Genomic DNA, 72,089 nt, shown 5'->3' on the forward strand with positions numbered 1-72,089 from the left:
GGGGTAGTACTTCCAGTAATAAGTAATTCCGAATTCTTTAAAATAAAGCCCAACGCACAAGATATTTATCTAAACTAAAACCACATTAAGAAATATTTATAATAATAAAGAGTTTGTGATTAAATGAATTGAAATAAAAATGACAGAAGATGAAGCAGTGAGGTTGATCTGACGCAAGGAGGAAGAGTGTGTACGCAGGGACAGACAGAGTTTGGGAATTTGATGGCAAAAGCATGAGAAAATGGGCCCCCACTCATGATTGGGTCAAGCCCAATGTATAGCCACTTTTATCCTATGGTGGGGAACCATTAGGTACCACTTGTCTCCTTGTCCTCTATTAACTCTACCCTTCATTCATTCATTCATTATTTAATTAAACTCTCCTTCTCTTGCAATCCTAATGGATGACATGTGGGCCCCCTTTGATCCTCCTATCTAACTTATAAAATAAATAAATACTATAAGGTGGCAAAGTTAGGTTCATCCCATCATCAAAATATTACACTTAATCACCAATTTCAAATCATAATCAACAAATTAATATTCTAATGCGGCCATGTTTTCGATTATATGATGCTTTCTTTTCTCTTTTATGAGTTCATTAATTTTTTTTTTTATTTAGTATTTTGTTCTTAGCATGTCACCTATTTTGTAAAAATTTGGTTTGTTTAAGATAATGAATCTCGATTATGAAGCGAGTATAATTTATATATCTAGATATTAGGGCTTCTTCATTATTAAATAAAATAAAACTAATAAGAATATTAGATAAAAATCATAAAAATATCTGTTTCTGGTACTTGAAATCAATTAAAAAAATACATAGTCTAAACAATATTAATTAATATTCGGAAATGACATAATATCTAACTAGAACTTATAAAATACACATCTCAATAAACTCAGTTAATTATAAGCGTTCAAACTAAAAGTCCTAAAAATTAAACCAATGTATTTTTGGATTGAATAAAACTAAATTTAAGATAGATAGTAACATGCATTATTTCATCTGAAGTTGGCATGATAAGCCACAGCATTCAACAGAACCATCATAGAAGAATAGATGTATCACAACACCAACCCTAGTCTAAAATTGTCAATTATTTACGCATACATGTACCCATAATCTTTTTTCATTGTGTCCTCTTTCTCATTACTTTGCACGTAAAAAAACAACAATCATATCCTTCAAACTACCATATATATTATCTTCAAAATCTGCGAGCTTTCCTTCAACCTAACATATTCATCTCTCTTATTTGAACGCATATTGTACCTAGCAGTCCATATTTACAATATTGTTATTTGGTAGCTCAAAATGACCTAATAATAAACACAGAATAACTACAATGAAATGAGAAAGATAATATTTATGGGATATATAATATTTTATATAATAACAAAATCCACTAATAATATTTATATGTTATTCTTAGATATAAGGAGATTATAAATATATGTCATTACAGAGAGTATGATCATTTCATTTCATAATTGCTTTTACTCATAAATATTCACTCAAAATCTTTTATTAATTTGAACGTCAAAGAGTCTTTGCAAGAGGACTTCCCTCTTGTGGTGATCTGGTATTCGATCACACATCAACAATCAGGTCACCTCACCTCGGATACTGCTTGGCCAAATTCGGTAAGAATAATTGACACTCGTTTGAGTAGAAATACTTCCCCACAACATAGAAGTGCATGGTCTTGACGAATGGCCTAACCCAAGTATCCAATTATTTTGTACCTGATATGGACCCACAAGCCATCAATGCGATCAAAACCCACATGCAGACACTCCTCAATAAAAATGAGGAAAATCTCCAAGAGGTAATGGCTAAAATGCAAGAGATGAAGCAACAACTTTCCATACAGAAGACTCGCTTGGAGTAGTTGCGCACCCAACACCAACAGGAGTTATATGCTTTGAATCAAAAGTTGGACAACCTAGATAAAGAGCATTTTATCCCACACTCCCGAGCTAGGGGCCCATCCCCTTGGTGCAAGTGACTAATATGGAAACATCCTACATTGCTCAATCCAAGAGAGAGGAGCGCACATATCACTGTAACTAGTTTCCTCCCTACAAACGGAAAGAAAGAACGAGAATTACTTAGTCATATAGAAGCTAGTACTATCGTACCTTGGCACATAACCTCACATGTTGATATACCATAGAGAGTTGGAGTGTGGCGCGATAGTGGAGACGTGATTAAGCTAAGTTAGGGGCCCTTCTTTATTGTCACGGTATATGAGGCCAGTGGGAAAAGAGGGAGGAGGAGCTCTTGATCTTTGTACTACTTAGGAAGATGAGCTAATAAGACGAGGTCGACTTGACGAATTTCCAATCAAGGAGGAATAGTTGACAATATAGCCATCACACTAGATTTGGCAGGTAGAGTTATCAATTTGACATATGGCCTATAGGTCAACCCTAGTCCACCTTTGAAAAAGTCCGCTTTTAGAGAGCTCCTAAATGAGTGGGCCAGTAAAAAGCCTCAACCCCCAATGCCCCCTCTCAAGTGGCTTAGGATCACGACCAAGGTGGGTTTGGCCCCATTACAATGACTTAAAGTAACTCTTAAAGAAAAGGTTTAGCCTTGGTCAAAGGTCTAGCAAAGTCGTCTCAAGTCAGAGGTCAAAATGGGGCGATGAGTGCCAAAGGTCAACATGGGCCAATACGAGCTGAAGTTTAGACAAATCAGGCTACGCCGAAGGTCAAGACGGGTCGGCCAAAGGTTGAGATGGGCAGGCCTAGGCGAAGGTCAAGACGAGTCAACTTTGATCAAAGGTCAAGACAAGCTATCTTAGGCCAAAGATCGAGACAAGTTATCCATGGTCGAAAGTCGAGACGAGCTATATCGTGTCGAAGCTCGTGACGGGCTGTGTAACACCCCCGGATCCTCTTGGGCTTACCAGGCATCCCACTTGCCACCCTCAAACCGGTTGTGTTAGGTCCGCAGCCTAATACACCCCAACCCATCACCTCTAGCACCAACTAGCAGGTGGGTTGTTCCTAGGGAGGATCGAACCCCAGACCTGAGCTTTAACACCCCTCAATCACTGAGAGATGCCACCAGTTATGCTGTAGCACAATTGGTAGCATCTGTCGGCGTACCAGAGGTGTTAAAGGTCATGTTAGGGGTTCGATCCCCACTGGCAACAACCCACCCAGTATGAATGGACGGAGAAGGGTGAGGGGTTGGGGTGCATCGGGCTGTAGTAACCTGACATGCTCTGGGCGTGGTGCGCCAGGGATGTTACAGGCTGGCCCAAGTCGAAGGTCGAGACGGGTTATATCGGGACGAAGGTTTATACGAGTCATTTTGGGTTGAAGGTTTAAGCAGGTTGTTTCAGGCCGAAATTTGAGATATGTTTTCTTAAGCAAAAGGCCACCGTCTTGGACCAAAGGTCGTAAAGGGTTGGGCCAGACAAATGATTGAGATAGGTTATTCCATGTTGAATGTTGAGAAAGGCTAGCATGGGGCAAAGGTCGTGATGGACGACCCAAGAAAAAGTTCAAACCAGGCTGACCCAATTGAAAGTCGAGATAGATGGGCCCAGGTCGAAGGTTGGTTCGAGTTGAAGTTTTGGTTTTCATACTGATTATTTATTATATGTCTAATAACTAGTAGTTTGACCAATGCAACACACGAGATTATCTTTTAGATGAATGAATTTTGTTTTCCATAACAATTGGAAATAAATTAAGAAGTTAAAATAGATGTTAAACTTTAAATAATGATGATAAATATGATTCAAAATAAAAGACATTAACTTCACAATACCAAATTCAAACTTTCTATTTTGTATTCTAAAAGCAACTAATTCTCTTAAAGAAATGTGAACTTTCTTTCGACTTTGACTGTATCTGTAAGAGTCTTTAATGGGAATATCCTCTTGATAATCATCCTCTCCATTTGAAAACATCAAAGCATATTGCAAAGGAATGAAGAATATATGTGTTTCATGTAGTCTTATAATTGACCATGAAATTTCTTCACAATGATGTCCCTTCCTACATCCAGGTTACTGAAATCACCAATATTAATGTCACAATTTCATTTGCTAATGGAGTATTGTATACCTTACGATCCTTAAAGCGGTGTCTATATAATCTCAATCCAAAGTCGGATTGGTCATCATCATGTATAAAAAAATTTTCTCTTCTGAATGTTTGTCCAAGAACATTATGTTTATCATATATGATGTTGTAAATCAAAATTACAAAATCACAAATGAATGAATTATAAACACAATATATGTTAATAAAGAAATACCTTGAATTATACATACCCAAAGTAATTAACTTTGTTAGTTGATTCATTTTTTGTGTCATAAATACATAGTTGTGCAAACTTTGGAGTTGACCCATTTTTCGGCAATAACTTCCAATACGATGATAATTTTGGCCACTCAGAATAAATTGAGGAGGAATAGATCCATCATTGATTAATGAATGAATCTTAGCACCAATCGAAGTAAATGAGAACATGTTGTAACTTCTTATGTTATGTAAAAAAATGCTTGCTTGTATTGTCTTCACCCTTCAATAAATTTTCATGAAATTCTGGAGGTTTCTTTAAGAATGGACGTTTAACTTTTTCTTTTTGACAACATATAGAGAAATCAACTTGTTTAAATCTTCTTGATTTATCAGGTCTTTCTTCATACCACAATTGAGCTTAACAACATTGATATTTAATGCAATAGTCTCCAACGTCAACAATTTCTAAGTAAAGAAAGATAAATATGTCAGTTTTGAATATATTGATATATAGAGTATAAAAAAAACATTAACTAAAAAATAGTTTTGCACCTTGACATTTAGCTCTTGAATACAACTCAGATGTAAAATGACTTTGTATATCATCTAAAATAAAATGAAGAACAAAATAGATGAAATTAAATGTGAAGGATTATAATTTAAGATTTTAAGATAAAGCATTATTCATTACCATGGTATTTATCTTTATCATAATCTTTGTCAAAAATCCGATGTCATCGAAAATATATTTGATGACATCGAAAAGATATTTACTATACACTTTATTAGGAAAAGAGTGAGAGAGGTGTACAACTTCATAATATTGAAATGATTAAGTCTATCCTACACTAGCAAAAAATTGAAACTTAGATATATCTAAGTAAGAATAAAAGTTTATAAAACTTAGATATATCATGACTTTGTTTACTTGATATGTTACTACTCTATTGAGTAGGTGTTGACTAACACTATTTTTTTTTCTTGCACTTTGACAATCAATTTTATGAATATCTACAAAATATTTGTAAACATTCATGAAACAGAATTTAAGATTAACATTAAATTTCCAATATAAAATTATGGATTCTTGATATGTATACATACAATTTCATGTAATAATAAAAGAACTCAATATCACGGTTTTGACCTCATCATTGTGACGTCAATATGAATATTAGTGTGGTTCTCATTGGGATAACAATACTTTGATTTGGTATTGCTTAAATTATGTTGAAAAAGAATTCATGAATGTTGAATTTGTACCTGAGTTATTGTTGTTACTTTGGGCCAAATTTTGACTATGATTGATTTTATTGTTTCTTATTGTAGTTTTTGACTATTTTTCATAAATATTTGTTGGAGCAATTCTTCATGAAATTATGTTAACATAGTTTTATTACATGATGCACTAGTTTTCGTTTTTGAAATTGGCGAATCATTTTCGTGCAAAATTGGGAGAATTGGGCAAAAGCGAATGTTAGAAGAGAACAATCATACACGACCAAACATTAAATTCACCTTAAACTACACTATTTGAATTTCATAACAAAACTATGACAATTATAAGTACCTAAAGTCCTCTTACTTTTTTGTGTAAACTTCTAATTGATAATGATTTTTCTTCTTCTTCGTTCAATTCATGAATTGTTTATATCAATGTCTCCAAAATACATTTGAACCAAAGTTTACAAAATGTATTCAGTTTACAGGCTAAAAATTGGATTGAAAATAAACTTCAATGAGACAAAAATTACCATAACGTACTAATTAAGTCAATGACTTCCTTATTCCAACATGAAATGCTTTATTATGCATCTTTTTCAAATCATTTGCATCTACACTCAAGATGGTAAACTAAAAATTATACAATTCATTTGCATATGACCACTTTGCAGTACGGTTTGTGAGTTTACATGTTCATTTATAAGGTTTATTTTATAGACACATTTTTACGAGTCCATTTTCAATATGATTGATTTCATTGATTTCATCTATCATTAGGTATTAGTATATATAGTTCCGCTACTATTTTTTGCAAAATATATTTGAACCAAAGTGTGCAAAATGTATTTAGTTCAAAGGCTAAAACTTTGATTGAATGAAAACTTGAATAAGAGGACAATTATCACAACCTACGAACTTAGACAGAGGAGTTCTATTTGGAACATAAAATCCTTCACTCTACATGTCTCTCACTACATTTGCATTTAAACTCAATGATAAACTCAAAATGATAAAATCATTTGCGTCTGCTGACTTTACACTACTGCTTGTTATTTTTACAAGTTCATTTTACTATCTCCATTTTGATAGTATGGGATTGTCTGAGGAATATGGAAACTACATTTAGACAAAATGAGCTATATCAGATTGCATCAGTATTTCAATTACAAAATGACATGAGAAAAAAAATTGAAGAAAGTTTAAAATGTAATGGAAGAAAAAGATAGTTATTTGACATGAAAAGTTATTAATCTTATTTGCAATCTTTTCCGAAAGAATAGCCTTCCTTTTTCTTCGTGCATCTTTTGAATCATTTTCGTCCATGTCTAGAGTTGTAGGAACTGACTATTGAACAAACATCATTTTGTTGAAAGCTAGAAGATTTTTCTTTTGAAGATGCAAATGTTGTTTCAGAAAGTTAAAGATTTGTGAAAATTGGCTTCAGTTCAATTCTAGGTGCATTTGATTATGGTGTATCTTTGTTTTAGCATTTTAGTTACATCTGGAAAACAAAATCTGGTTTAAAGTGCTAATACAAAACATACACATAGAGTCAATAGGATTGCACAATGAAGACAAAAATAGAAACATTGAAAATAAAATGGTCTCAGTAGACCTATGTAGAGTTAAAGTACTCAATGCATATTTTTCTTACCAATTAAATATTCAATGTCAAACCCAAATGCATTGATGGTGAGAAAAATAATTTTTTAGCATTTGTTTTGGGAACTATTAGTTTAATTTATTCCATGGTATTGAGCTTAACCATTACATATATATATAATAGACATCTGGTTAAATTTTCACTCATTTAAGTTTGTATTTCGCTTAAATTTGTATTTAGAAAGGAAAAATTCTCGGATCAATAATTTTATAATTTTATTTTTAGAAAAAATCACATAAAGGTATTTGACGACAATTTTTTATTTGTTCACGTATGATTGTCGATTGACCATCTTGTAAAATGCAACGAATGGTGAAGAGCGCACCTTGAGCTTGATTTAACTTATTTATGATAAATAAGAGGAATCTTTCAACTTGCTCATATTGACATCAAGGTTGATAATACTTTCTAATGATTTGAAGATAACATCACATCAGTCAACTTCAACTCTGTCCAAACCAGTTCTAAACTCACCATCATTAGATTCAATAGCAGGCTCTTATAAGACGATTTCATTCATGCTTTGTTGATCTCTTCTAAGGTGTATATATATATATATATATATATATATATATATATATATATATATATATATATATATATATATATATATATATAGAGAGAGAGAGAGAGAGAGAGAGAGAAAGAAAGAAAGAGTATACATATAAATAAAATAAAATAAGTTCCTCTATATGATATATCTTTTATATTTATCATATATCTCACATCTCTGGTATTTTCATAACCTTTCAAAATTCCCAACACCCATAATATTTTATATTGTAATTATATGACCTCTAATATTTTATATTATAATTATATGAATTTTGAAATTCTTTAAGTCTGGATCCCAATCAAATTCGCACTCCGTAGATCAATATACAGACGTAAATAAATGTCTAATATAAATATACATACATATATATATATATATATATATATATATATAATATTTAAAGAGTGAAATTATTATTCTCTCCACTCTCTTATTTAGACATTCTTAATAGCATTTTCCTTCTCTTTTTATTGAGATATGCTCCATTCACACCTCTTATAATTTACATGAAAATTATCTTTCAATTGTTTCAAATTGTGTTTTAATTTTTATTTATAGGATTGATATTTTAATCATCCATATTTTTTTTATTTACCATATTTTATTACAATCTCTAATTCAATTACAATAATTTTTTAAACTATTCATTATAAATCAAAATTATATCGTAGATATGTTTATTTATTATAAGTTTTATATATAATATAACTTATATATTTAAAACATTTATTTATCATAACATTTAATGTATAAAATAAATATTTATTATATTTAATATACAATCAAGAATACTCACTTATTTTTACTAAAATAGACTTTCACTTTAGAACAATATTGTTTCTAATGTTTTTATTTGAATTTTTAATAAGATAGTGTCGTTGGATTAGTTTTATTCATTTGGATTTTGAGTCTTGAGGAATCTTCCATTAGATAATTGGTAATTTCTTTTTGCGCCCCATACTTTTGATGTGTACCTGTATGTCATTGTCACCCCTTGTTTTGTCACTTCCTTATCATCCTTCTCGTTGTCTCCCGTTGTCTCTCTCTAAAGGAAGATAGTGTTTCAGGTATTACAATCATAAAATAAATGTAAATTTTGAATTATACAATTTGTCAAAAATGAATGTCAAATTATACGATCTAAATACTTTTTGTTAATCAATGAAACAGTAAAAGATAGAACAACACATTGATAACACACAACATATAGTGGAAATATTCTTCTCACTCATATTATTGATAACCATATAGGTTTATATATAAGAAAGGAGACAACATTTGAAGAAAACAGAAACAACAGAGTTAACAATTAACAAAGTTAACACTCCTCCTCAAGCCAAAAGTTTTACATCTAAAACACTAATTAACTCTCATATTTTTGAATTTCACACTTTGTTAATATGTCAGCAAGTTCCACTTTTGACCTATAGTGTTCCACTTCCAATTTATCATTGCATATTTGTTCTCGGATAAAATGAATCTTATCTCAATATGCTTGCTTGTTAGAAAAGCCAACTTGACATATAAATGGTGTAAGGACTTAATTAGCATTGTTAGCGATAGCCACTACTAATCAAATAGTCTCAATTCTGGCCATTGGTGCGTACACTTCACCATAATCTATTCCAACTTTTTGTATTAAGCCATTAGTCTGGCTTTGTACCTTACAATCTTACCCTTTGGATTCACTTTCACTTTATAGACCCACTTGAGTGCAATTGGCTTATTACTTGGTGGCACTGGCGGACCTAGGACGTGACAGGGGGGAGCCACGGCTCCCCCATTTTTTTTTTGAATTTTTTTTATATATATTTATATATTTTTTAAAATTATATTATATATTATTTATATTAAAATTATATTATGAAAAATTATAATAAAAGATAAAATAAAAAATTTTAATAGAGACATTAATTTATAAAAGAGATTAGGGTTTTTTTCTGACTATAAGATCTTTCCATCATGTAAATTATCATGAAAGTCTGTGAAGAGAGATAAATACAAAGGTTGGGAAATAGAGGTTGGAAACACATAGATTGAGATTCATGTATACATTCTTGCATGATCTATCACAAATCAAGGTTAGTATCTTATTATGATTTATGTATGTTAGTTTATGATTCTTTTTAGGATGTTTCTTCCAAATTAAGTTTATCCTAAATTAATATAATCCCTAATTATGATTTTAGGGATTCTTTTATGAAATTGGTATGAACCCTAATTATAATTTTTCCTAAATTATTATAATCCTTAATTATGAAATTTAGGGATTTTGTGTTTTTCGCTACTTATGGTATTTTTTTTTTTAAGTTTTGAATTTATACAGTATTGCTTATTTAATTAAAGTAGTATGAGTTTTATTATGTTTTGCATTGTGATAATTGTGATTTATGAATATAAATTTTATTTATTCTAAATAGGTAAGAGGTGATAAATTTATATTAGAAAGATTATGATACAAAGTAAAAAAATTGATTCCTTTTTTTCAAAGAGGAAGGTTTGTGATGAAGATGAGAAAGAAATGCATTTACGTTAACTAAGCTTGAGAAATTTAATAAGAACCAAAAATTTAAGACAATATAAAACAAATCTCTAAAGTTATCAGAGTTACATATAATGAATTTAACAATTCAATAGAATGTGATCTGGAAAAAACGACATCAAATTTGACAATACCACCAAATCAAATTGATGAGATACGAATGCTTGATCTAAAATGGTATTCATGAATTGGTATTATGATATAATAGCGAATGATAGTAATATTTTTTTGAATTCTACTATTATATGTGTTTGTTATAAGAAGAGGAAATGAAGAGAAAAAAATGAATAGTTTTTCTTCTAAAAAAAATTATATATAACAAATCTAATTTGGCCCCCCTACAATTTTAGTCCAAGTTCCGCCACTGCTTGGTGGTAATTCAACTAGTTTTTATGTCCTGCATGGTTTTCAATCAATGCATATCTTTTGTTGCATCTTCAAACACAATTGGTTCAGATTTTACAATGAGGGCAAGATGAACCAAGTTTCCCTTTGTAGTTACAACTGAATCATGAAATTATTCATAGTCTTGAAGATGTGATTGAATTTTTGAAATTCAAGAGGACCTCCTTTCAATTTGATCTTTAGACTTCTCTTGTAGTGTTGGAGTATCATCCTTGAATAAAACATTAGAAGCATCTGAATCGTGTGCATATGCTGTCCAATGGTTCCATTATGTTTAAGGGCGTAAGGAGGAGTGAATTCGTGTATGATCCCTTTTTTCTCGCAAAAACTGCTAAAATTTAATGAAGCATATTCTCCTCCACTATTGGTTCCCAACATTTTAATCTTATTTCCACTTTGTTTTTTTACCATGCTTTTGAATTTTATGAACACAAACAACACTTCACTCTTCCTCTTCAATAAATAAATCCACATTTTTCTTGTTAGATTATCAATAAACAAGGCAAAGTATCTCTTACCTCTAGGTGTCTCAACCTACATTAGTATGCATATGTTTGAGTAAATTACACCAAGTTTTTATGTAGCTTTTCTTAGTGCAAACTTCTTGAACTTAGATCTGGTCTGTTTACATTCAATGCGCTATCTACACACTTCTTCTGGAACAACAATTGAAGGAAGCCCTGCAACCATGTTCTTGTGGCGTAGCTTATGTAAATCTTGGAAGTTTAAATGAACAAATCAGTTGTGCCATAGCCATTCATCTCAATTATCTATAGTAGCAAAGCATTGATGTCTCTATGTGTCTACACAAATCCTAAAAGTTCTATTTTTTGAGAGATTTGCTTGAATAACAAGTTTCTTGGTTTTGTCATAGACATTTAGACAATTCTCCTTCATTTCCATGATAAAACCTTTTTACAAAAGTTGTCCAAGACTCATCAAACTTATCTTCAATCTTGGTACATACAACAAATAATAAATTATGGTTTCTTTGCCATTATAGTTTCTCAACACAACACGTCTAGTTTCCTCTACACTCAAGTTGTTATTATCAGCAAACCACACCTTACCTTGATAGATATCATCAATTTCTATAAACCAGTATCCCCTTCAAGTCATATGTGTTAAGCAACCTGAATCAAGTTACCATGAAGATGTTTCATCCAAATTATCAGCACTGGTTTTTTCCATTAGCATCACAACATCATAGTCGCTCGAAGCATCATCTTGAGCCAAATTTGCTTGATTCTTCGATTTACTTTTAGCCTCTTCTCCATCCCAACACTCACGAGTGAAATGTCCATATTTCTGGAAGTTATAACATTTCACCTTCCTTTTATCAAATTTCCACTCCTTCTCTTAATTATAGTTGGTGTGCTGCTTCTTATTATCTTTCTTGTTCTTGGAAGCATCACTTGACTTATGATCCTGAGTCTTTTTCTTGTAGAAAGATTTCTTTCCTTTTGAAGAGGTGTTGTCTTTTCCTTTTTTTTTAGAAGTTCGAGCTTGAAGAGCTTGCTCCTAATTACATATTCTCTCTTTATCTAGTGCCCATGGGAATGTTGCAGTGCTTCTATTTCCATTTGCTCCAAATCTTTCGTTTCTTCAATTGCTACTGCATCATGATCAAATCTTTGTAACAAGGTTCTTAGAATCTTTTCTACAACTTGTTGATATATGATACTATCTTTACATGCCCATATTGAGTTGGCATGTTCCTGCATTTTGTCAAAGTAGTCAACAATTGTTTCATTTTCATCCATAGTTTTAAGCAAGATTTCCCAACACTCCTTTACAGTAGAAGCTTTAGAAATTTTGATAGAAATCTTAAGACTTTCTGTGTTATGAATGGATTCAGTGTTAGAGATACTATCCGTTTCGATGTTGCTAGGAATCTGGAGAACAATAGAACAAAATCATTGTAATGAAGATTTAGATATTGATATATCTAAAATACTTATTTTGGAATCTATGTAGATATAATTAGTCTTATATGTTTAAGAATGTGAACAATAATATTTTATGTTTTAGTATGTTTTTGTATTTGAACAACCTTCAATGTTTTGCTATGTTATATTTCCTATTGGTTATTTTATCCATATCATTTTCTATATATATCCTTTCTTTTTATTAAAGACAACATATTTTGTTATCTACCTTTTTTTTTAAGATGATGATATGTATACATGACTAAGCCAATATTTATCTTTTATGAAGTAATTAAAATTTATACATTATTTAGTTATTTGTGATAATATATATCAATGACTATTTTATAAAGTGTTTTTATTATGAAATTGATTAAGCAATGTAAATTTTAGATATACAATATAATATATTAAGTATACTTTTTCCTTTGGTATTTGATCTTGAATAAATCATATTTTTATTTGTTATAGATTTTTCAATTTTGTTATAAATGATGATATATATATATATATATATATATATATATATATATATATTATCAACTAATTAAATTTTGTAAGTACCACAAAATAAAATCACAACACATACAAAAACAAATTAAAATCCAAAGGGTAGTAAATATATTATACATATTAGAATATATCTCCTAATACATATGGCATGTAAAGATATTTGCTAATAGATATCCACATCGGTCTTTTTACACAAAACCTGCTAATACATATCAAAATACATCTCCACTAATTGCTAATACATATCAAAGTACATATCCACTAATTGCTAATACATCTCTTAATATATACACAAAATTAAAATTTCATTTAACATCATGAACTTGTGTTATAAACACATCATTCTTTTTCTTTCTTGATAATCTTGGCTAGTTTAGTGGTTGACCGTTGCGTAGATTACATCTCCTCAGATATCACATCTTCAACATTATACTCTAGGAACAATTTCTTGGAAGGTGTTTTCCAAAATCCAACATTTGGGCCATTGTCCGCTATCCCAAATAGACTCCACTACATAGTACACATCAAAACCATTCACTAAATCTCTCGTCTATTCTACAACTACAAAAAAGAAAGAGCATATATACTTACAATAGAAAGGTCATTGCCAAACTTACAAATTTTACTCCTACTACATTTTAGATCATGTTCACAAAGAAAATCATAAAAACATATTATTATGTTAAAAAAAAGTTTATTTACTTACAATAGAAGTGTCATCTTCAACAGCTAAATCACAAATTGATTCTCAATGCATTTTCCCTCCTATTGACGTACAAAAATCAGAAAAACATAACATTGTAGTGGTACATAATAATTTAAAATTATTATCCATATCTATATCTTCTTTTGGTTAAGCGCATCTTGGTCATTGTAATAATGTTTGCATCATTAGTAGTTTTTATTATTGAGGCACATCTACTTTGAAGTTGCACTCTTACCTTAAAGGTCAACTCAACCCCTAGCGAGACATTTAAATCATCAACTAAGAATTTCGGGTCATCTTCACATGCCTGCACAAAACTTGGGGTTTTTTTGTTAGACCACTAAGATACTGAGTACATGGATTAGTAGATTATTAAACATTACCTCCATCATTATTATCTTCAACTCTAAAGCTGACTTTCCAATAATATTTGCACATTCATGGTCCCTGATAAGTGTCAAGAACATGTTAATTTTCCACTTAAATTTGACACTTATCATGCTTTAATTGACCATATTTTGTAAGTAAACAACCCATTTTACTTTAGATTATAGAATGAGGAGTAGAGAAGTAAGAAACTAAGGAATATGATGTGTTTGTGATGTTTTTACAGATATTTTCAAAGAATTTAAGGATGTGCAGCTTAAGCCTAAAAGACGATGTTGAGCGCCATAAAGGAAATTAAGGAAACCTTTATAAGAAGAAAACCTCAAGTACCCACCTAAGGAAAAACGGTTATAGCTTAAGGCAAAAATGTTTCATTGAGCGCTTAGAAAGGCGGTTTGGAAAGATTTGGAATGTAACTTTTACAGGTAAGTCATAAGATAGTGCTGAGCACTTAAAGTGGTTAAGAGAAAAACCTACATAGAGAGAAACCTCTACGATTGAGCACCAAAGCTTGAGTTGAGCACCGCCCTAAACAGTTTATAAATACAAATCTTATATCCTTATTTTAGGTATTGAGTGAAGAATTAAATATGTATTACTTGAGTAGGAATACATTGTCAGAGGCTCGATAGAGATGCTTTCATTATAAATCTTATGCATAAATGTTGTTGAGATTGCATTGCAATATTTTATAAGTAGTTGAACTCTCTAATGTTGAGGTTGGATGTAATTAATTTTAATTATGTGTACTTCTACTTCTTGGATATTTATCTATGATTTCACTCAATCTGTTTGTGAATTAATTTGTGCTTGTTGTTGGATGAATTGGTCACTTATCTTATTTCTCTAGCTTGGGATTGAGCAGAAATTGGTTTCAAGTTGTGGCCCAACTGTAACCTCTTGCCCGAACATTACGGATTTAAATAATAAAATAAAATAAGAAAGATAAAAGTTCATTAATTAAAAATCCATTTCCCAAAAATGCGGGAATTTCAAACTTTATTTCACTGTAACAATAACTGAAACCCAAAATGGCTAATTATTCATTATAAAATTAAAGTCTGATAATATAAAAGTTTACAACTAATTTAAAATCATAACACATAAAATTCTGATAAAATCTCCCAAGACTAGTCCCGCTTTGGCTCTACGCCTCACCAGATCCACCTACAACATCATCTGCTCACGTATACCACGTATACGATCATCACCAAACACAAGCAGATAGGGTGAGCTAACAAAATAAACACACACACACACACACACACACACACACACACACACACACATATATATATATATATATATATATATATATATATATATATATATATATATATATATATATATATATATATATATATATATATACACACATACACACACAACAGATACACATATCACAATCACACCAAAGGAATTCCATCCTTTGTTACCATACAACATTACCACAACCATGTTCACCGTGTTCTACATCTTCTGATGAATATCTCAAGATGTCTTGCTACCACACCTATCGACCACAACCGATAGAGCACATGCGGGAAACCATGTTATAGATCATACATCGTAACGTCAAGTGGAGTTCCCACTACGAATAACAATCATACGTCCCAAGACTACCAAACTCGTCAGTTATTACTGAGGAGGGCAATCTCACTGGACCCATTCATACACGCCGCTACGTGCACACTCACACCGGCAACACTTGTCAACCCAAGCCACAACTCAAGGAATACCACGTGCTTAACCCCTATCCCGAGCCATAACTCAAGGGATATGTTCCGAGCCACAATTGAAGGAACACCAACAAGCCAACCTTTGAGATATCCTAGAAGCATTGTAGACCACGCACCACAAAGCAAGCATAACATCATTCTGCTATAATATTATCGTCTGGTGCTGCTCTCGAGGCACCAGGCGCACTACGCTTCCAGACCGCTTGGCGAGGGACGCGTACCGCCAGATGCAAAGCGCCTCTGATGCCCACTGTCTGCAGGTATCGCCTGGTGGAATGTCCTTCACCGCCAAGCGCTACAAGTCCAATGCCTCTCTAAATTGGCCACTATTGTCTGGCGGTCTAATACCATTGCAAAGCGCTGTATCAAAACCTTCACAGTACTGGTTTAGAGTCAATTAGACCTGTTTCTACTCCTCATTCGATACATCAAGACTTATAATTCACTACCCACTTTATTGGTATCACTTGTCTAGTGGCAAATCCATTATCAAGTCTCCTACTTCCATTTAAGTTCAACCACCCAAGCCTACCAAAAATTATGCCTCCTTAAGGTCAACCTTATTCCTATAGAATATTCGTAATTCACTTATAATTTATGTGCTAGATTCATCTCAAATTTCCATTCACTATTACCCAAGTGTTCACTGCTTCAACCATAATTCCGAATTTGTCGTAGACCATGATCAAGTTTTTGGACTTTCTCCTCATAGCTTGCACACAACCATATTTACACTATGTTATACCTCAGCCTAAGCTAAGTCTCGGAACAATACATACTACAACAGATTAGGCCGTATTCATTCTAGTCCTCCTTTAACTAACCAAACCTACACTTTCCTCACATCACTTTGCTACTAAATCGAATCAATCCTAAGTTTAATCAACTACCCTAGCTCATGCATTAGAGTTCTACCATTAACTATCCAAAAACGTCACCAAATCTATTCTTCCAGTTTCATTTAGGACTGCAACAGAATCCACCCAGTGCCTGCCATCCCAGTCACGCAGTGCAACATCCACTGCGTTGGCGCCTAGCGGAAACGCAAGTACTGTCAGGCGGTGCATGAAAGCCTGGAAACATTTCAGCTTTTCCCTACACCTATAAATGTCCACTAACTCTAAACCACCCTCCAGTAATCTGTTACCCGCTTTCCGCAGTCAATTATTACTACTAGGATTACCTATTCTCCAACCAGAATCGAATTGTACATGATATCAACGCAATTCCAACATCAAACATTAATATTCCCAAAATCCCAATTTGTCAAACCCTAGTATATGCTCATATGATTTCATCCAATTTCATCGCTAATTCCACGAAATTCAAGGGTATATGATGTCTAACCAATCACAAACAATTAAAACATGATTTCTCCCCAATTAGAATCTTCCCAGAACACGAAAACATCAACACCGAACAAAAAAAATGGTCCGCGTTGCCTAGCGGGTGTTCATCACTGCCAAGCAGTTCATCAAAAAACCAAGAAACTAGGTTGATGTGCTTGTGTTGCCTGGCAACACGGCGCTCACCGCCAGGTGGTTCCTCAAAGGAACCTAGAAAACACTAAATTTTGGGATGCGTCGCCTGGCGGGTTACTCGTAACCGCCAGGCAATTTTTGGGAATTTTCCAGAACGCAATTATTCAACAGGAAAGGATGATTCATGCATTTCATACTATATCTCATACAATGATTCACGAAAATAAACATTAACGGCACGAGTTTAGCTCCCCTAACCTGGATTCCTTAGCTTAACTTTGAAATTTGAAGAGCTCCCTTGATCGCCAATGGCTTGCCTTAGTTCTCTTCAATTCCACCTCTATGCTTCACTCACAGCACCAATTTCTCTCTGAATTCTCTCTCAATTTTTCTAGAACAATGACATCCACAAACATTCTCTCTTTCTCCTTAATTGGTCAATAAAAGTTGTCTTAATTGGCAATGATGATAGAAAAACGAAAATGACATTAAGCTAGCTTAATTTGCCATTCAAGATCACTTAGTGGTTGTTTTTCCAGCCCCTCTTGGCTGTCCATTCGGCTAGGGTTTTCTATGCCCTTTCACATTCTTTCCAAAACTAATTTTAGCAAAAAGAAAGTTTACTTTGGTTCTACCAGGGTTCAAACCCAATACCATGTCAATGCCAACTCAATACACAACCATTTAACCAATTCATGTTACGTGATAATTCTTAAAATTATAAAATTATATTATCACTCCACATGATCAATCATATTATTAAAATAATAATAAATCAAACAACACATAAATGACATACATAGGACTTGATCTCAAGTCCTCTCACACAAACAAGTACTCTTAACCACTCAAGCTAATACTTTTCCACATCATACATGTCAAAATTAAATGTCAAAAAGGCTCTCACTACCCGCATTTATTAATTAATTAATTATTTAATTAATTAATTTTCACGAATCTTACACCAATTAATTCTCCGTCTACTTTTAGATCCTAGGAATATATCTAAGGTTGTAACTAGTTATAAAGTCCTGCACTTAAAGCAAGTGATTCATTAAAATACTCGCTAAGGAATCATATTGGAGTTTGATGATTTTAGGCTCTAGATGCTAGGAATGGACTGAGAGTTACATTTAAAGAGCACTCCCAAGACATTGAATGATTTGCGTAAGTAAATAGGCAAGATCATGTAGTGTAGTGGAAGAGGATGAGATGAAATCCAATAATAACATCCATTCCAAAATTTCAAAATACAAAAGCCTAAAAATAAACTACCAATATACTTGGTAAATCCCTGTGGATACGATAACCTCATTTGGTTATACTACAACCAACTTGGTGCACTTACTAATAAGTCACATAGCTGGATAACTCTTTTAAAGTTAGCAACATGATCTCTATAGCAAACCTCAATATCCAATTTATACCTGCAATACCCAAAGCTCGTAAACGTACATATTAGCATATTTTTTAACATTATCATCACAAAAAAGGCACATATTAACATATGTAAACACTAACATATCTGTAGGTTTCTAATAAGATGCATTACATTTGACACACTTAGAACAACCAACTTCTTCAGTTCTTCTTTTACAATAGTTACAGGCTAGAATCCATCCATCATTCCCCAAATTCAACTTCATAGTGGTGGCAACGGTCACACAACATGCTTCCTAAATATGATCAATAAAAACATATAAAAAACATTTAACTTTCCAAGATCAATAATATAATACAATAAAAACTCATTTCATCATACTCACCCTTTTCATGGTTGAAATCTTAGAAACATGCTTTACATTTGCTTTTAAAATTGAATGGTTTCATAGGAATATCGGGAAGTGGTTGTACTTTAATGACAATAGCACCAATAAACAATAGCTTACAAACATGGTCACATACCCGATATTGTCCTCGATTCTTTAGAATTTTTAAATTATGCATGACATAAGTCTCTTTCTCTACCAGCCTACCTTCCTATGCAACTAGATCATCTTCCTTAACCATAGTCAGTATAAGGTCACCCTAAAGCACAAATAAAATCATGTGGAAATTTCAATAAAGTACACATAATTGGTAGACATGAAGTTACAAAAAAATTCATCTACGGTAAGAATATGGGAAATATATATGTACCTTATCATCCATAAGAATCATTTCTAGATGTTTGCCTTCATCCCTATTCTGAACATACCACAACTCATTGATTCTAACCCCAAGTTTAATTGTTTCCCTCTTACCATCAATTTCTTGTATACTATCAAACTTCTTAGCCATTGAAAACAATTGTATACGATACATAACAAAAACAAATATTTATAAACACAATATATGACCAATAAAAATAGAAGAAAAAAAATAAAACCATTAAATCCTACTTGATAAAGAGAGTGAAAGGCACCAACAACAACTAAACAACATTTAAAACATCAGGTAAACACACCAAAATGAAGAAAAAAGGAGAAGAAATCAGGAGAAGCATAATAAGAAAAAAACATCATATAAAAACGAAAAAATATAAGTACAAAAAAAGAACTATACCTGACCTTATGAAAGATGAATGGAAGAAGAAGCAAAACCAAAAGTTAGAAAACCCTAAAAGTTATAAACAAGTTCTTGTTAAATAAAACACACACACGCACACGTACACACATGCACACACACACACATATTAACATCAATAATAAATTTGTAACAAAATGTGTTGTAAATTTAAATTTTAAGATTGTTAAACATATAGATTTATCTGTCTTTTTACTCAAATGGTGTACTTTTTGTACATAGATTACTAGAACTAATAGGTTTAGAAAAAAATATGAAGTCTACACTAAGTTGTGCTCAACTTACATGACTTCAACATTCATTTTGCAGAAGTTATGAGCTACAAAGACGACTTCATATTTAAAATTTCAAACTCAAAAGTCATGTGCTGCGAAAACCACTTTCAATTTTTTTTAAATTAAAATTCGTGTTTTAGATACGCGACTTCTACTTAATTTTTTATTAATGTGTCAAACCTGTTTTAGGATGATGTTTAAGTTGTTTAGACTGTTTTGAAATGTTACATATCAAATGAAGTCTAGACCATTGTTTAACAAGTTCAAAAAATTAATGTCATTATGTTAAAAAGACTATATTCACTTTTAAAATTTGGAAATCAAAATATATCAAAATTTGAGAAAAGAACATGTAAGTTGAATAAGTAAAAATATACTTACCTCTAATTTAAATTAAGTATAATAAGTATAAGAATTATTAATGTGTTTCTTTTTAATACAATTAACAAAATATTCTTTTAGTTTTGTTAATGATTAAAGTAATTGATTTTTATTAATTATCATATATATTTATTAAATGAAAAATTAACGTTAGTATGCAATATTTGTCTTTTAATAAGTCTTTCACCTTCTTAGTTTACTTTGAGAGTAAGTGAGTTGTTGAGGCACAAGTTTGAAGAAATTGAAAAGAAAAAACACTTAAACGATGAATTAGAGAAAAAAAAATGAAAAACAACAAAATCAACTAACAAAAACCACTTAACCCAAAAAAACATTCAAATACTTAAAAAATTCAATTAAAAACATTTAAAATTTATGAAGGTAATTAGAATTTTATTAAACCTAAATTTTTCAAGCATGAGAGATAAAAAGGAAAAAAAAATAAGGTTTTTTTAAGGTTAAAAATACCTTTTTGGTCCCAATTTTCGTCAAGTTTTTTCAAAAAAGCCCTAATTTTGGTTTTGTGTTCAAATAGGTCCCAATTTTCGTCAATTTTGTTCAATTGGGTCCTTTTTTGCCAACACCGTTTAAATCATTACCGGCCATGAACAGTGACTGCTACGTGTCACTTCGTGATTTTTTTTTGAATTTTTTTTATTTTTATTTTTATTTTTTTTAATTTTTTTTAAAATTTTTTAAAATTTTTTTAAAATGTACACGTGTCAACCCAGGAGTGTGCCACGTGTCACTTCGTTGTTTATTTTGATTATTTTGATTTTTTTTAAATTTTTTTAACTTTTTTTTTAAATGTCCACGTGTCAACCCAACAGCGTGTCACGTGTCAAAGTCAATATTCTAAATTCAATTTGGTCCCTATATTTGTTATTTTTGTTCAATTAGGTCCCAATTTTTGTTAACATTAACCAATTTGGTCCCTCTCCAAATTAAAACCAAATTTAATTTTTATATTAAAATTTACATTTTTTATTAAATATTTTTATATAATATATTAAAATTCACATCATTATAACTTTGATATAAAAATTAAATTTGGTCACATCTTCGATAGGGACCAAATTGGTTAATGTTAACAAAAATTGGGACCTAATTGAACAAAATTAATAAATATAAGGACCAAATTGAATATAGAATATTGACTTTGACACGTGGCACACTACTGGGTTGAAACGTGGATATTTAAAAAAAATTCAAAAAAATTCAAAAAAATAAAATATAAAATTCAAAAAAACCACGAAATGACACGTGGCACGCTCCTGGGTTGACACGTGTACATTTAAAAAAAATTAAAATAAAATTAAAATAAAATTAAAATAAAAATAAAAAAATTCAAAAAAACCACGAAGTGACACGAAGCAGTCCCTGTTCATGGCCGTTAATGATTTAAATGGTGTTAGAAAAAAGATCCAATTGAACAAAATGAATAAAAATTGAGACCTATTTAAAAAAAAAATCAAAATTAGGACTTCTTTAAAAAAAAAACAAGTATTTTAAACTTTTTTTAACTCGAGTTCTTGGAATGGAAGGAGGCATTGTTGAGATGAGCTGAGCTAAGCTGGGACGACCTGGCTGCCGTGTTATGTGGCGGCGCTCCCATCTCCATCTCCATCTGCGACCTCCCAATGTCGCCGAAGTTCCACATTTCTCGGCCCCTCTTCTCTCTCTCAAGCGAGACCTCTCTCAATCCCCTCTCCCTAATCATCCTCTCCTTCTCTCACTCCCACTATTCCACTACCAATTCACCCTCCCACACCTCTCACTATCTCTCTCAGTTTCTCCCTCTCGCCGACTCCACCTTCAAACCCCTCAACACAATCACCGCACGTGAACGTCGCCTACTCGTCCTGGGCCTATCCACCGCCATTAAAACCGACCAGGGTTTCGCTCTCAAGGCCTTCTCCCTCCGCTTCTGCCCCTTCCTTCTCGTCAAGATCATGAACTTCTTAGACACCCGCCACGCCGCCTTTGCGTTCTTCAAGCTGGCCTTCGGGAACAATTCCCAGGAGACCGTTCGCTTGAGCTGCGTCGCGGCGCATGTTCTGGCGGCCAAGGGCCTTCCCCTGCTCGCGCAGGACGTCGTTTCCTGGCTCATTGCCAGGGTTGGGGCTGGGAGAGCCAACGAAATATTTGAGTTTATGTGGAACAATCATGCTATGTACGAGTCTGATTTTTCCGTCTTGAATACCCTTTTGCGGGGGTTTCTGAATTTGGGGATGAGTTTTGAGGCGTTGGAGGTTTTGCGTAAGATGAGGGATGTGGGAGTTAGGCCTGGTTTGTCTTCGCTGACTATTCTCATGAGGTTGTTGCTTAGGCTTGGTGATTATGGTAGTGTGTGGAAGGTGTTCAAGGATATGATCCACAGAGGGCCTCGCCCTTCGAATATCACGTTTAGTGTGATGTTGTATGGGTTTTGTAGACAACAGAAGATTGCGACTGCGGAGAGTTTGTTGCATTTGATGCCTAAGTTTATGTGTAGTCCTGATGTTTTTGCGTTTAACATTCTTATTAACGCGTGCTGTGTTAGGGGGAGGACTTCGGTTGCGTTTGATTGGCTAAATTTGATGGTTAGAAGTGGTTGTGAACCGAGTCTCTCTACGTTTAATACCATCATGCATGCACTTTGCCGGGAAGGGAATGTGGGGAGGGCGCAGAAGCTCTTTGATGAGATTCAGGATATGGGAATTGCGCCAAACGCAGCTATGTATAATACACTGATGGATGGGTATTTCAAGGCAAGGGAGGTTAGTCAGGCAAACTTGCTTTATGAAAAGATGAGGACTAAGGGTGTTTCTCCTGATTCTGTGACTTTTAATATTTTGGTTGGGGGGTATTATAAGTATGGGAGAAAAGATGATTGGAACATGTTGTTGAAAGATTTGATTGTATCGGGATTGTTTCCAGATTGTTCACTGTGTGATGTAGCTGTGTCTGTGCTATGTTGGACTGGCAGACTTGATGAGGCCATGGCATTATTGCAAGAATTGCTTGAAAAGGGACTAACTCTTAGTGTTGTTGCCTTTAACTCAGTAATAGGTGCCTATAGCAGGGCAGGTTTAGAAGACAAAGCTTTTGAAGCCTATCGTATTATGGTCTTGGGCGGTTTCACTCCTTCATCGTCCACTTGTAATTCTCTGCTTATGAGTTTGTGTAGGAAAGGATGCTTGCAAGAAGCCAGGATACTTTTGTATGGGATGCTAGAGAAGGGGTTTCCCATCAACAAAGTGGCTTACACGGTGCTTTTGGATGGATATTTCAAGATGAATGATTTGGATGGAGCTCAGTTTCTCTGGAAGGAAATGAAAGAAAGGGGTATATATCCTGATGCTGTTGCCTTTACAGCCTTAATTGACGGGCTTTCAAAAGCAGGTAATGTCGAGGAGGCATATGAAGTGTTCTTAGAAATGTCCGCTATGGGTTTTGTTCCTAATAATTTTGCTTACAATTCTTTGATTAGAGGCCTCTGCGATTGTGGGAGGATGACCGAAGCATTAAAGTTGGAGAAAGAGATGAGGCAAAAAGGCATTCTTTCTGACACCTTCACCTTCAATATTATCATTGATGGTTATTGTAGACGGGGACAAATGCAGTTTGCAACTGGTACATTTCTTGACATGCAACGGGTTGGTTTGCCGCCAGATATTTTCACATTTAACATATTAATTGGAGGGTACTGCAAGGCATTTGACATGGTTGGCGCAGGTCAGATGGTTAATAAAATGTACTCGTGTGGGCTTGACCCAGATATCACAACCTATAATACACGAATGCATGGCTACTGCAGAATGCGAAAAATGAATGAAGCAGTTATCATTTTGGATGAGCTCATCTCCGCTGGCATTGTTCCAGACACAGTGACTTACAACACTATGATGAATGGTATTTGTAGTGATATATTAGATCGAGCTATGATTCTTACTGCCAAATTACTTAAGATAGGTTTTGTTCCAAATGTGATTACAACCAATATGTTGTTGTCACAATTTTGCAAGCAGGGGATGCCTGAGAAGGCATTACTATGGGGTCAAAAATTGTCGGAGTTTTCCTTTGGTTTTGATGAAATCTCATATAGAATACTGGATCAAGCTTACCGTTTGAAACGAGATAACGTTGAACTTGTGAGAGAAACATATGAAAAGGGCCTTTTTATGGATTTCCTCATGTACATCACATTTGACTATTTTTCAAGAAATAAACCTCAGAAGATTGAGAGCAGACTAGAGTTAATTGAAAATCAATTCATTGCTTTGTGAACTTATTATTTCATCTTTCTAGTATCCTTGAAATCTGCAATGATTTTATGTAATCGTGAGAACAGTACATTGGACTCATTCATTGACTACTTGAGCATTACATGAAACAAGTGGTCAAAATACGTTATGTCATATACTGTAAGAAACATTGAGGAATTGATCACCCTTTTTGAAGATGAATATCATTGGTTATTACTACCAATCCTGGAGAGTTTTATGCGTGTTTCTCTATAATGGATAATAACAGCCAATTTTTAGAGGCTGCAAGGGAAGCATAATTTGATTCTATGATCGAGGCCTTGAAAACACTGTCAGTCTAAAATGTGACTGAATCTACTGAACTGCAGGCGATGGAGATTGGAGAGTTGTTTCGTAAGTATAGTAAATCTATTTTTCTTCTCGAGAGTTATGATATCAAATCTTCCTTGTGTATTTTTGTGTCTTGTTTGTAGTATGTGGTGCTAAGTTTGTATTGCACGCTATCTGGATTTAAATTTGATTAGTTTCATTTTTATTTTCAGGCTTGTGTTGATCTGGGAATTAGAACTGAACATTGTTGACAAGTACATCTCTCAAAAGCTTAATCATAAGGTGAAAGCCCAGCTATGATTTTATATTTCTCTTGAATGTCTTGGTGCAGCTCATGTGCCTGCTCTGTTTATTACCTGTCTTGTTACTAAATTATTGCATATAAATATAAAAAAGATATTGATTTTTCTCATTATTAGTGTTTGATAGGGAAAAAAATACTAAAATGAAACTAAATTATCTGACACTGTTAAAAAAATTCTGATCGAATGAGATACTGAAAAAATGGGCTTCTTCTTTAGTTTCCTTGGTGAGAAAAAAGTTTAGCTGGTAATCAATGAACAACAAATTTTTGCATCTTAATTGTCACATAGGTTCATTACAGAGCCAGGGAAAGGCAGACAAATGATTAGGTGAGTTCACACGGTAAATTGAGAGTTTCTTACAATTGTATTTTTTTCTCACCATAAATATATCAAAGTATGCACATTATGATGCTGTACATAAATCTCGCCAATGTAAATTAAGAAAAGACCTTCCTGGACAAGTGTGTACATGTGTGTGAAAGAGAGGGAGAGAGAGTGAACAAAAAGGATTTATTGTTGATATGCTTTTTGTTTTCAGCATGAGGATTTTCCATTTTTACATGCTTTGTTTGGGTCTTGCCTTTGTTGATGTTTTGACCTATTTGGATTTGACTTTTATTAATGCTAATCTTGATGTAAGATGGTTTATTTTAAGTAACCTTTTAAGAGAAAGGGTAGCCTTGGTGCAACAGTTAGAGTTGTTGAAGTGTGACTAGGAGGTCATAGGTTCAATTCATGGAATTAGTCTGTTGCAAGGCTGTCTTCAATCCATAATGTGTCTGGTCATTCCTTCCCCTCACGAGCTTTATAGCTTAGAGTACCAGGTTGTCCTTTTCTTTTTAAAAATTGGTTTTTAAGCTCTATATAATTATCACTGCTATATGTGGCGCACATGCTCCCTCTACACAAACCCATATTCCCTGAAATCTGTCTAAACAAGATTTTTACTTTGAACGTTGCAGTGAGCTGCACATATTAGGCACTAACCATTGTCCTCAGTTCACAATGCATTGAAAATATTATCTTCTTCACAGTTGTCTGTCTGCCTTAAACTCTATATTGTCTCTTTCTTTAGAATTGATAACATGTTAAGAATTTACCAATGGGTCAGGATAATACGTCCTCAACATTTTTCTGTTGTCTAAAATTAGTACTCCCTTTTACATTAATCTGTTCTTAATTGAGTTCAGTCTATATCTAATCACTGAGGCTATATTAAATTTCTGTATTAGCAAATGATGAAAGATCTGCTGGTGAATTTGCAACTTATCCGGTATAGTAAAAGTTTTAAGATCAACTTGAATACTTCCTATCTAAAAGTGAAATTTGCAACAGATTTGCAATATCTAATAGAAGTCCAAGGTATATATCAGAACTAAGTTTCGCTTTGGCCTTTCTACATTACAGATAAATGAAGACAAGGAAACTGAGAAAAATGAGGCCAAAGCCAAGGAGATAATCTTGATGCTCATTGGAGGAGAGTGCATTAAATGAATGATTATCATGAAAGGAAAAAGTTTAGAATCAAACGAGAATACTTGGAATTATGGGGTACTTCTTAGAGGTTGGGAATTGAGCTAGAGGCTACTGTCCCTCCTACTGTTGCAAGGTCAAAGAGGTGAAACTTGGTGTGGGCTTCAAGTGATATGTTTAAGAAACTTAAATTCAAAAGAAAAAAAGAGAAGAGGAAGAAGCTTCCATGATAAAATAGCTGGAATCTGGATTGACCATGATGCAACAACGTAACTGTCATGAAAGGTAAAGAAAAGGTAAGAAATAAAGGGAATGTCCAGAAAAAGCCTTATGGGATGGTGGAGTCAAATATTATTGAGCTTCTTTCTGACTTCTTTTGGGACAATTCAATTATGGTCTTAATATTTTTGGTCCTATCATTTGTCTTGATTTTGGTTTTGGTCCCTATACTTAATAAGTTTGATTTGTGGTCCTTATAGTTTTACAAGTTTAGGTTTTGCATCTAGTTTGGATAAACTTCTCAATTAGAATTTATTGGTGAAGAAAAATGGGATTAAACTTCTTCCATATTCCATAAGAAAAATAAATTCGTGCCTCACAATTTTTATAGAAGCTCTCGCATCCAACTTTTCCAAAAATTGAGGTTCATTATTTGATTTAAACTTGTAGAAATTCAGTTCGCTTACTTTTATTTTCTTCTCTCATAACTGCTTATTAGAAGTTCATCAAACAAGACCTTGGTACCTAGTTTTATTTATTCTTATAGTTTTTTCTACTTGGGTTTTGGTCTCTCGAGTACACCAGACATTGGTCCAAATGGTTGTACCCTACAAGACATCTTTTGGCATACTGTTTGTAGTAGGGACCAAACGAAATTTTTGAAAGAATAAGTACCAACAACTTAATTTTTAAAGTATACGGATCAAAAACCAAAATTAAAGTGATTCATACCAAAAATGTATTTAAACCTTCAATTATATTTGAAGATGTTCGCCATGTTTGTTAGTGAAAGAGCATGCTACTGCGAGCATTACACAGAAATATGCTCGTGTTGGAGCCTTTCTTGGGTTTGAAGAAAGGAACCTGGAATGTAGTTCTATATTTAGCAGGAGGAAATGGAAACTTCTGTCATTGGCATGTTGAATTGGCAATACTTGCTAGAATACTAAAGAAATAAGTCATAAAAGAAAAGTTGTCTAAGTTTAGGTTCGCCCAGCTTCTCCATTTTGGGAGATTTTGTAGAAAAGTAATTGAATTATTTATTTACCCTCAACCCCTTTCTTGATCACACGTCTCAATTTATTTCGCATTCTTTCATAATGAGGCATTTGTGCTATCTGTGCCCTGCCATCACACTTTGGTTGGGATTTGTTGGATATGGGGCCAAGAATAGAATATTCGATATCTGGGTGTTTCCTAAATTAGCAGAGCAAATATTCTGATTAATTTTACAACTTTAATTAAGGGAGTTGTATCCTCAGTTTTATATGGTAGTTTTTTTTATTTATTGGTTAATTGAAAATGACATAATCATGAGTTACTCTACTAAATACTTCATATGATGCCTAGGTGAAAGCGGCACTAGTTGTTGTCAACACTGATTGCCTGACCAGAGTTGTTCTCCAAATAGATTCTGCAACTTTAGAACCCCACATATTATGACCATTTCTGTGACTTCTGTCGCATACTCAATAGTCTAGCACATGCTGGACTGTTAATCTCATTTTTTGTGCTCTCATAAGTTCGGCCTATGCCCTCGTGGAGATTGTTCGTGTGAACTTGCAATATCAGCATGCAGTTGGCGAACAACAAAAGTTTATGACTAATTAATGTCATTTGGGTTCGTTTTTTTTTTCTCTTTCAACTCTTTTTTATTGTTCTCACTAATAGTTGAATAAGGTTATTTGTGATTGGCCCTCTCAACCTGCAAAGACCATTTCTAAAATATGAATCTTTTGAAATTTGATGTCACGTTCGAAGGCCTTTACTGGCTACGGTTACAGCTATTGACTGAAACAATTGTGTTACTAATTTTGTTTAAGTATGACAATGATGTGCCAATATTGGTCAATGCTGGTGAATAGCAGGTGAATCCATTGTTGAAGATTAGTCTTTAGGAATCGATGTTAGATATGATGTCTACTTGGTTTGGCTGCTTACTAAAGCTTGCATATTGATAGCAGAGAATGGCCATGGTTCTTGTTCGGAAGGCTTTGTTTAACATGTATGACACATATCTAATTGATTAATTATAATATGTTGTATTGTGTTGAATATATCTATATAAATGTGATCTGCCATTCCATTTTCTATGTTCAAATTCTATGATTAATTTTTGTTTTACTTTCAAGTAAGGGCCTTTTCTGATACATGAAAAAGGTTTGCAGTCTTGTAAATGGGCTTTAATTTGAACTATAAAATGCTTGGTTAAGCTTTTGGGAGGGAGAGAATATGTATTTTAATTTGACCTCAATATCTATTTTAAATACAAGAATCTTTAAACTATTATTATTACTCAAATGTTTATATTGAAGAACTTGTAGTCAATGAGTTATTTTTATATTGCCTTAAGCTACATATTTTATCACTTAATTATTATTTTACAACATAAGTTTGCTTTTGAGAATTTGTTGTTAAAGTGTGTCATTTCGCAATGTCACCTATCTGCTACGTTTTTAATATAATGAATTGTCATCGAGAAAAGTTTTAAAAAATGAAAGCAATGTCTAAGTGGCATCCATAACAAAATGTTTTGATTTTTGTTTTTTTTTTTGACATGCCATTGCTTTGCTAGAAAGTAGTATTTTGACTCATGTAATTATTAATATTATTTTTTAGAAGTAAATCAAGAAGTGAAAAATGTATATTACAATATGATTCAAAATAAGGGACATTAATATCATAATGTTTATGTTCAATGCGACAATCTTTAACATTAACAATTATCAATACAAATGGTAATAATCATTGTTTAGTACAATATAAAGGTTCAATTTTTTAAATATTTATGTATGTATCTTTGATGAACATCCATATACAATTGTTTTTTCAATCATGAATACAAATGGTAATAATCATTGTTTTCTATAATACGAAGGTTCAATTTTTTAAATATCTATGCTTGTATCTATGATGAACTTCATATACAATTGTTTTCTCAATTTTATTATGGGGAAGTCCATTGTCATATGTACATATAAAATAAATAAAACCTTATTACATTTAATCACAATAATGTAAGATTAATTTGTATAATTTTTATTAAATTTTTTTATATGTTACATTTATAGTTATAGTGGTTATTTTCATCTTCATTCAAAATTAGTATTTTCAATTTTTTGTTTCATTCTAGAAACTGCTACATATTGTTCATATGTGACTACATGACGAGGAAGATAAAATTCAGCTTTAGAGAGAATTTGCATTTGATTTTTGTTTATTTTCATTCCAAAGCATAGACATATAGAAAATTACCTCCTTTAAAACTTGAAAAGCATGGTTGAATCAAAAGAGTTAAGTTCATTCTTGTTATTACTGTAGCATAAATAACATTCTTTCCCAAATCATTGACTTCCAATCTTGTACCATTACAAAGATCATTTACTTGATCAATGTTTATTGAAAGCATGATAGGCACGCCAACTCTCAATTTAATACTGATTGGGAATCCTTGAGCATTTAATATCATTGAGAAACTTTGGAGTGAACCATTTAACTTGAATTTCTTGATCTTCATCAGATTGGCAAGAAGTGTCTAACCTTGAATACGTTTGTTATTCACTAAGTATCAAAGATAAAATGAAGTCATTTACCTGTTCAACATACTTACTTGTAGAACAAAGTATAACATCATCGTCAAAGTAATTAGGATTCATGATATTATGCAATAGACCACGATGAACAAAGTTCACTAAAGAAAGTAAAGGAGTTTCAGATTATTGAATTAAAAGATTTGGTGGTATAAAAATGTTGTCTGCACCATTTTCATTTAAATCCTTGTCCATCTCTGATTTGTAGAATCCAATCAACAAAATCTTTATACTTGTTGCACTCCCATTTGAAATTGTAGTCCTTATTCTCATGTTTTCTGAAAACTTTAGAACTATGCAATGTTGTCACAAATCAGAGTAGTTTATTGATGACTCCACAATATCCCTTTATAGGCAAACTTTGTCTAAAATCACTCGCTAACACCACAAATTTTCCACCAAATGGTCTTTCAACATTATCTTCACTATTAGAGCATATAATATCTCTCAAGGTTTTATCAAAAACTTCAAAACATAACTTATTCATCATAGGTGCTTTATCCCATATAATGAGTTTTGTTTCTATCAATAGTTTAGTGCGAAGACTTCCTTGATTGATGTTGCAAGTTGATTCATCAATGATTGTCAATGGTATGGAAAAAGTAGAATGAACATTTTTACCTCCAAAAAGCAATAATGATGCAATGTCACTTGAAACTATATTTAGGACAATCATTCCTTTTGATCTAATAGCAGTTGACAAAATTTTCCACCAAAAAGTCTTACATGTAGCACCATAACCATATAAGAAAAAGAAACGTCCTATATCTAAATGTATTGTTGTCATGATCTCTTTGTACCATGTAGTTACTCATGAGTAAGTGATTGGAATAAAGATTGATAAAGATTCTCCATCTCTTCTTCATCATAATTCAATTCACCAATAATAAGCCTCTCCTACAATTTCATTGAATTTGAAAGATCAAGTTGAGGAAGACAATTGTAGTCTTTTAACGATGTACTATTCAAAATAAAAAGTTCTTCTACTTCTAGAAGACAAAGATTATGTAAATCGTGTTCTCTAATTTCAAGACATATGATATAAGCATTTAAACAAACACTTAATTGCAAATGATTTAAAGTTAGTACCCGGTAGGTTCAACTATTTTCTTCTTCTTTTTTTATATAAAATCCCATCTGCCATCAACTTCCAAGTTGAATCCCAAACCACATTTGGCTTTGACATTGTATTCATGATTAACAAAGTAACAAGTAACTTTTTGAGTCGATTTCTAGAGGCAAGTTCGCTAATTTCTTTTATTGTATCAATGAATTCTTCATCATTTGCCAACGATCTTAAAGCATAGCAAGCCACTTGGTATGTAGCAAAAGATTTTCCATTAATTGTCTTCATGCTATCATGATCAATGCAACTTTTTTTCTTTGTCAATAAAATTTCGTTCACATATATCTTTTGTTCATAGAACAAGGACAAATGAAAAAGATGGATGCTGTTCTTGCAAAAAGGGGAATCCGAGGTGCACACTGGTCGTAACTCGGCCTCTTTGCCAGATACTCGATAATATCTCTCTTTCTCTCTTTTTTCTCTCCGAAAATGTCTACCCACTCTTCGTAGTATGATGCTTGTTTTATATCGGTCACCTCTCGTCCTTAGTTCGGTTACCCTATGATGGTGGAATGTTGTTGAGGATGCCGAATCTGGTGGGAACGTGGTTGTGTGCCCGTTACATAGAGAGAAGGTGATGCGGTTTGAAGGAAAAATATCCCCCATAAGTCGGTCCAACACATAGGTCGGTTGTAGATCAGCCCAATACACTAGTTCACTTGAAATCGGCCTAGTACGTAGGTCGGTCCTAGATCAACCCAACACATAGTTTGGTCGCATATTGGCCCAGCAAATTATACTCTCAGTTCAGCTCGAGATCGGCCCAGCTCACAGGTCGGTTATATGCTGGCCCAACATCGAGGTCGATCGTAGTTTGGCCCAGCTCATAGGTCAGTTGTCTGCTGGCCCAACATCGAGGTAGGTTTCAGATCGGCCTGAGGCAGGATGACTTCATGATCTATCTGCCCCAGATCAACACAATGAGTAGCATCAGCTAGGTCAACAGAAGTCTGGTCGCCAGGGTGTACATATGCTAACTAGGTTTTTCCTCTCCTTCCTTCAATTTAAACGAACATAGAGGTATGATTGTTTCACACACGATGGATTAATGAAAATGGTAGAGGATCGTGATGGATGAATGAAAACGATAAAGTATCATGACCTAGATTTTTCATTTGTTTTCTTCTAATTGAAACCCAACCAAATAAACACATCAAATTTTTGTTCTGCCACCGTGGATAACAATGCACCTAGTCAACACTTAACAAAAATAAAAAAAATTATTTTTCAAAATGCAACATGTGCCATGTCAAAAGTCAAAAAATGGTGTCAAAATATCATTTTCTTTGGAGAAAATGAAGCATCTTTACCAGCGGTACAACCACACAAAACCTTCACTATGTCTCCTGGGTAGAGACAAGTTTGTAATACATTTCTCAAGGGCAAAAGTAAAATTAAATAAAAGTATAGGGTGCAGGAGGAAAATGACAGGGTGCAGGAAGCAATAACGATACTTGAATATAAACCTGGGCTTGGGTACATAGTTTGGTCCAAACCCAATAGGAGATAGTCCCGCTCCTTTTACAACTTCAACAACATACCCTAATGCACTATAAATACAGAGAGTAGCTTAGATCTTGGTTAGGGTTTTTTTCATTTTGGCCATCGTAGCAGCTGTGCTTTGTTCCTGCATTGACGAAAATTTTTTAAAATTTGTGTCTGTTTTCTTCAAGATGAGGGCTGAGGCATATGGGGGGAGCATTGTTTAACTATGGCTCTGAAAAACCTGTAGGTTCTCTACAGGGTGCCTTGCCTTTCAAGCCCTTCACATAAAAAACATGGCATCATAGTACGGATTTTGTGCTTTGTGGGTGGCTCTTGGATTTCGGATTTTGGTCATTCGGAAGACTCTGTCCTTCCTTGCCATTCTCCTTCTTCCTTCCTTCCCATGCCTTTTCTCCACAAATCCGCCTCCAAACGCCATTACAGAACATCCCAACAATCTTCTTTTTCTGTTTCTGTTTCTGTTTCTCTTCAAAGGAGGGATATATTTTTTTATATTATAAAAAAGTTATACAAATATTTTGAACCTTTACTTCTGATTCTTTCTTTTTGCAATCGGAAACACCACAACACTTCATCTCAGTGCTTCATCAATCGGAAACAAACACAGCACTTTTTACTAAATTTGATTGAGTGGTTCAGTGGCAAAAGCACCGGTGCAATTTTTATTTAAAATTGTCAAAATTGACATATATGAAAATATTGAAAACAAACTTTATAGTTTTTAAAAATCTTTATTAATTATAACTAACGCCACTTATGTCTTCATAAAATAACGTTTTTTAATTAATATATAAAATAAAATTATATTTATTAAAAATGAAATAAAATATATAAAAAAGTTAAGAGAATAATTACTGATAAATTGATAAATAAATATAGATAGATTATTTTTTAAAAAAAATTATAAAAGTAATGGTTAATTTTTAAAGATTTAATAAATAATTATATTTTAAAGGATAAAATTAATATTTGAAAATATAAACATGAAAAGATAAATTTTTTTTATATATTATTATAGATAATTTAATATATATATATATATATATAAATATACTAAAAAGTAAAAAATGTAAATAAAAAGATAACAAATATTAATATGTAATGAATTTTTTGAAATTTTGCAGTGTTTGCAAAATTTTGATCGAAAGTTTCCTATAAGTTGTTCTGCAATAAATTTTTGTATCTTAATAATATCTTTGTATCTTAATAAAATCTAGGGATATTCTATTAAATTTGGAATGTTATATCAAATGTTATAATTACTTTGCCAAATATATATTAAAAGAAAATGATATTTTATCTCATCTTTTTTATCTATTTTTAACTCAGTATTTTAATCATTATTAGATTATTTATTTTGATTTTTTTTAAGTGATGTGATATGATGATCTAATATTGAGTGGAGTGGTAGATTAAAAATGAATTAAAAATGGGTCAAAAAAAGTGGATTAAAGTATCTTTCCTATATTAAAACAAGATAACACACAAAAAGTGTAGGCAAAGCTCAATTTTTACTTATTAAAATATTTTTTTAAAAGTGTAACCGTATAAACATCCTTATACAACCTTAATATTTATAAAAGTCATCCTATACCAGCATGAATTTTTCATTTTTGTAATTGTTTTTAAATTTGTTTATTTCAGTAATTTCATAGAAAAATGGCGCCACTATGATGTCTTGCCATGGTTTAGTAGTAATCTTAAATAAAACAAGAATTATATTTCCATTGAGATAGTTAGAGTGATAAATTCTGTGGTATTTTGAACCAACAAAATTTTACATTGTAAATATTAAACCGAAAAGACTATTTTATCAACAAAGACAATCATTTCACACTTCGAAATAATAATACAAAAATTGAACTAAATTATTTAATTAAAATAACTTTGACAAGAAACACTAGATTGCTGCTTATTACAATAGTTATGCATGCATAGCATTATTGTCCGGTTTAGATAGTCTAGGCTTTAAAATAACCACTATTGGATTCATTTTCTTATGCAGTAGCAGAACCCAACTAACAAATCTTATTATAACTGCTATAGAATGCATTGAACCTACATAGCAACATCATATGTAGAGTTGTGGTTTAGATAGTCTAGGCTTTGGAATAAGAACCAGTGGCTTGGTTTTCTTGACTACAAGGCCAAATTTTCCTGAAAATTCAAGCACTGTTCCACTGGGTAATCTCCACTCAAAGTAATGCAAGAAGGAAGCTAGCATAAACATTATCATCTTCTCAGCTAGAGGTAGCCCTGCACAGATTCTTCTTCCAGATCCAAAAGGAAGATACTCAAATTTGTTGCCCCAGTAATCCAACTTCCCATCATCACTCAGAAACCTCTCTGGTCGAAATTCTAATGCATCTTCCCAAATCTCAGGGTCTCTCTGTATTGTCAACACGTTCAACAATACCTGTGCACCTTTTGGAATGGTATATCCACCAACACTGCTGCTTTGACTTGGGCAATGAGGTACCAAAAAGGGAAGAGGAGGATGCAAACGAAGTGTTTCCTTTATCACAGCTTCTAAGTACTGTAATTTCAACAATTGGGATTCTGATTCAATACCCTTGTCCAATCCTATTACAGTATCCATCTCTTCTTCAACTCTCTTCATTGCCTCAGGATGCTGCATCAGCTTCGCTACCACCCATTCCAATGTTGTTGATGTTGTCTCTGTTCCACCCACCACTATATCCTACACACACAACCAATTATAACTTGGATTTCAAAGCCCTTCAACACAGTTTTTTGCTCATGAGATTAGTGATAAGATAATCATGATACATGTTAAAAATCTTAAACAAGTTAGAGAGAGGTTGTCTCGAAAACATACTAAGAGAATTGCTTTGATCTCCTTCATGGTCATTGATGCTGACTCACTATCACTCTTTGTAAGCTCCAAAAGATACTGCAGGAAATCTTTGTTTGACTTATTTTCTCCCTTCTCAGTCACATTCATTCGCTTTTCAATGGCAGAATCAAAGAGCCTATCAATCCACTGGGACACCTTTCTGGTTCTTCTCTCAATTCCTTGTAAATCTAACCATGCCAGAGCCGGGAAAAGATCCGAAACATTTGGCTTCCCTAGTAACACCATAAGTTCTGACACAACGGCTCGAAACTCAACCCCAATAGCAACTCCTTCTTCTTCTTGCAAAGTCTCACCCCAAATCATACTCATTATTGCATTTGTAGCTGTTAGAAAAGCCAACTCGCCAACGTTTGTGGGGCACCCTATTTTGTTTTGGTACACATCCCTGATGGAGTTCTTAATCTCCACTCTCCTATGAGAAAAAGAGTTAGTCATGTTGGTGCCGCTGAGCATCTCACGTACCAATATCTTGCGAGCCTTCCTCCGCTGTGGACCGTGAGGCAAAGAGGCTATGTCAGTGCCACCGTACAAGGCAACCAATGCAGCAATGAGAGGCTCCCGGTTCGCAAATATGGTGTCTTGGTCACGCACTATCTCTCTCACCAGAGAGGGTGAACTAACCACCACGATTGTTTTTGTTCCCAACATGAGCTTGTAGATGGGTCCATAGAGTTGTGCCAGCTTGTGAAATTTGAGGTGGGGATGGTTTCCTAGAAAGGGAAGGTAGCCAAGAAATGGAAGACCTGTAGGACCTGGAGGCAAAGGAGATGATGCTTCATTGGTTGAATTCCTGAACCACTGTAGCAACCATAGCACAGTGATGAGAGTGAACAGAAAGGTTAGAATTGGATGCAAGTTGGTGGCGTTCAACCACATGAATGACCATTTCACACAAAATGAACTCAACAACATCGTCGATTGCTACAAATTATTTTTGCTTAATTCACCTCATCAACTAACTTCTTTCGATCCTCGTCTCCTGCTATCCAAAACTAATATACTTCTATATTTGTTTCAATGGTGTAACCAGTAGTGACAATGAATTGGACTTTTAAAATCCAATTCAGATCTGGTACATCTAATAAGATAATAAATTAGATCTAAAATCAATTTACAATCAATTTAATTTAAATTAGATTGAATCCATTTTTTTAAATTAGATTTAAATTTATGTTTAAATTAATTTTATTTCAGCTTAATCCATCAGAATTTGATCTAACATGGTTTCAAATATGCCCAAATCAATATGAACTAATCCTGAGTTATGGTTGACCTAATTCTTCCTAACATAAACTTAGTCTTGTCTACCCTAATCAAGCTTAACTTGAGTTTGTCTCGATTCAACCCATCTTGACCTGTACTTGACCTAATTGAGTATTGAGTCTAATATAAGCTTGACCAGAGTCGATAAAAACTCATTTGAGCTTAACTGGATGTATCTCAACCTAACTTGAACCTAGCCTAACTCAATTTGACTCATCGCCTAACCCAACCTAACCTTCTTGAGTCCAACTTAACCCAACTTGACTTGGGTTTGTCTCAATCTGACGTGACCTACATGACTTTGCTCTAATTCGACCTTTCCTAACCTAAGTCTAGCTAACTCAAGTTGATGTGGACTTGAGTCAACTTAGACCTTAGTCAACTCAATTCGACGTGGATCCACATTGACTTGACCTAACATGGACAAACCTAACTTGATCCGAAGTGGATTTAATTTCTTTCGTTCTGCCTTGGGCCTAACTTGTGCCCAACCCATCTTTCCTTAACTTCGGCCTCATCCAAGTATCTAGTCTTTTTCTTAAATTAAAAAACGTCTCAAGTAATTATTTATGTGTCTCTCTGTAATTCAGGGTTATCCATGTCTTAATCAATAGTGGATATTAATTAGGTGTTAAACATAAGTGTAATCATTAGCTTAATTCAACTTGTGCTACATTAAGTCTCATCATTATTTTATATTTACACTTAAGATTTTCGTTTTCTTGTGTTCCCGATAGTGCCTCACTATAAAAAAAATTCATGTTTTTCTATCAATTAAAGCATGATTCTTAAGTTGATTAGGTATCATTAAATGGTGCCTAATATGTTTTTTTTCTTCTATTTATATGTCGTCCTTTAAGAATTTTAAGCACAAATTCTTTAATATTAAATGTTTATCCAAGGATGTCTAAAAATCTTTACTATTCTGTCTCAGTCACATACCTTGGTTTTCCTTCTACTAGAAAAGGCCAAATAAATTCAAATCCATCACTGAATATTTAGTTATTATTGAAGAGGTCAGAAATATTGAGATAATAAAATGCCTTCATCATGTAATAAGCAAGCAAGCCTAAGTCAAGATGTTGTAACTTGTTTTTTTTGGATAAAACTTTAATATGGCATGATTTCCTTTTAGCATTCTTTTGTACTTTATCTTATTTTCACTTGTGCATATAATATGGGTAAAGGTTTTGATTATACATAACTTCATCCTAAGGTTGGGGCGCCTACTTTGCAGAAAATTGTTTTAGCTGAAAATGTTGGTGGGAGTCAAAATGTTATTCTAACCAAGAGTTATAGAAATCTGATCATTTAAATCATTCATGTGTTTTCCTTTTACTTCATCCAGCTTCTATTGCGATCATTTAAAAATATTCTCCCACTATTATTACCTCCCTCTCACCATAATGTTCAATAAATAACCATATCCCAAAATGAGCCACTAACTAATGACCTAGTTACTCCTTCGACATTGAACCTATCATAACAATTAGATTTAAGTATTAATAAAGTTTAAATCAATTTAACAAAATTTAAATTTTTATATAAAAATTATAACTTTTTTTATTACATTGAAATTAAAATATATTTTTATTTGATACCCAAGTAATTATTTATCATTTCGTTTATGTGTTTAATTTATTTACTTTTAAGAATGCTGTCTGATCGTTTATTAGCCATTCATAGCTATCATCCACAAGTTCACACGGTCAACCCTTAAGATGGCCTCATCAGTCTCCTTCACCCTTTTCTTCGTCTGCATCTCTTTCTTTCACTTCCCACTCTTTTCATCACAATCAAGCGATTCATTCCCGAAAGAAGCCCTCCCCAGCAGGTATGGCTACCTACCAATCAGTCCTACTTCTGCTTCTGCGATTTTCTACGCTTTCTATGAAGCCCAAAACACCACTTTGCCACTCTCACAAACCCCACTTCTGATTTGGCTCCAAGGTGGCCCTGGCTGCTCCTCCATGCTTGGCAACTTCTACGAGCTTGGACCATGGCGAGTCACCCAATCCCTCACCCTTCACCCCAACCCTGGTTCTTGGAACAGAATTTTTGGCCTTCTTTTTCTTGATAGTCCCATTGGATCTGGCTTCAGTTTGGCCTCAACCCCACAAGAGATCCCAAGAGATCAAAACACCGTTGCCAAACACCTCTTTGCTGCCATAACCAACTTTCTTCAGCTCGATCCTCTTTTCAACCATCGCCCTATTTATATTACTGGAGAAAGCTATGCCGGCAAGTATGTGCCTGCAATTGGGTACTATATATTGAAGAAAAATGCAGACTTGGAGGGTTCAGAAAGAGTGAATCTGGCCGGTGTAGCTATTGGGGATGGGTTAACAGACCCCGAAACTCAAGTTCTGTCTCATGCTGTGAATGCTTACTATGCTGGATTGATCAACGAGAGGCAGAAGAATGAGTTGGAAAAAGCTCAACTGGAAGCAGTTGGGTTGATCCAGAAGAGGAATTGGAGTGAAGCAGCAGATGCGAGAAACAAGGTGTTGGGAATGTTGCAAGACATGACAGGGTTGGCTACTTTGTACGACTATAGAAGGAAGATTCCGTACGAGGATGATCTGGTTGAACGGTTCTTGAACATTGCGGAGGTGAAGAAGGCACTGGGGGTGAAGGAATCGTTTGTGTATGAGATATGCAGTGATGTTGTCGGGGAGGCATTACATGGTGATGTGATGAAAAGTGTGAAAGAGATGGTGGAATACCTGGTGAGGAAGAGCAGGGTGTTGCTGTATCAAGGTGAGTATGATTTGAGGGATGGAGTTGTCCAAACAGAGGTGTGGGTGAAGACGATGAAATGGGAAGGGATACCACACTTTCTCAATGCTGAAAGGAAGATATGGAAGGTCAATGGAGAGCTTGCTGGGTATGTGCAGAGTTGGACCTCTCTCACCAATGTTGTCGTTTTAGGAGCTGGTCATCTTCTTCCCACCGACCAACCTCTTCATTCTCAAGCTATGATTGAAGATTGGGTTCTCCAAAAGGGTTTGTTTCAAAACTTTCATAAGGCAAATGTATCAAGTAAGTCTATACTTGTTGAGTAACCTTTGAAATTAATCATTGGTTAAGTTAAACTCGTCATTGCACAACTGTTTGCCTTGGTTAATCAATCACTTTTAAAAATGTACTCTTTCATTACTTTACTTGTTCTCCCTCTTTTAAATTCAAAGTGATAGTTATTTTTTCCTAAAAGTCATGGAAATTTTATTTTATTTTATTTTATTTTATTTTATTTTCTCATTTCTATTATGTTAATAACACATGAGTTAGTTAAAGATTAAATGAAAAGCAAAGATATAATTAAGAAAAAAAGTAATTAATATGATTTTAGACTTGAAAGCACCATGTAAGCACAAAATAAAAACCCATGGGTTAAATGTAAGGAAAAACCTTCTAGAATGTGGGGCCTACTTTCGATGAATCGAATTTTAAGAAACTTACCTTTAAAATGTTTACAAGAGGATAAATAGAAAGATAACAACCCTCTCCCATTTGCACTGTTCACAAGAGCCCCGGAAGAGCGTTATGATTGCTTAAAATCAAAGAAATGGAAAAAGAGGTTGGCAAAAGGAGTAATGTCGAAGTGGGTGCATAGTATTTGAAAAGCTCGAACGAAGTCCAATTGTTTATACAATCCTTGCATATGGGTTCTGTTCCTGCAGAGAACAAATAAGATAGGTTAGGCATAAGCGTCACCTTACCATGTAGTCCGTTATCTTCTCAGTTGGCCTCTTCTCGGTTGATACATGTTAGCTTGGACTCAGGAGGGGTTACCTGCATAAGAGTCTTCGAAGCTCAAGTAAGTCAAAGTTCTCCTAAAGTCAAATCAGTGATTAATGAATGCGTACCTTTAAATGATGGGGTCCACGCGTATTTATAGAGCATTAATGACGTTTGACCATTTCATGGGCTGGGGCTTGCGAGTGAGCCAGGGCCCAAACCCAGGCCCTTAAGGTTTATTGGAAGTGGACGTCTCCATTATGTTGAGTTCGTTAGAGTAGTCGGCCTAGATTCTAAACTTAGCGGATATACTGGAGTGGTCGGTCTAGGCCAGCTATTTGTCTTGATGGCTTACGTTGGTGTAGGTTAGGCTAAGCCGGACTAGGCTGGATACTTGGCTACCTTGATATGCATATTGTTTACTTGTTTGGTCTAGTTTGGCTAGGTGTGGTACACTAGTCCCCCAGCCTTGTCCGATATGAGTTGTCGGCCAAGGGTGATATGTATTAATGTGCTAGCGAAACCGGCTAGGTGTGATACACCAGTCCCCCAACCTTTAAGTGTGGTGAACAGTGTTAAGGCTAAGAATTTGTAACTGTCAGATGGTAGGCGAAGGGGTGTCAGTTGGTCAAATCGAAAAAGTTTTGGCGTCGTCGTTTTGAAGTGTCATATCCTTTGTAATGATGGTGTCGATTGGTCTGGGGTATCATTTTGGCGGGACAATTTTCGTCGTTTGAGATTGTGGACTATAAATATGGATTTGAAAACAGATGGGAGGTTACTTGTTTCATTTGCGAGAATTCTGAATCCAGAGATCTTGTGCACGTAATACTGTCCGACTAGTTCCCACTTTCGATCGATATCTTCTCGTAAAAAACAAAACCAGGTATGTCTAGTAGTGATAACATGTCTACGTTTAGTAGTAGCGAGAGTACTGAGTCGGAGAGGAGTAAAGATAGGTTGCTTGGTGACGAGGGTACGAGTTCTATGGTTGGTACCAGTGGGATGCCAGTGGAGGTTGTGAGGGAGGTTCAGGAGGATCCCCCCGAAGAGTTAGAGGAGAGCAACTGGCCGGCGAAAGGCGGCTACGGGTGGGTGGCTGGTGATGTTCGTGATCAGTCGTCTCTGTTCAGGTGGTCCCGCTTACTGAACTCCTGGTTGAATTGCGCACCTGTTATCTCCAAGGGTGTCAGTAGGGGTATTGTTTCTTTGGAGAGGGTCAGCGCTATCGACCGGGTCTGCCATGGGTAGGAAGGGGCTACCGAAAAGTTCTTCTACATGTACATGTGCCACTTCTCTCAACTTCATGTACGGTTGCCGCTAGACGATTTTATCATGGGCGTGTTGCGGGCGTTGAATGTGGCACCCACACAGCTGCATCCGAATAGTTGGGCTTATTTGTAGGCTTTCCGCATCCTGTGCCAGTCTTTATACTTGGAGCCCACCCCTTACACTTTTTGTATTTCTACGATACTAGACCTCGGCGGCCGGTTACTTGGCTATCCTTGATAAGTCGCCCTAGCATCAGCAGACTGGATGCCTTCTCCCAGTCTTTCAAGCATTTCAAGGACGGGTACTTCAAATTCGTCGTTAAGGAAGGGGGTAAATCTCATTTTTTGAATGCGGATAGGAGTACCAAGTTTCCCTTTAACTGGACCAACAATCCTTCTCGATATAAAGACATGGGAGTGAAGGAGTTGTCGGCTAGTGATAAGGAGGTGGTGGGGATGTTGTTGAAGTTTGTGGATAAGTTGCCCACTAAGGGCCTAGTTAGGGTTTATAATTCGATGCATTCGATAATAGATATTGAAGGTATCTGTTTATTACTTAAGTTGTGTTAATAATGCTAAGTTGTTTTGATCCGAGTCGTGATATGTTATTGCAGGGCATATGACGCAATCTGGCAAGAAGAATCTGGCGCTCTTTCAATCATTGAGGAAAGAAATGGCCGCTAAGGCCAAGGCGGCTGGGAAAGCTGATGTTCCCAACCTGCAGGAATCGGTGGTGGAGGTGCACGTACATGGCGGGACGAAAAGGAAGGCTGAGCTTCCGCCTCGACCCGGGAAGGGTAAAGATGTGAAGAAGATAAGGGCAGCTCTTCTTGGAACGGCTAGCGGGGCGGGGTCGGCTAGTGGGGAGAAGGGGCCTGAAGCCGGGTTGATCGAGTTGCCGGAGATATCCGTTAGGAAGGATATCTCGATCGACCTCCCGGATACCGTTGTTAACTCTATCGATAATATGGACGTGGATCATATTGTGAGAACCATGGTAGAGTTTGGGAGCAAGGCCTTAGTCCTGAGTCGGCGTGTAGGGTCTCTTTACAGAAGGGAAGTAAAGGAGGTTGGGGAGTTGCAGGGTAAGGTGGATAAGCTGGAGGAGGAGAAGGCGGCCTTAGAAAAGGAGAAAGAAGGCTGGGAAGCGGAGAGGAAAAGGCTGGCAACATGGAAGGTGCGTTGCTTGGATTCTGAGGATAAACTGAATAAGCGTATAAGGGAGTTGGAGGAAGACTATGAGGACTTGAAGGATAAGTATGATGGGGCTGTTGGGGAACTTGATGATCTGAAGAACAGCGTCATCTAGGAGCATATCAATGGTTTTGAGAAGGGGTTGCGGCAGGCGACCTTCTTCCATCCAGATGTAGACGTCTCAGATTCAAGGTTCGATGTAAATAAGGACATAGTTGATGGAAAGTTGGTGAGGGAGGATGAGGGGGATGCTGAGGAGGTGGAGGAGAAGGCGACAGAGGAGGAGAGGAAAGCGGATGAGGCTGCAGAGGTGGGCCATGATTTAGCAGAGTAGGACATTGATTTTTTAAATTTGTAAAAGTATTATTGAGCCTATGTCTGTATTATCTGGTACAATATGTTCGTTGCATTGGTACATTTATTTGCGTTCATGCTTAATGCGATTAGTTTCTGTATGTTATTGTGTATATCGAATTTTGACGATTTGTGGTGTATGTTATGTACGACGTAAGCAATTGTATGTTTAAGGGTGTTCGACCCAGACCGCTTACTTGGGATAAGGGTGGGGAACTTAAACGAATTGACCATGAGTAAAGGGTGTTCGACCCAGACCGCTTACCTGGGGTAAGGGTGGGGAACTTAAACGAATTAACCAAAAGTAAAGGGTGTTCGACCCAGGCCGCTTACTTGGGGTAAGGGTGGGGAACTTAAACGAATTAACCAAAAGTAAAGGGTGTTCGACCCAGGCCGCTTATTTGGGGTAAGGGTGGGGAACTTAAACGAATTAACCAAAAGTAAAGGGTGTTCGACCCAGGCCGCTTACTTGGGGTAAGGGTGGGGAACTTAAACGAATTAACCAAAAGTAAATGGTGTTTGACCCAGGCCGCTTACTTGGGGTAAGGGTGGGGAACTTAAACGAATTAACCAAAAGTAAAGACATAGAGTCATAAAGTAGGGAACCCTTCTTTTTATTTATTGAATAGGGGTGCCTCGTTAAAACCTCCTTAGCCAAAACCCTCCTTAGGGAAAAAAGACCAAGTGAGGAAAAAGAGTACACCCGGGGTTACAAGTATTGGTTCGATTACAATATACATTTAGCTGAAGTAGAACTTGAGGTGGGATACATTCCATGTGTTGGGAATCTCTTCCCCGGATAACTGCTCTAGGCGATAAGCTCCTCCTCCTACATCTTCTCGTATGCGGTACGGGCCATCCCAATTGGCGAAGAACTTGCCATCCTTCTTTCTAGCATTGCTGGCCATTCTCCATACTAGGTCCCCAACGACAAATGATCGTGGGTGTAGATTTGCATTATATTTCCTGGCAGCTCGTTGTTTGGCAGCTAGATTGCGTATTTGGACTTTTTCTCTGAGTTCGGGTAGGAGGTCGAGATGTAAGGCCATGTTTTGGTGGTTGTGGGTTGGGTCGTATAGTTCTCGGCGCAGGGATGGTTCGCCAATTTCTACTGGTATCATGGCGTCTGCGCCGTAGACTAAGCTGAATGGGGATTCGTTTGTTGATGATTGAGGGGTGCATCTGTAAGCCCATAGTACTTCTATTAACTCTTTAGGCCATCGGCCTTTGGCGGTATCCAACCTCTTGCGTAGCTCTACGAGAATAACTTTGTTTGCTGCCTCTGCTTGCCGATTGGTTTGTGGATGTTCTACAGAGCTTGTGATGTGTTTGATGCCTAGGCCGGTGTAGAATTTGGCTAACTCCTTGTCAATAAATTGTCGGCCATTGTCTGTTATAATGGTATGTGGTACACCATATCTGCATATAATGTCCTTCCACACGAACTGCTGGACTTGTTGGGCCGTGATGGTGGTTAGCGGCTTGGCCTCGATCCATTTGGTAAAATAATCAACGGCTACGATTAGGAATTTTACTTGCCCCTTGCCGGGTGAGAAGGGGCCGAGGATGTCCATTCCCCACTTAGCGAATGGCCATGGGGACAGTATGTGGTGTAGTTGTTCCTGTTTCTGATGAATAAGGTTGCCGTGCTTCTGGCATGGCTTCCACTTCCTGACATGATCCTGGCAGTCTGCTTCTATAGTGGGCCAGAAGTATCCGGCTCTGAGAACTCTTGTAGCCATGGTGCGTGCGCCTGAATGATAACCACAAATTCCTTCGTGTAATTCTTTGATGATATATTGGGCTTGCTCTGCCGTGACACATTTAAGTAGGGGTTGGCCGTATCCGCGTTTGTAGAGGTCATCGCCTACCATAGTGTACCTGGCGGCTTTAGCCAGCCAAGTTTTGTCTACGTCGAGGGGGGGGTTGCCGGTTTTGAGGTATTGAATGTAGGGGGTGGTCCAGTTTTGGGTTTGGGAGGGGGTGACGTTGCTTGCTGGGGTGTGGGTTAATGTTTGGCAAGTGTGTGTGATGGAAGGTGTGGAAAGTGTTTGCTGTAGTAGGGATCGATTACGGTTTCTGAGTTTGGTACTGGCCAATTTGGAAAGGATGTCGACTCTGACGTTGTCGGTTCTCGGGATGTGTTCGACACGGACTTGTTCGAAAGCGGATTGAATAATCGCACAGACCAGATGGTAATACTGTAGGAGGATGGGGTCTTTGATTTGGAATTCATCATTTAGATGACCTACGGTGAGTTTGGAGTCGGTTTTGCATGTTAACTTCTTGACACCGACTTCACGGGCTAGGGAAAGGCCGGCGAGGATGGCTTCGTACTCGGCTTGGTTATTTGACGTTTTGAAAGCAAAGTGAAGGGATTTCTCGATGAGGATGTCGTTGGGGCCTTCTAAGACGATGCCAGCGCTGGCACCCCTTGGGTTTGAGGAGCCATCTACGTGAAGCGTCCACTGGTCCTCAACGGTTGTTTGTTGTAGGTCGTTGACGAAGTCTAAGAGACACTGGGCTTTGATGGGGCCGTGGGGTTCATAGCAGATGTTGAATTCTGACAGTTCCACGGCCCATGATGACATGCGTCCGGCTAGATCCGGCTTTTGTAATATTTTTTGGATTGGGTAGTCGGTCTTGAAGGTTATGGTGTGGTTTTGGAAATATGGGCGGAGGCGGCGTGCTGCGTGGACCAAGGATAGGGCTAGTTTTTCTACCATCTGATACCTGGTTTCAGGATCTTGAAGTGTTCTGCTCACAAAATACACAGGATGTTGTGTGCCTTCTACTTCTTGAACGAGTGCTGCGCTGACGGTATAGTCGGTGGCCGTGATATATACCAGCAGGGGTTGGCTGGTGTCTGGTTTGTGGAGGATAGGGGGTGAGGTTAGGGTTGTTTTGAGTTTTTGGAAGATCTGTTCACAATCATCAGTCCACGTGAACCAGGCAGATTTCTTTAAGAGGTGGATTATGGGTTGAGTTTGTTCAGCTAGTTTGGGTAGGAAGCGAGAGATGGCTGTGAGACGGCCGATGAGGCGTTGGACTTCTTTGACGGTAGTGGGGCTGTGCATTTCGATAATAGCCTTGCATTTTTCAGGGTTAGCCTCTATGCCGCGTTGGGTTAGCATGAAACCAAGGAATTTACCCCGGTCGACGCCAAATACGCATTTGTCGGGATTTAGGTGGAGGTTATATTGGCGCAGCGCGGAGAACACTGCCGCCAGGTCTTCAGCGTGTTGATGATGGCTTGGGGACTTGACAACCATGTCATCGACGTAGACTTCGACAAAGTGTCCTGTTAGATGGCTGAAGACTTTGTCCATTAGTCGTTAGTAAGTTACCCCGGCGTTTTTGAGGCCAAAGGGCTTGACCCTATAGAAGTAGTTGGCATCGTCTGTGATGAAGGCGGTCTTGTGCATATCTGTTGTGGCCATGGGGATTTGGTTATAACCTGAATATGCATCTAAAAAGCTAAACACCTTGTTTCCTGTCGCGCCGTCTACGAGTCGACGGCCGACCAGGCGAAGAGATCTGTGTTATTGATGAGGATGGGTGTGATTGTGGCACGCTCATCAGAGTTTAAACCGATGCCTAAGTTAATGGAGTGGCCATTGGGGAGCTCCAGAGGAGTGGTGTCCTCGACTGGTTCGAGGCGGACATCCCGGCCTCTTCTGGGGTCAAGGTCCTCGCCGGATAGGGCTATGCGGGAACCAGGGGGTCGTTCGATATGGTTGGTTTGTTGGATTGGGAGTTGTGGTCGTAAGCTTGCCATGTAGCACTCGCGTGCCAAGCGCTGGTCGCAGTGTATGGTCAAGATGTCGCCGGATGGGGCAGAGAACTTCATGGCCAAGTGAGGGGTAGAGACGACTGCACCAAGTGTATTATGGGAAGGACGACCCAAGAGTATGTTGTAAGATGTTGGCGCATCGACTATAAGGAAGCAGATTGGGATGGTTTTGGTTTGGGTTCCTTCCCGAAAGACGGTGTGGAGGTCTATGTAGCCCCGGGTGGATACTTGTTCGCCGGAAAATCCGTATATGGGCTCATCATATGGGATCATGGTGGTGTCAGGAAGTTGTAATTTTTGGTAGGTGGCCTAGTAGAGGATGTCAACTGAGCTGCCTTGATCCACAAGGACTTTCTTAACAGCATAATTTTCGATTTCAACGGTGATGACCATGGGGTCATCCTGTTGGTGGTCGAGGCCGTGGAAGTCGTCATCTGTGAATACGATGGGGGGCATACGGCGTTTGTGGTGGGAATGGGTGATATGGTTGATGGATTGTATATGGCAGAGGTGTCTCTTTCTGGCAGACGAGGTGGAGCCTCCACTTGCGAAGCCACCAGAGATGGTGTTAATGGTGCCTCGTAAGGGGGGGTCGACAGGGGTGATGTCGGTGCGGGCGGGCTCTGGCTGTTGATTGTTGGGTTGGGTGGGGTGGCTATTGTGATGGGCGTCATTTGGTTGGCGTCTGTGGTCAGGTCGCGGGGGGTGGCGGGATTGAGAGGAGGAGGAATGGTCATCCCTACGGATGAAGCGGCGAAAGTGGCCAGCACGGACCAGTTCTTCTATTTTATCTTGGAGTGCTTTGCATTCTTCCGTAGTGTGACCATGGTTGCGATGGTACTGGCAATATTTGGTCATGTCGGCATTGAGAGGTGTGGTTGTCTTGCGTGGTGGGGGGAGGAGATCAGCTTGGAGGGCTTCGTCTAGAATGCGGGAGCGGGCTACTGTGAGAGGGGCGTATCTGGTGAAGCGAGGTTGGCGGGGGTCACGTGAGCGGGTATCAGGGCGTGGGTGAGGTTGTGGGGTGGGGTTGGAGGTGTTGGCGGCATAGTCGTTGCAGAATTTGGTGTGAAGGGTTTACATTTCCTCCATGCGGACGTAGTCAGTTGCACGTAGTTTGAGTTCGTGCATGGAGGTAGGTGGGTGGAGGTAGACGTTGTTGGCGAATGGGCCGGGTTGTAGGGTAAGAGTCATACATTGGAGAATCATCTCCTGGTTGAGGTGCGGTGTACGAAGGGCGGCTTTACTAAAGCGATCGATGAACGCTCTGAGTGGTTCATTGGGTTCCTGTCTGACACCCAGTAGGGATATGGTGGTGGTTTGATGTGGACGGCTTCCAGCGAAATGGGTGGAAAACATGTGGGAGAGAATGTCGAAACTATCGATTGAGTAGGGCGGGAGAGTGGTGAACCATTCTAGGGCAGGGCCTTTGAGGGTGGTGGGGAAAGCTTTGCAAAAGACTGCGTCTTGGGATGTGTATAGGGCGACATGGGTGATGTAGACTTTCAGGTGTTCGTCAGGGTCGGTTTCGCCGGTATAGCGATCCAGGTTGAATGGTTCCCACTAAGCCGGGAGAGGGGTGTTGGCGATAAAATCCATGAATGGGTGGCGACGTCTGGGCTGGTGAGGGGGGGCATGTGAGGTGGGGGTGGGTGGTTGATCATAGCAGGAAAGGTGGAGGTGATGTTGTGAGGAGGAATGTGGGTTGTGGGAAGATATTGTGGGTTGTAGGGTGGGATATGTGTGGTATGGAGGGCGGTGGGTATGTTGTAGGGGATGTGGGTGGTAGGGAGGGTGGGGGCGGGAGTTGGGGGTGCGGTGAGCCCCGGTTGACCGGATGGAAAGTGATGGGGATGGGTAGAGGTAACGAGTGTCTGTTGGGTGGTGGTGAAGGTGTGGGGGGTGGGATTGTATTCACTTTCTTCCTCTGTAGACTGGAAAGCCGGAGACTTCACAGCTTCAGAGGTTTCTTTGGCTTTTCCCTTCAGGTTGGGATCCGCCTCGATCCTTCGCTTGAGGTGAGAGTTCTCCTGTCTCAGCGCCTCCATTTCTTCAGCACTGCGCTTCTTCAGGTCTGCGAGTTCTTGTTGCATCTTTGCTTGGCCGTCTAGGATGGTGGCCAAGTCAGGGGTGCTGCTGGGAGGTCCAGAGGGACCAGCATCCGCTTGCTTGTTCGCTCCAGCTCTGCTGCGGGTAGAAACCATCTTCAGAGAAAAAACGGGTAATAAAGGTGTTCGTCTTGTGCCCCACGGTGGGCGCCAATTGTTCCTGCAAAGAACAAATAAGATAGGTTAGGCACAAGCGTCACCTTACCATGTAGTTCGCTATCTCCTCGGTTTGCCTCTTCTCGGTTGATACATGTTAGCTTGGACCTAGGAGGGGTTACCTGCAGAAGAGTCTCCAAAGCTCAAGTAAGTCAAAGTTCTCCTAAAGTCAAATCAGTGATTAATGAATGCGTACCTTTAAATGATGGGGTCCACGCGTATTTATAGAGCATTAATGACGTTTGACCATTTCATGGGCTGGGCCTTGACTTTGGCTCTAGGTGGGGCTTGCGAGTGGGCCAGGGCCCAAACCCAAGCCTTTAAGGTTTATTGGAAGTGGACGTCTCCATTATGTTGAGTTCGTTAGAGTAGTCGGCCTAGATTCTAAACTTAGCGGATATGCTGGAGTGGTCGGTCTAGGCCGGCTATTTGTCTTGATGGCTTACGTTGGTGTAGGTTAGGCTAAGCCGGACTAGGCTGGATACTTGGCTGCCTTGATATGCATATTGTTTACTTGTTTGGTCTAATTTGGCTAGGTGTGGTACAGGTTCTTCTTGTTTGTAGGGAATAATGGAAATGAGGGATTCATCACCGGATTTACTAACGGTTTGGGCGTAGCGAAAGGAATGTATCTTTCTATAAAGTGTATATAGAAGTTTCTCTAACTACACATGGTTTCGCCCAAGGATAAAATGAATAAAAAATCATGATTTAGTGAAAAAATCGCAGAGTAAAGTAGGAGATGAGTGTACCTGAAAGAAGGAGGAGGTAAAAGAACATAAGAAATCAGAGGAAACAACGATAAGGAAAAAGTGTTAGTGTTAGGAAAAAAAATAACATTAGAAAGTTTTAATAAAGCTTAACTCTTTAAAAGATCGTCATTTCATTATGAACAGTTGAAAGGATGTTCCAAGTCAATTTCAAAATTCGGGTCAAGTTAAGATGGTATTATTTCCAATAGATGACCGGAAAAAGTCAATTTTTTAGCTACATTAGTAGTGGGTTATGTCATCGTTGGTCCAATAACTAGGTCAAATACTTAATGGGTCACATTGGGTATGATTTTTTATTGAACATTATGGGAGTTTTTTCTTGCACCCCAAGGTTTCAAAATAACCTTCGAGCATTTGACTCATTTAATCAAGTGCAATAATGATTTTTGAAAATTGAAGCATTCCCTCACTCTCTCTCCATTTAATGTAAACTAACCTCAGCCTCACATATGAAAACCATCGATCTTGAAAGAAAAAAGGGTCATGCATATGGAGTAATACCAGAAGAGCAATGAGAAAACATTATCGGAAGTCAACTTTCGATACTGTCCAATTGCAGTAATGATTTTTGACCAATGAGTGAAGAGGTTGTTAAAGCAACAAAAAAACTTTAACCTCTTCACGACGATTCAAAACTCGCAAACGAAATCTAAGTTCTATCTTCTCTACTCGAAAACCGTCATGTGGTTAATCTTTTGGGAACCATAAGTGGTGAAGGTGATGATCACAAACACAAACTCATTGTCAATTCGAGTTAATAGTCAAATTTACGAGTCGATTGTACGTGTAGTTTATGAGTCAAGTTTATGGGATACATTTACGGGCACTACTAGAATTTTTAATATTACTTGGGAACTTTTTTGCAAATTTTCTACAAAAATTTGCAGGAAAAGAGTTTCCTGCCATTTTTATAACGAATTTTGATCGGTAGGTAATACCTTCGTGGGTAATTAATTATCGTGGAATTTAAAAATTCATAAGAAATTTCTTGCAAATTTTTATTAAAAATATTCGTAACAAATTTTTTTACGAAAAAAAAATCGCAACAGTTTTTCTTGCGAAAAAATCAAACTAAAAATTTGCAGGTATTTTTTCTTGCAAATTACATTTCGCAAATAATTTTCTTGCATATTTTAAATTCGCAAGTAATTTCTTGCGAAAAAAAATTCGCAAGTAATTTTTCTTGCAAAAATAAATTTGAAAGTATATTTTTTCTACCAATAATTTTGCAAGAAAATTCGCAAGAAACTTTTTATGAATTTTAAACAATATATAATTACTCTTTGGAGCTTAATAATGTTATTTTATTCTTTATTTGAATATAATTTTATTTTATTTTAAAATCTGTATATTTTGATATATTTTATATTTTACAATTTAATTAATAAAATATTTCTTGTAGTTTTAATTAAATATATTCTACATTTTATTTTTTATAAAAGAAATTTATATTTTACATCTTATGAACACGCTATTTGATACAAAAAAGAGAGTAAAAATAATCTTGAAAACAATCAACTTCCATAACTAGAATAAATTATATCGAGGAATCATAACATAATTCATAGATTGGACTTGGAGTATGAAGATCATAATAAAACTAGAAAAAGTTACACCGCAAATGTATAACAACAATAATCACAATGATGTGCAAGATTTCTTCTCTTCAAGTATTCACCAAAAATGTATTCTCTGAAACTGTGTAGAGAGATAAATCTGCAATCGAAGGTAATAAATAATGTTATTGAAGTTTAATGGGAAAGATAGCAGTCAATACACTTGCATTATTTAGATAACCATCTCGAAAAATAAAATTCAAATGTTGAATAAGCAAAAAAGCAATGTACCTCTAATTCACTTTTCAAGCCAATGCCAAGCAACTGAATATGTTGTTGGAAGGAAAGGACTTGCACCAAGAAGAGAAAAAACTGAATATGAAAACCTTTAACTTGTTCAATCATTGAACCTATTCCTTTCAACTCCCCAAATCTTAAAACTTTAATGAAATGCCCAAGCCAAATCTAAATTGAAATTTATTTTATGTTGATACAGTGAGCAATGCAGCAAAAAAAGCTCTACTGATACACTGCTTCAATGGCCCAAAATGCTGTGATAGCTACAGTATATTTCACGTCTGGACTCATTAGACTTTCTAGCAACCTGTCACAATGTTCATATGTTACAATACAAACAACCTGGCAGACCAGAGTACCAAATGATTTGTCTAACATTCCATGTATCCATGTCTAGGAGGGGTTTTTGTTTTATTACATTAGAGTACACCTAAGGAAGGATCTAACCCGTAAAATCTAGCCTATAGTTCATTAAACCTTGGCATAATTGATCATTTTAAAACTCAATCATTTCTTAAATCTCCCACAGAAATATAAGAAAATTTTGTTGCCTACAATACATTGATCAGAATATGATGATAGAAGATTAAGAAACCTACTCATGGTATTTTTGGTTTGCTTGCTGAGGAACAACTTCAGAGAGTGAAATACCCCACTTGCTAGCTTCTCTCTTAAATCATGATATCTAGTCCTTTAGGGAAACAGTGACCCGCAATATTACTTCCATGTCACCACTCGTATCTGATTCCTTCCAAGCTTTTATCAACACATTGGCCACAAATGGGACAAAATCTCGAACGAATAAGTAATCTTGTGCCTGCATAAAAAGAATACAACAACTATAAAATACAAACTTCTTCCAACGCAAATTTTGTTTTCAACTAAAATTTATTAAAAATTAGGTATTTTGAAACTGAGTTCATTAAATAAAACAGAAAATTGTGCGACATTGCACTAATTGCGAAACAATAGTTAAAATTTTGACAGGGCTACTCAAAATTGTACTAAATAATATAATGCCAGGAACCTGATTTATATAAATCAGAAACCATTGGTGGATCCAAGCTCAACTACCACATCCATTGTCATTTTCCCTGTTGTGAACACATTTTTCACTGTCCCCTCCAGCTTCTTACACCCTGTTGCACAATCCTGTTGCACAATTCTGAAGTGTTGTATAATGTATTGTGTCGAAGATTAATAGCTTAGCTATAAAGAAGCAAAAAGTTAGCAACATAGACTATACAAGTCTTAATTATTTAACAGTTTGTACTAATTGTTTTATCTTTTCCTTGGAGACTTGGAATGACAAGCCACTTTTTAAGAATGATAAACAATATTGGCTAGAAAATGTCCATGTGAAAATTTAAGCAGAGAATTCTTTTATCATTTGGTTTGTTTGGGAACACTAATAACTATATTAGCCACAGCTCCAAGGTAAAATAAGGCTCACTACATAGCAAGGTAGACCGTGATGGAATTAATAGTTATGAAATTTGAACTCACTTTTTGCCACTTTTGCTACAAGCTTTATCATCCTCAAATTATGTCTCCCACAAACCTACATTTCTGTTGTCCATACCACCAACAATTCAATTAAAATTGGCAAGAAAAGCACCTCTCATCACATGTAAGGCTCTAAAGCAAAAAAGTCCTTTAGGACACACCGTTACTAGCACCTTAAACAAACTGAATCTGCATAAACATGAAAATTATTAGTCGTGCTCCCTTAACACAAAATACATGGTTGGGAAAGATCAAGCCCTATTATATACTTCCGATCCAAAAAGGAATGATGTAGCCTCAACAAACCCTAACCAAACTGCAAGGGAAAATCAAAAGCGAAAGAATCTAATTCAGCACTAGCCAAAAACCCTAGGTATCATCATTCACCTAAACTCGACAAGTGAGAACGATAAAACGCAAAGAAACTGACATTATAAGTGATGTCAAGCTTCTCGAACTGGCTGAGGAGCGAAATACTGAAATCAGCCTCCGGCGGTGGGACGATGTCGACGAGCGCGTTGGAGTGGCGGTGGAGTGCAACAGAGGTAGAAGGTTTGACTAGCTCGAGGTTGATGGTGTTGAGGATTCGATGGCAGATCCGATGATGCTGTTATTTTGATCCACCATCTCCATGAACTTGCCAATCACTAACGACACCGAATGGATCTGCTTCACCTCCTCTTGCGCCCACAGCAGCTCCCGCTTTAGATTCTTCTACTCATTCTTTACGCACTGCTGAGAGAGATGAAAGAGTCTAGGTTCAGATGCAGATATTAATAGGGATGTTGAACAACTGTAAATTAGAAGTGAAATGAAGAATAAAATGAGAGAACCGTTAATTTTTGATTGTATAATGTAAAAAGTAACAGTACAAAGAAGAATGAAAGTACTCTGTAAAGAGAAGAATGGAAGGAGTAGTTTTAGAGAAAGGAGTGAGAGTAAGATTGAATTTGAATGAGCACCAAAATTTTTTTAATTTCTTTTCATATTTTAAAAGTAATCTTTTACTAATAATTATATGAAAATAATTAATTTAACCATTAAAATAAATGTATTTTTTATGAATAAATTTTTGCAGAAAATATTTTAAGTAATAATTATTTTTCTCGTAATGAATGATATTTATAGTCTATGATAATTATTAATAAAAACATTAAAAATATAAATGAAGGTTATATAAGTTTGGTTAAGTAAATTTAAAGATTAAGATTATTTTAAAAATATTTTACATGTTTAAATACATAAAGTAAATGAGTTAAATAATAATAATAATAATAAAATGCTTATAACACTTTTTCTGGGGAAAAATATGAATAAAAAACCACGTATAAAGAGATTGTAAATTTCCTGCCAAATTTTATTCAAATATTGTAAAACTTATTTGCCAATTTCTTCTCCCAACAAAATGTGCATGAAGAACTTTAAATAAACTGTGTGTTTTCTTGCTTTTTATTTAACGTGCAAATTTAAATAAAAAACAAATAAATTTTCAGCAAATTTTGCATAAAGTTCCTGCAAAAAAATGTCAAGCGAAAATCTGTAAAAAAATTTAGTATTTTCTTACTGATTTAAATTTGCAGGAAAATTTGTAACAAATATAAAAGTTTTATGTGAAATTTTTTAAAAATTTAAATTCGCAAGAAAAAAAATCATATAACAATAAATCCATAACAAATTTTGCATGAAATTTCTATAAAAAAATTTTGCAGAAAATTTGGCAGGTAATTGACAATTTTCTAGTAGTGGGGTCGAGTTTATGAGTTGAATTTTCAGGTCGAGTTTACGGATCAAGTATACATTACGAGTTTGTTGGTCGTGTTTTCGAGTTGAGTTTAAAGATCCAGTTTACAGGTCGATTTTATCGGTGAGTTTACGAGTCAAGTTTACGGGTTGGGTTCACAAATCGAGATTACAGGTTGTATATTATAGGTCAAATTTGCCGGTTGAGTTTATGGATCGAATTTACATGTCGAGTTTAAAGATCAAGTTTGCAGCTCGTGATTAGGGTCGTATGATAGAGTTCATGCCCAATGCCTCTCTCCATGACTTGCTTCATGTCAATGAAAACCCACCTACATGGCCATTGATGCCTGCAAAACACCAACTTCAGTTGTGGAATGGGCGATTCAATTAATAGATGAGCAAGTTTTGAAAGAGATATGCAAAGCAAGACTATCACTGCTAAGTTACATGGTTGGAACAATCACTCGCCTGTTATGCTATGTTTCACATTGCGTGTCAGAAAAAGTATATGAACGTCAGGTGAAGTTGTTATGGGAATGGAAAGTTGGTTGGTGAAACGAGTGAGGTTCCTCATTTGGAGATGCATTTTGAAGGGGTTGGTTTAGTTGAAAAAATTATCTTTCGGATCTCGACTTCCAAAAGTGTGTAGTAAGGATCTCAAACATTCAAAATCCTCTTCTAGATCTCGACTTTCGGAAGTCAATGGAAACATTCCTCTTTCGGATCTCGACTTTCAGAAGTAAATGGAAAAAATTATCTTCCAGATCTTAACTTTCGAAAGTCACTAGAAAAAAATTCTCTTCTGAAACTTGACTTCCGGAAGTGTATAGTCCAAATCTCAAACATTCAAAATTCTCTTCCAGATATCGAGTTTTGAAAGTCAATATCTCGAATTCTGGAAGTCAATGAAAAAATTCCTCTTTCGCACTCAACTTCTGAAAGTCAATTGAAGAAATCCTCTTCCAGATCTCGACTTTCGAAAGTTACTAAAAAAATTCCTCTTTCGGATCTCGACTTTCAAAAGTCAAAGGAAAAATTTTTCTTATGGATCTCCACTTCTGAAAGTCAATGGAAAAAATTTCTTTTTCAGATCTCGACTTCTAGAAGCCATTAAAAAAATTATTTTTCCAAAACTTGACTTTTAGAAACATTTAGCTCAGATCTCAAACATTCAAAATCTTCTTTCAAATCTCAACTTCTGAAAGTCAATGGAAAATTTTCTTTTATGGATTTTGACTTTCAGAAGCTAACTTGACTTCTCGAAGTCAATGGAAAATTCCCTCTTCCAGATAGGGATGACAACGGGCGGGGCGGGGACGGGTTTCACTATCCCATACCCATCCCCGTAAAAGAAATTCATCCCCATCTGTAAGGCCCATTAAAAACCCTTTTATTTCTTTTCTGCCCTAAAGTAAAGGGGCAGCCTTTATAAGTGGGCCTAAGGGCTGGCCCAAAAGATAAAGCCCCGAAGTCTGTCCTAAACCTAACATTTCCCTCATTTTAGAAACTGTTCCTGATCCTAAGAGCCGCAGCCGCACTTCTGCTAGGGTTTGCCTCCTCACCGTTTTAAGTTCGCTCAAGCTGTTCCTACTCCACGTAAGTGTCCTTTCCTAGATTTTATGGCTTCCATTGATCTCCCTCCACTTTTTCAACTATTAGGGTTTAGTAATAATCCGCCCTTGTTCTGTTTACATTTTGTTTTCAGCTCGTTAGTTCACTCCTAGAGCTGTAGTACTTGTTGTCGTGTCATCAAGGCTTCTGTTGACCCTGTTTCCAAGTAAGGGAAGCTAGAACCCACTCGTGTACTTCATTTTTACTGTTGTTTTATTGTTGTATTGAGGGTCTTTGACTGATTTGAGGTTCTGAGTACTTGAAATTCATTTGGTATGTTGTTTTGGATTGGTGGGTACGACTGTTGCAGGAGAACAGTGGCGAGACCTGTTACTCTCGCCCAAGCGAGCCAGTCTCGCCTAGGCGAGATGAACAGGGACTCGCCAAGAACTATTTTTGCGAGGAAGGTCGCCCAGGCGACCAGCTCGACTTTTTGAGCGAGCGAGTACCTCGCCCAAGCGAGAGGGGTTTCGCCTAAGCGAGATCCCGCATGTGCTCCTGCCCCTTTTTCGAGCCCTCGCCTAGGCGAAGGGGCACTCACTTGAGCGAGCACGTCTCGCCTGAGTGAGACCCTTCAGCCTGAGTGAGGGGTTGGGCGAGGTATTGTGCTGTTTGGACGGTAGTTTGTTCTTGGATGATTGGTATTGGTTTGGGAATGAATGTTATGATGAGAAACATGTATATAATGGAGTATTATGTATGCTTGGCATGATTCATGAATTGTAAATGATGAGTTTGGTATGAATTCAACATGAGACATGAAAGGGTTGGTATCAATGTGGCATGGTAACGATATGAGATGGAGTTCCATATTCTGGGTTCGAGAATAAGGAGTTAGTATGGCTTGGTTGAGAATACGAAGGCGATGAATCATGAGAAACTGTATGAGATGTATGTATATATTTGTGTGTATGCATGTTGAATCTGTTTGGTTGATTAAGGAAGTTTGGTCCGTGTCAGTGCGTAATTCCTTGGGATTCTCTAGGTAGGATTCCCAGGGTCGTGCTTTAGTGGTCGGGACGTAATTCCATGGCCCTTGTTAGTGGGTGTCCATGGTGGTGCCCCATCTGTATAACTAGGCAAGGATTCAAGGTAAGGTTGCATCCTGACACTCTAAGGAGTCAGTTAGTCTCACCTAGAGCAGACTGACTCCTATGGTGAGAGTAGTAGGAGGCCTGGAATTCATTAAGGGCTAACCTTGTGGTGAGGGAAAATTGATCCATCGTAACACTTGTAACACATAGCTCGGCGGTGAGCAGAGGTATCCATCATAAGTGCAAGCATCCGCTGAATCCGACTAGGTTATACGTATCCAGATGAGTCGAGTCGAGTCATAGTGTATTGATTGAAAGGTCATAACATGCTTGGTTGTTGTATGGATATTGGATGGTGAACTTATATTTGACTGTATGATGAAAATGTTGTTGCCTCTAGCTTACCCTGTTTGTTGTATGGTTGTCTTGTATGTGGCTATTGTTTCTTGTGATGATCATCAATTTAAATTGATGGGAGCAGATGGGCGAGGTTCCCGTGGTCAGCAAGGAAATGGCGATTCCGCTGCTTAGCCATCTAGGCTGGACTTTATGTTTCTTTTCTTGATGGGTTTTCTTTAGGGCTACGACCCATGTATTGCTCTATGCTTTACTATTCTACTCTCATTTTGTTAGACTTTTACCTGGTTTTCGTTGGCATCGTGGTGTGCCCAGTTTGTAGGGGTTGTATTAAGGACCTCAAGACTACTCTACATTACTATCTTGTGTGACGTCTCTTTTAATTTCGCTTAATAATTAAATGGGACGTTACATTTATGGTATCAGAGCGGTCATTCCTTAGGTCTGTGGACTTGGATGTTCGCTTAGCTTTCTCTGTGTCTTCTGAGTGTTCTTAGTTGAATTCTTGCCTTATTCGAGCCTAACCAAGTGATTTTTTGTGTGCCAGTGAACTATGGCACCTCCTCGTCGGACTTCCCAATCATTCTAGGGGGACGCACCTGATATCGTTAGAGCAATAGAGACGATGGTAGCTGCTATGACGCAGCAGAGCACAGTTGTAAAGAAAGGGTAAAGAAAACCTAGCAGAAGGGTAACTAGTAGGTGTTGAAAAATCACTTACTTAGGGACTTGAATAGCCATTAAGCCCACACTAAAGCCAAAACTCGTTTTATTTTTAACACCAGTCTCAAAGTCACCTATAAAAGCAAAATTTTAGGTTGAGGGAAGGGTTTTGGCATTTGTGGTGAACTGCTATAGTGAGAGGCACGAAATTGAGAGTGTGAGCAGAATTTTGGTCGTGCAAGGGCTGAAGCAAGAGGGAGGTTGGAAATCAAGGTGTTGTCTTATCAATTTTGAGCACCAATTTCAAGTTAGGGGTGCTGGATTTACGTGTAATTCATATTGTATGCGTGTTGTGTTTATGGCCACAATTGGTTTCTGTTTGAAAGTGAAAAATTCGTGTAGCATGTACTGTGGCTTAGAAATTGGTTGATTGAGATTGTGTGCAAAGCCATATTCTGCATCTTTATGGTTAAAGTGAGGGTTTCGGGGCTTGAATGATTGTAATTTGTTCACTGTTTGGTTTTGGGTATATCCATTGGAGGTAAATGTACATTGATAGGTTAAATTGTTGATATGGAATGCTTAATCTCGTGTCTATCGCATTTTGGATATGGTTTGCTTGTTTTTGTGATTGAGCAGTGGCGAAACTCTGCAAGTTTCGCCCAAGCGACCCCTTCTCGCCCAGGCGAGAGTTGTAGGAGTCCACGCAGTGTGCAAAGTCGAGCATTTTGCTCAGACGACCAAGGTGAGGTTTGGGCGAAACACAGTCTCGCTTAGGCGAGACTGACTCGCCTAAGCGAGATCACGATGAAAGTTAGTACCATTTTGAGCGCGATATCTCGCCCAGGCGAGAGGATTTTGAGCTTTGAGCGATGGACGCTCTCGCCTAGGCGAGAGTGGCTCGCCTAAGCGAGTTCTCGAAGTGTGTTCTTGTGTGTTTTGTTGAATACTCGTCTAGGCGGGGTTTTGTTGTGGTTGTTGGGCGAAAGTGTGACTCGCCCAGGCGAGGGGATCTCGCCTAAGCGAGATAACGTGCTGTGGTCACTGTTTTAAGCTCGCTCAGGCGAGGTGGGCTAGCCTAAGCGAGGCTGGGGGCTTAGCTTGGGCGAGAGGTCCACAGCTTAAGCGAGCTTATGTGATTTACTATGTTTCTATGTGCTTGTGAAGTGTGTTTGGTTGTTATACCATGGTTAGATTGTATATGCATGTGTTGTGGTGTGTGGGCTTGAAGGACTAAGTCCATTAGGGGTCTGGGATGTGCTCGGTGGTTGGACACATGATGGACATGGAACTGGTTGAGTTCCCGTCGGCTACTATTGGGCGAGGAGTCCTTAGTATGGTGATTGCATGTGTCGGGCGCACGATGGGCAAGGAACTGTGATGTTCCCGTCGGCTACTATTGGGCGAGGAGTCCATAGTATGGTGATTGCGTGCGTGCCAGGGTCCAAGTGTGAGACTTAGATGTTTATACTACAGGCGAGGAGTCTGTAGGGCAGGACTATGAGCGGGATAGGCTCATAGGGTTGGACCACGAAAGAGTTAGTTTCGTGGGAGCATAGGGAAGTCCCAAGACCTAGTTCATGCATATGACTCATGAAGGACTATGAGGTCATGGTTGGGTGGTTTGAAAAGTATGAGGATATAATTATATTATTTTGGGTGGGGAAGCATATTTACTTCATATATATCTGTTATGTTTTATTGTGCATAGCTCACTCTATCTATGTGTGTGGCGATGATCGGATAACTTGTTATCCGGGAGCAGATGATGTGACAGGTGGGATAGGAGATGCGTAGACACGGAGCGGGGGCTATCATGGGATAATTTTGTAGATACATATGTATACTTTTACTGTTTTGTTTTTGAGAATATTATGTAAATCCGGCTGGAGCCGTTGACTTTTATTCTAGTTTTTATGAATCATGGATTCTTGGACTTACTGATTTTAATTGTTAAAGTTTTAAATTTTCCCGTGTTTTTGGGAAATAGTTCATAATCAATGTGGACTTTAATGAAATTCGAATTTTATTTATTTTATATCAGTAATATTCCTTAGGGATGTTACAACAGCCATGATGCAGCAGCATGAGGCATCTATGCAGCGACAAGCAGCGTCGCTCGAGCAGCAGCAGTTGGTGATGCAGCAAATGGAGGCTGCAAGGGTGGCTGCCGAGGATGCTCATCGATAGCATATAGAGGCCCTCTTCCAGCTGGAGGAGAACAGGGCAGCTGCCCTTGTGTTTGGCCCAAAGCCACGACCACCAGTCAGGAAGTGGAGTCTGGAAGACTTCCTGAAACACCATCCCGTGAAGTTCAACGGGAAGACGAGCCCTGACGCAGCAGACCAGTGGCTGAAGGATCTGGAGAGGATCTTTGATGCAAAAACATGTCCAACAGAAAATAGGTTAGATTTCACAGTATACATGCTCACCGGAGAGGCTGAGCACTGGTGGATCAGCACAAAATCCATCATGGAGGAGAGAGGCGAGCCGGTGACGTGGGAGGCCTTTAGGGGGAAATTCCTCTCGAAATATTTCCCAAACAGTGTTCGATATGCCAAGGAGGTGGAATTCCTCCAACTGACCCAAGGAGGGAAGACGGTGACAGACTATGCTGAGAAGTTCAAGCATCTCACTGCTTCTATACCTTGCCGCTCGATGAGGAGTGGAGATGCCGGAAATTTGAGAACGGCTTCAGGGGAGATATTCGCTTGATGGTGACACCCTTGTCCATCAAGGATTTTGCTGCTCTAGTCGAGAAGGCCAGAGTAATGGAGAAGATGAAGAATAAGGTAGAGGGTCAGCGGCCTCAACAACCTCATAGGATTGGTCGACCATCTGGGTCCAAACCCAAACATGACGAGCGGAGGAGACCGTATGACAGACCTCCCCATCAGCCTCAGGGGTCTAGGGGTCTTCCTCCCCAGCAGGGTCGGGTGTAGTGCTACATATGTGGAGGCCCTCATCTAAGGAATGCCTGCCTGCGTATGGAGGGTTATCGCCGGTGCAACAACTGTGGCAAGGAAGGACACTTTGGAAGGATTGCCCCAACCTTGCTAGGGTAGTGACACGCCCTCCAATTCAGACTCCCCATCAGCATCAGAGGAGAGACAGAGGCAACAGGCCTCAAGCGACCGGCAGGGTGTATGCGATGTCAGGAGCTGAGGCATCAGGCTCAGGTAACTTAGTTATGGGTAGTTGCATGTTAGCTAGTACTTCTTGCTGTGTGTTGTATGATTCTGGAGCGACACACTCCTTTGTGTCAGATGCTTGTGTGAATCGTTTGGGTATGCTGGTGTGTGAACTACAGTGTGAGCTAGTGGTATCTACTCCGGCGTCGGGTTTGGTCAGGACGTCGTCCTTGTGTGCTAGGTGTCCAGTGGAGGTAGAGGGACGCAGGTACAAGGTGAATCTAATCTGCCTACCTCTACAGGAGTTGGAGGTAATCTTAGGGATGGATTGGCTCTTTGCCAATCGCATTCTGATAGATTATCGGGAGAAGAGATTATTGTTCTCCGACTCAGAGGAACTAGAGTTGGTGTCAACTCAGAGAGTGGTGAAGGAGATCCAGAGTGGCGCGCAATGCTTCATAATCTTCGCCCGTATGGAGGTGGGAGAGAGAGAAGGAACATCAGTTATACCTGTGGTACATGAGTTTGAAGATGTGTTTCCGGATGAAGTACTAAGGTTGCCTCCCAGTAGAGAGGTGGAGTTCTCTATTGACCTGGTACCAGGAACGGGCCCGGTGTCGATGGCTCCATATTGTATGGCTCCGGCAGAATTAGTGAAACTCAAGAAACAGATAGAAGAGCTGATGGAGAAACAGTTCATCCGACCCCACACTTCACCTTGGGGAGCACCAGTATTGTTGGTGAAGAAGAAGGATGGGAGTTCGCGCCTGTGTGTGGACTACAGGCAACTGAACAAGACGACGATCAAGAATAAGTATCTGCTCCTGAGAATTAACGACTTAATGGATCAACTGCATGGGTCATCAGTGTTCTCGAAGATAGATCTGCGATCGGGTTACCACCAGATTTTGGTAAAGGCTGATGATGTACAGAAGACGGCCTTCAGGTCCAAGTATGGCCACTACGAGTATGTGGTTATGCCTTTTGGTGTGACCAACGCTCCGGCGGTGTTCATGGATTACATGAACAGGATCTTCCAGCCTTTCCTAGATAAGTTTGTCGTAGTCTTCATAGACGACATCCTTATCTATTCCAGGACTCGGGAGGAGCATGCAGAACACCTGAGGTTGGTGCTTGGCGTTTTGAGAGAGAAACAATTGTACGCCAATATGTCCAAGTGTGAGTTCTGGATGGGTGAAGTTCAGTTTTTGGGGCATGTGATATCCGCCCAGGGGATTGCAGTAGACCCAGCGAAGGTCGAGGCAGTGGTAAAGTGGGAAAGTCCTAAGTCGGCCACAGAGATCAGGAGCTTTGTGGGGTTAGCGGGCTACTATAGGAGGTTCATAGAGAGATTCTCCAAGATAGTGGCGCCTCTGACTTTGCTTACTCGGAAGGACCAACCTTTCACTTGGATGGACATGTGTGAGGAGAGCTTTCAGGAGCTAAAGAGAAGGTTGATGAGTGCTCCTATATTGGTAATTCCGGATGTGGGGAAACCATTTGAAGTCTACTGCAACGCGTCTCATCTTAGGCTTGGTTGTGTCTTGATGCAAGAAAAGAAGGCAGTGGCGTATGCTTCACGACAGCTTAAGGTGCATGAGCGTAATTACCCCACTCATGACCTAGAGTTGGAAGCAATAGTATTTGCCTTGAAGATCTGGAGGCACTATCTCTATGGTGCTCAGTTCCGTGTGTTCAGCGATCATAAGAGCCTCAAGTACTTGTTTGATCAGAAGAAGCTGAACATGAGGCAGAGGAGGTGGATGAAGTTCCTGAAAGATTATGACTTCGAGCTCCTATATCATCCGGGGAAGGCAAATGTGGTGGCAGATGCTCTGAGTAGGAAGACTGTCCATACGACACATCTCATGATAAAAGAGGTAGAATTGCTAGAGAAGTTCAGGGACATGAGGCTACAGGTGGAGTTGGGGTCCGAGTCCATTAAGTGTAGTACCCTTACTATATCTAGTGACTTCTTGAGCTCAGTGAGAGAGAGACAGTTATTGGATGACAGCTTGAACAGAGTTAGAGAACAGCTTGGGTCAGATGAGACTAGAGATTTCACTTTGGGTAATGATGATGTCTTGAGGTTCCAGGGCAGGATCCGTGTACCCAATGATGCTGAGGTAAAGAAGTTAATTCTTGAGGAAGGACATAAGAGTCATCTTATTCTACATCCCGACATGACTAAGATGTACCAAGACCTCAAGGAAACTTTATGGTGGCAAGGGATGAAGAGGGATGTGGCTCAGTTCGTATCAGCATGTCTAACTTGTCAAAAGGCGAAGGTGGAACACCAGAGGCCCGGTGGGAATCTACAGCCCTTAGAAATACTAGTGTGGAAATGGGACAGCATCTCCATGGATTTTGTAACCTGTTTGCCACGGACTTTTAGAAGACATGACACCATCTGGGTGATAGTGGACCGGTTGACCAAGAGTGCCCACTTCTTGGCGATGAACTTGAGGATGTCTATGGCCAAGTTAGCCCAGTTGTACATTAAGGAGATCGTGAGGTTGCATGGAGTACCTTCGAGCATAGTTTCTGACCGAGACCCACGGTTTACATCCCGGTTCTGGCAAACCTTATAGGAGGCTTTGGGAACCAAGTTGACTATGAGCTCAGCTTATCACCCTCAAACCGATGGCCAGTCTGAGAGGACGATTCGGTCATTAGAGGATTTATTGAGGACTTGCATATTGGATCATCTGGGTGCTTGGGATGAGGTATTACCTTTGATAGAGTTCACCTACAACAACAGTTTCCATGCGAGCATCGGCTTGGCGCCATACGAGGCTCTTTATGGCAGGAGGTGTAGGACTCCTCTCTGTTGGTATCAGGATGGGGAAGCGGTGTTGGTTGGACCAGAATTGTTAGAGCAGACCACTGAGAAAGTGAGGATGGTGAGGAACAGAATGCAGGCTTCTCAGAGTAGGGAGAAGGCCTATGCAGACCGTAGGAGGAGACCTCTAGAGTTCGCAACTGGTGATCATGTATTCCTAAGGGTGACCCGAACCACGGGCGTGGGAAGGGTTCTCCGCTCAAGGAAGCTTTCGCCCAAGTTCCTTGGCCCTTATCAGATCACGAGGAAGATTGGGGCGGTGGCTTACGAGATAGCCTTACCCCCACAGTTGGCAAATCTTCACCCAGTGTTCCACGTCTCACACTTGAGGAAGTATGTGTTTGACCCAGCTCATGTGTTGGAAGCCGATGATATAAAGATCAGGGAAGACCTCACCGTGGAAGTACCACCCATCGCTCTAGAGGAGAGCAAGGTTGAAGAACGCCGAGGAAAGGCGGTCAGTCTCGTTAAAGTCATTTGGGACCGGAGGACAGGCGACTCAACTTGGGAGTTAGAGGAGGACATGAGAAAATCACATCCACATCTGTTCACCTGGTGAGTCTTTATTTTCGAGAACAAAAATTTTTGTTGTTGGAGGAAATGTAAGGCCCATTAAAAACCCTTTTATTTCTTTTATGCCCTAAAGCAAAAGGGTTGCCCTTATAAGTGGGCCTAAGGGCTGGCCCAACAGATAAAGCCCCGAAGCTTGCCCTAAACCTAACATTTCCCTCATTTCAGAAACTGTTCCTAATCCTAAGAGCCGTAGTCGCACTTCTGCTAGGGTTTGCCTCCTCATCGTTTCAAGTTCGCTCAAGCTGTTCCTACTCCACGTAAGTGTCCTTTCCCAGATTTTATGGCTTCCATCGATCTACCTCTGCTTTTTCCACTATTAGGGTTTAGTAATAATCCACCCTTGTTCCGTTTACCTTCTGTTTTCAGCTCGTTAGTTCACTCCTAGAGCTGCAGTACTCATTGTCGTGTCGTCAAGGCTTCTGTTGATCCTCTTTCCAGGTAAGGGAAGCTAGAACCCACTCGTGTACTTCATTTTTACTGTTGTTTTACTGTTGTACTGAGGGTCTTTGACTGATTTGAGGTTCTGATTACTTGAAATGCATTTGGTATGTTATTTTGGATTGGTGGGTACGACTGTTGCAGGAGAACAGTGGCGAGACCTGTTACTCTCGCCCAAGCGAGCCAGTCTCGCCTAGGCGAAATGAATAGGGACTCGCCTATAACCATTTTTGCGCGGAAGGTCGCCCAAGCGACCAGCTCGACTTTTTGAGCGAGCGAGTACCTCGCCCAAGCGAGAGGGGTCTCGCCTAAGCGAGATCCCGCGTGTGCTCCTGCCCCTTTTTCGATTCCTCGCCTAGGCGAAGGGGGGCTCGCTTGAGCGAGCACGTCTCGCTTGAGCAAGACCCTTCAGCCTGAGCGAGGGATTGGGCGAGGTAGTGCGCTGTTTGGATGCTTGTTTGTTCTTGGATGATTGGTATTGGTTTGGGAATGAATGTTATGATGAGAAACATGTATATAATGGAGTATTATGTATGCTTGGCATGATTCATGAATTATAAATGATGAGTTTGGTATGAATTCGACATGAGACATGAAAGGGTTGGTATCAATGTGGCATGGTAACGATATGAGATGGAGTTCCATATTCTGGGTTTGAGAATAAGGAGTTGGTATGGCTTGGTTGAGAATACGAAGGCGATGAATCATGAGAAACTGTATGAGATGTATGTATATATTTGTGTGTATGCATGTTGAATCTGTTTGGTTGATTAAGGAAGTTTGGTCCGTGTCAGTGCGTAATTCCTTAGGATTCTCTAGGTGGGATTCCCAGGGTCGTGCTTTAGTGGTCGGGACGTAATTCCATGGCCCATGTTAGTGGGTGTCCATGGTGGTGCCCCATCTGTATAACTAGGCAAGGATTCAAGGTAAGGTTGCATCCTGACACTCTAAGGAGTCAGTTAGTCTAACCTAGAGCAGACTGACTCCTATGGTGAGAGTAGTAGGAGGCCTGGAATTCATTAAGGGCTAACCTTGTGGTGAGGGAAAATTGATCCATCGTAACACTTGTAACACATAGTTCGGGGGTGAGCAGCTCGGGGGTGAGCAAAGGTATCCACCACAAGTGCAAGCATCCGCTGAATCCGACTAGGTTATACATATCCGGATGAGTCGAGTCGAGTCGTAGTGTATTGATTGAAAGGTCATAACATGCTTGGTTGTTGTATGGATATTGGATGGTGAACTTATATTTGACTGTATGATGAAAATGTTGCTGGCTCTAGCTTACCCTGTTTGTTGTATGGTTGTCTTGTATGTGGCTATTGTTTCTTGCGATGATCATCAATTTATATTGATGGGAGCAGATGGGCGAGGTTTCCGTGGTCAACAAGGAAATGGCGATTCCGCTGCTTGGCCATTTGGGCTGGACTTTATGTTTCTTTTTTTGATGGGTTTTCTTTAGGTCTACGACCCATGTATTGCTCTATGCTTTACTATTCTACTCTCATTTTGTTAGACTTTTACCTGGTTTTCGTTGGCATCATGGTGTGCCCAGTTTGTAGGGGTTGTGTTAAGGACCCCAAGACTACTCTACATTACTATCTTGTGTGACGTCTCTTTTAATTTGCTTAATAATTAAATGGGACGTTACACCATCCCCATACCCAAATCCAACGGGTATCAAACTTTTATCTCATCCTCATCCCCACCGGGTAACGGGTATAATCTTGTACCCATACCCGTACCCGTTTTCTTACTACTTTAATATTAATTTTAATTAATTTTTATAAAATAATAAAAAATTACGGTAAAGGAAACATAATATTATCAAATATTCAATATTAGGAGTATGGTTGTTTCTTCGATATCAAATACTTTGAAATAAATTATAATTGTTTACATTTTATATTAGAATACCAAATAAAATTTAATGAGAACCAAAACATTTATTAAATTTGCAAACATTAATGAAACCTAGTTGATAAATTTTAAAAATATTTTTAAAAAAATATAAAAGGAAAAAATATTTTTAAAAAGATATAAAAGGAAAAATATAGTTTAAATGTTTGTTTACTTGAATTTTTTAAATTATAATGAATCTATTTTTTATACACTAATAAAAGTTATAATACATCACTTGATTAAAATGACGCAAAGAACAAATAATAAATATAATAATAAAATTTTAACATAGATCTTGTATCTTTTGAACCACAATATATGTTGGATGGTAGTAAAAAAATATTCATGGCAATTACATTAAATTTTTATATTGTGGTAAATAAAAATTATTTATACAATTATAGTGAAAGAATTAAAGTATGATTGTAATGAGTTAGAAAATAAAAAATAATTAGATAAAATTTATCGAAATAGTATTCTACATAATGAAAATAAACAAAAAATAAAAATATTAAAAAATTAACAAATGTGTGTCTTATAAACAATTTGGAGACTATTAGAAGGAATCACACAAAGGAAAACAAATATATAATTAAAGGAATGATAAGATGAAAAATATCTTAGAGATCTAAGAAAATTTTTCAAATATCAACATATATACTCAATGGTTGATAAAAAGTGACGCAAAGAACAACTAATAAACATAATAAAATTTTATCAGAGATCTTGTATCTTTTAAACTCTAATATATGTTGGATGGTGATAAAAATATCCATGGCAATTATATTAAATTTTTATATTGTAGTAATAAAAATTATTTATACAATTATATTGAAAATATTAAAGTATGATTGTAATGAGTTAGAAAATAAAAAATAATTAGATAAAATTTATCGAAATAATATTCTATATGATGAAAATAAACAAAAATAAAAATATTAAAAAATTAATAAATGTGTGTCTTATAAACAATTTGGAGACTATTAGAAGGAATTACACAAAGAAAAACAAATGTATAATTAATGGTATGATAAGACGAAAAACATCTTAGAGATCTAAGAAAACTTTTCAAATATCAACATATATACTCGATGGTTGAGAAATAACAAAAATTGTTTTAGCGAAATAAAAAAGTTCTTCAAATGAAACAAAAATTAATAATAATAAGTAAATTTTTTTTATATTACCTAGTAAATGAAATGTTTATGCTATTAAACACTTAAATTGTGAGTATTAAACATTCTCATGTGAAAGGAAAATATACAATAAATAAAAATATTAAAAAATAATAGAAATATTCAAATGTTAGACATAATTTTTTTTTAATTCACATACATCATTTTAACATAATTACATAAAGGTTATGATAAGATAAAAAATATATTGAAGATGCGAATGAGTTTTATGACAAAACAAATATTTAGAAAAAAAAAATAGAAAAAAAAAATATATATATATATAGGGTTACTTAATTGATTGTGAATAATTTAATAATTTAAATGAGGATGGAGATATGACAGGGATATATTCATCCCCATCCCCATCCCTATACCCAATTGAAAAAATTGAGGATTTCCCATATCCATACCAGTCCATTCCCGTCAAAACGGATTCAGACAATACCCACAAAAACGGATTTTTTTGTCATCTCTACTTTTAGATTTTCACTTTTGAAAGTCAGTTGGGGTGCAATTGGATCAATAATAATCACCATAGCGCACTAAATAAGTCTGTTGACCCACCAAAAGCTCATAATTACATTTGTTATCAAATACACTTTTTAATTTACATTTATTTTTCTGAAAGGGCATCAATGGAATAGTGGAAAAATTTTGAGGTTCAAAAGAAATATTCGGGTACAGAAAAAAAAAAAAAAGAGGTGTTTAAATGGAAGAAGCGGGAGAGAGTGGTAATAAAAGAGGAAGAATATACTTAGATATCTTAAATGCGAGGGGTTGAAGGGTCGGAGATCGATCAAGATAATGGAGACCGGATGAGGCAAAAGGAAGACATTTCAATACTTTACCTCATCATATTCCTGTACCTTATGACTACAATACTAATTAAGTTTTATGAATTTTTTGATTTTGATTTTCTTTATCTTTTATTTTTTATCTTTTTTGAAGAAAAATGTTTTATTCGATGTATTGCGGATTATGAGATTTGGCGTGGTGTTAGTGCGGGAAGAAATGTTTTTCTCTTCTTTTTTCTTTTTTATGATCTAATCTTAGTACAACGGATACTTTTACCCGTCCGTTTAACAAGACATTTTATAAATAAATTATTTTATTAATTGTGAAAATTTTAAATGAGAAAAATTAGGGCTAAGCAAAAATATTTAAATCATTGAAATTTTAGATAAATAATATTAGTTTTCATCCTTTAAATTTTTTTTTCAAATTTTAAACATTTTTGTAACCTTAAACAAAAAATATTTTATAAAAATATAAATTTTAACAAAATCATCATAACTTTTATATAAAAATTAAATTTAGTTTTAATTTTAAAAAGAAAAAAATTACTCAATTTAAAAAAAAAAAAAATACTCACTATCTCTCCTTTCCACTGTCAAAATTTTATCTATTGTCATTGTTGAAATCATCTCAATAATCGAATTCATCTTCATAATCATTGAATAAAATCATTCACTTTTATATGCTAGTATTTATAATGTAAATATAATTTTTTGACAAAAAGATACCAAAATAAGTTGTGGTGTGGTAATTAATTTACAGTATATTTAAATCTAATTTATGTGAAAAAGTGATTAAGTTTACTTAAATAAATATATTATTTAAATGAAGAATGCAAATTTTTGTATTTAAAAGAGTATTATCAATTTAAAGTTGATTTTAGGTTTGAAGTGAATGATAGTCAATTTAGTTTTCTTAATATAAATTAGGCTTAAATACCTTTTTGATTCTCATTTTTGTATAATTTATTGCGGATGGTCCTCATTTTGACAGAATGTTTAAAATGGTCCTCATCTTTACCGAATGTTTAAAATGGTCCTCATTTTCGCAATTCGTGTTTTATTTGGTCCTTTTATGTAACGACGTTTAAATCATTAAGGGAGCATTGTACAGGTGGCACGATTTGTATTAGGGTGTGTTACGTGTACTGTACAGATGTGGTACAATGCTCCGTTAATGATTTAAACGGCATTACAGAAAAGGACCAAATAAAACACGAATTGCGAAAATGATGACCATTTTAAACATTCGGTAAAAATGAGGACCATTTTAAACATTCTGTCAAAATGAGGACCATCCGCAACAAACATTACGAAAATGAGGACCAAAAAGGTATTTAAGCCTATAAATTAATTTGATATCTCTGAATTCTATAACAAAATTGATACGTGAATGTTGTAATTATTTAAGTATGAAAAATTTATGAACTTAACACATGGTTAAAACTTTTATATCTAAGACATGTCTTCAATATCATTTAAAATAATTGATATTCAATCATA

General features: G+C 36.9%; 3 protein-coding genes across 6 annotated transcripts; 2 read left to right on the forward strand and 1 right to left on the reverse strand.

Annotated features, from left to right (window-relative positions):
* Positions 1 to 22,174: 22,174 nt before the first annotated feature.
* On the forward strand, positions 22,175 to 29,267 carry LOC114177699 (pentatricopeptide repeat-containing protein At1g63130, mitochondrial-like). Of its 4 annotated transcripts, none has more exons than XM_028063171.1 (4): positions 22,175 to 25,274; positions 25,424 to 25,493; positions 26,924 to 27,285; positions 28,559 to 29,267. In XM_028063171.1, the coding sequence occupies exon 1, from the start codon at positions 22,275 to 22,277 to the stop codon at positions 24,900 to 24,902; it is 2,628 nt and encodes an 875-aa protein (XP_027918972.1). In that variant the 5' UTR covers positions 22,175 to 22,274; the 3' UTR covers positions 24,903 to 25,274; positions 25,424 to 25,493; positions 26,924 to 27,285; positions 28,559 to 29,267. The 4 variants fall into 4 exon arrangements, with proteins under 4 accessions (XP_027918972.1, XP_027918974.1, XP_027918971.1 ...); XM_028063173.1 differs by having other exon boundaries at positions 22,175 to 24,018; positions 24,109 to 25,274; positions 26,924 to 29,267; XM_028063170.1 differs by having other exon boundaries at positions 26,924 to 29,267.
* A 6,234-nt stretch (positions 29,268 to 35,501) lies between these two features.
* On the reverse strand, positions 35,502 to 37,236 carry LOC114175235 (geraniol 8-hydroxylase-like). Its single transcript, XM_028060004.1, has 2 exons — positions 36,270 to 37,236; positions 35,502 to 36,131 (listed from the first exon to the last, which is right to left on the reverse strand). Exons 1-2 carry the CDS (start codon positions 37,218 to 37,220, stop codon positions 35,502 to 35,504), a joined length of 1,581 nt encoding a protein of 526 aa, XP_027915805.1. The 5' UTR covers positions 37,221 to 37,236.
* A 2,010-nt stretch (positions 37,237 to 39,246) lies between these two features.
* On the forward strand, positions 39,247 to 40,784 carry LOC114179679 (serine carboxypeptidase-like 50). The gene has a single exon (XM_028066091.1). The coding sequence runs from the start codon at positions 39,293 to 39,295 to the stop codon at positions 40,634 to 40,636; it is 1,344 nt and encodes a 447-aa protein (XP_027921892.1). The 5' UTR covers positions 39,247 to 39,292; the 3' UTR covers positions 40,637 to 40,784.
* Positions 40,785 to 72,089: the final 31,305 nt, after the last annotated feature.

This window comes from Vigna unguiculata, chromosome 3 (assembly GCF_004118075.2).
Source record: "Vigna unguiculata cultivar IT97K-499-35 chromosome 3, ASM411807v1, whole genome shotgun sequence".
In the NCBI taxonomy this organism is placed as follows: domain Eukaryota; kingdom Viridiplantae; phylum Streptophyta; class Magnoliopsida; order Fabales; family Fabaceae; genus Vigna; species Vigna unguiculata.

What these genes read in the sequence shown, in the direction of transcription:
- LOC114175235 (XM_028060004.1), bottom strand. Translation starts at nt 37,220, where the DNA reads ATGTTGTTGAGTTCATTTTGTGTGAAATGGTCATTCATGTGGTTGAAC. An exon ending in AGATCAAAGCAATTCTCTTA is followed by an intron (nt 36,132 to 36,269) that starts GTATGTTTTCGA and finishes TTGTGTGTGTAG; the next exon opens with GATATAGTGGTGGGTGGAAC.
- LOC114179679 (XM_028066091.1), top strand. Translation starts at nt 39,293, where the DNA reads ATGGCCTCATCAGTCTCCTTCACCCTTTTCTTCGTCTGCATCTCTTTC.
- LOC114177699 (XM_028063170.1), top strand. Translation starts at nt 22,275, where the DNA reads ATGTCGCCGAAGTTCCACATTTCTCGGCCCCTCTTCTCTCTCTCAAGC.